Genomic DNA, 71,574 nt, shown 5'->3' on the forward strand with positions numbered 1-71,574 from the left:
TTGATCTTCAATGGCGTAAATCTGATGATACTTTGTACTCAGATCTATGTTGGGTTTGGTGACATCGTCGTTGAGATTGATGAAGACCTTGCCCACTGTCAAAGATTTGTCGATGAAGTCGTAACTGTCGACATTGCTTGAACCATCGCTTATATATGAATCCGCAGATGACTCAAACGACATGTCGTTGAAGATCTTGGAGAGTTTCTCTCTTTCTCTGATGCAGACGTATCGTGTCGCCTAGTTTTCTTCTTCTCCCGATTCATTTGACGATGTATAGCTTGAAAAATCGGAATCGGCCACTGATGATTCCGACGAAATCGGAATCTCGACACGATACGATCCTTCCTTCTCGACGCGAAAGTGGAACCTTCCGAACGTCATCTCCATGGGCTCCGCCAGATACGCATATGCATCCAAACGGGAGGGTGGGTGAGGAACAAAATCGACAAGACCAGTAGCGATCTGTTTACCTCGATCCATTGTGTTGCTTGCGGTTGACGATGTCGAAGATCTTGAGCGTGCCATCGAGATCAGCTCCTTACGCCTCTAATCCCCACAGACGGCGCCAATTGACAAGGTATTGACTTGTCAATGCCTATGGATTGTAGGCTAGGGTTTAGTTAGAAGTAGAGGGCAAGTAGATCTCGAAGGTTTCAGCCGAAAAGTACTCGACGACTATGAAAACTAGGGTTTGCAGACAATGATTCGATTGATTCTTTGTCCCTCGACTCCCCCTTATATATGAGGTGGAGCCGAGGGATCCGTGCTATACAAGTTTACATAGTCCGGGACGGTTTCTAACTCATCCCGCCAGATCACAAACAACACTTCCTATTACAACTCTATCTTTCCTTAGTAAATCTTGGGCTCCCGAATCTTCTTATTCTTCGGGTATTGGGCTTCCAGTAAACCCCGGGTACCATCTTCGGCAGGCCCATTTGGGATGCCTATGTCAGTTAGGGTTAGCATTGTTTTACCGCGCTACATACTTCTGTCCATGCAACCCTTAGACGTCTAGCCGTCCTTACACCTTTCTTAGGTGTAAGGGCGGCACCTTGCTTGATCATTATTTAGTAGATCCGATCCGTTATGATCGCTCCTTGATTCATCAAGGATTAGTTTAATATCTGCATAGTTAGGCCTTACAAACGGGTTGAATGATCCAGTGGTGTGTAGGGTGTAGTTTGCTAACCCTAGACAGGATGTTCCGGGGATCAACTTAATGTTGGTTTTTACGCCTTGTCTAGGGTCGGTTTATGATCACCGTGCGTGGCTGCCAGGCTCAATCACGAGTAGGATGTTCCGATTATGCGGTGAAAACCCTAGATCGTCGTAGGTCGTTTTAGATTTGTTTTGATCAAGCAGGACCACCATGCAACCGTAAACCCCATACGAGTCATGGGTGGATCGGCTCCCTGAGCCGATTCACAGGACAACCTGAGAGCCGATCGAGGCTCGTATTTAATGTTTACGTGTATGCCATGCAGGAAACTAAGCGAAGCAAATCCATCACCTTCCTGATCAGGTATAGATCAGGTGGCACGCCCTTGCACCAGCATCGGGACGTGCGTACCAGGAGCTTTGCGGGCCGTCGCTCGGAGGGACCAGGGCCAGCCGCAGCCCTAAGGTTGTTCCCGGCTCTTCGTGTTGCCAGCCGTAGCTCGCCGGTGGGTTTCGGACGCCAACAGCTACGACATCATCCCCTCCACTAAATGCCCCTACCGTAGACAAATACTTATTACGCCACACCTAAAGACCGACGATCGACTCCAAACTCCAACCCGTCGATGCTCCTTCGCAGAAAAACACCGATCTAGGACGGGCCAAAGGACCTTTATTCTCATCACGGACGATGCCCCTACACCTAGAACGAAGTACTCGAAGACTCTACAGAGACCGGGCATCCGATCCAAGGTTCCGCCATATTGCAGTTGTCGTAGCTACCAACGAAGGGCAAGGGAAGCAGCAGCGACAACCGAGGGCACAAACTAGATCGCTTTAGGTCGGCTCTCGTAACGGAGCCCTAGAAAAACATACTAAACATGTTGTTAAGATGCTTTGTTTTGGCTTTTACTTTGTTGTCCCCCCTCTCCAAACTTTGGCTCCCTATGGACAGTTCGGATCTCGTGACACCCCATTGTAAGCTAACTTATCCCTTCAACTTTAGTGATGAGGACGGAGGAGGGGAGACACCAAGGAACACCTGTTTGTTTTCTGATCTGCAAAAGGATCACAAAAATCGAATGGAGAGAGTGGTCCAAATTTTGGATGCATTTGCAAGCTTGGCCACTGCTCAGATCTTGAGCTGGTAGTCAAGAGCAATAGTACGAAACGATAAGCTGTGGTCTTTCCTTCTACCGCCTAGAATAGTACTTACAAATCAGGACAGTATTTTCATGTGATTGTGGCTTCGTGGGACACGACAGGACTCGGGAGCAGCACTTAACAACGGAATGAGCGGCTGCACTAATTATCGTGCAGTGCTGTCCAAAGAACTGGACAACGGAGCAGAGCATGAACCTGGGCTAGATAACTGGTGGCAGTAATGACAGAAGGGCCAAGCTCACATTCCGGTGATTATGCAACATAGGTTATAACTTACACAATTATCTTATCCATAGGTGGCTTTCTGTACGATGTCGACATGTGCTTAGCTGATGCGGTTGTATCCCATGAGCTCGCCGATATCTGCTCCACGTAATTCATACCCGCGTCCAGGACATTGGACATTTGAATATCCGGACTCGTGGATAAAATTCACATCCTCGTGGCCGTGGGCATCCGTTGATAAAATTCACATTCATGTAGCTGCGGAAGCAAGCATGCATATATATAGTCATTCGCATCCTCATGGCTGTGGGCATCCGTTGATAAAAATTCACATCCTTGTAGCTGCGGAAGCAAGCATGCATATATACATAGTCAGAGGCAACACGGGTATATATCTTACACTTCTCAGAATCTGTCATTGACGAGTTGGCAGTGCAAATGCTTGTATATATACTTTTTGTTTGTACAGCTCAAACTTCACTTAAAGTAACATCACGCTTAATCCAAGTAAGAAATCACTAGCAAAAGAAGAAGAAAATATGAAAGTGAAAGTGAAAAGGAGGAAAGAATGGATTCTCCTTTTCCTCGCCGTTTCCTTGCTCTGCTCACACACGTTCGGCAGTACAATATTTATCTACGTACTTGACTTCTTCTATACCCAACTCGTCACGCACGACCACGCAGTTGGTACCCGGTTACGGTACATCACACACACACACACACACGCTAGGTCGCTAGTAAAGATCATCCGAATTCGGGTCGACGCGATCGGACGGCCACGGTGAGCGCTCGCCACGTCCGTTCACGTGCACTTGCCGAGCGGGGACCCGCAGAGGCAGCTGTTGCTGGCGAAGGACTCGGCGTCGAGGTGGTCGAACGGCGGGCCCGCCGGGATGGTGCCGCACAGCCGATTGTGGCTGAGGTCGAGGTGCCCCACGTACGCCGCCGACGCCAGCGACTTGGGCACGCCGCCGGTAAGCCGGTTCCGCGACAGGTCCAGCAACATGAAGTAGGACTGGGCCGTGAACACGTCCGGGATGGGGCCCTCCACGGCGTTGCGGCTGAGGTTCACGATCCCGAGCCCCTTGGTCGCCAGCAGCTTCGTCGGGATCCGCCCGGAGATGCGGTTGCCGCCGAGGTGCAGCGTCGTGAGCACGCCGCTGCCCGAGGAACCCAGGCTGTCCGGGATCGCGCCGGTGAGACGGTTCTCGGAGAGGTCGAGGTCGGCGAGCCGGCTCAGGGACCCGACGGACGGAGGGATGGGGCCGGAGAGCCGGTTCCGACTAAGCAGCGCGCGGCTGAGCGTGGCGGCGAGGTTGCCGATGCTGGCTGGGATCCGGCCGGTGAGCTGGTTGTTGGCGAGGTCGAGGTGCTTGATGGAAGCGAGGGAGGTGACGGAGTCGGGGATGGCGCCGGAGATGAGGTTGTCGGCGAGGTTGAGCACGGTAAGGCGGGAGAGGCTGCCGATGGAGCGCGGGATCTCACCGGTGAGCCGGTTGGCCGGGAGCTCGAGGATGCGGAGGGAAGGGGGGAGGTGGCGATGCAGGGCGGGATGGGCCCGGATATCTGCTTCCAGTCGGCGAGGATGAGGGAGGAGAGCGCGTCGAGGCGGCAGACGCCGTCGGAGATGTAGCCGGACATGACCCCGGAGGCAGGGCGGCCGGCGGGGGCCATCACGGCGTCCTCCGCCTCGCCGCGGAGGGTCAGGTCGGCGACGCGGCCGTTGGTGGGGTCGCAGCTCACGCCGTACCAGTTGGCGCAGCAGTCGTCGCCCTTCCACGTGGAGAACACGCCCAGGCGCGCCTCCGACAGCGCCGCCCGGATGGAGAGCAGCGCGTCCCGGTCGGACTCTGAGCACGCCGCGGCGGCTGCGGCGGCTGAGACGAGCACCGCGAGGGTGGCGAGCGCGAGGAGCGTCGTGGCCGGGCTCGGAGCGGGAGATGCCATTGCTTTGTCTCGAGTGGAGTGGAGTGGACAGTGCCGAGTGGAGTGAGCTTGCAGAGCAAAGCTTTTAGTAGAGGCTTGGAGATTGATCAAATGGCCATTCTGCCCTTGAGTAAGCGCGTTCGTGTGCATTTCCTTCCGTTACAAGTTACTCCAGCTTAGTCGGAGGAGGCGTTTTGGCTCGTAGGAGCATTTGCTCCCATTATACAAAATAATTAAAAATAATTATTAAAATGTAAACAAATTCTGATATAATTTTTTTGTTGTACATCATGACATTCTATGTTCGTACACAAGTTTTTGCGGAAAAACAACATTTTATGTGGCACGTACAAAAAAGACAAAAAAATGTACTATACGTAGTCGTGTTGGAGCATAAAAATTTGTCTATTTTACAGGAGACACATAAAATATTATTTTTTTCTAAAAACTTATGTACGAACATAAAATGTCTAGATGTACATGCAAAAATTTATTTTAGAATTTTTTGACACTTCAAAATGTACATTCACACAACGGGTTCATATGCTCCTATGAGCCAAAGTGGATACTAAGTGGTCAGACTAGCATCACGTAGGTTGCTCGACGGATAAGGCTGGTGCCAACGCAGGCGTGAGCGGAGGTGGTACCGCCCGGCGCGGGGCGGGAGAGAGGCGAGAGAGGGGCGACAGGGCAGCGCGGGGCGGTGGCGCTGGCGCCGGGCGCTATCGCCCGCTACCACCCGGCTACCGCCCGGGCGCTGGGGGCGAGAGCGAGGCGATAGGCGGGCGATAGGCGGGGTGGCGCGCTGGCAGCACGGGGCGAGAGGGAGGGGCTGATGTGGCGCGATCTGATTGGTCCACCTCAGCTAGCCGTTGGGGTAGCCGTTGCTGGTTCAAAAACCCCCTATAAATACCCCCATATGGTTTCACTCATTCCACACCTCACTTCATCTCCTCCACTCTCCATTTCCACTCCTCTCAACGCCATGTCTTCGTCTAGCAGTAGTTCGAGCGACGGAATGGAGGGTGATATGATCGCTGCATTCCAGGCGGAGTATGAGGAGGAGATGCTCAACGAGGAGCCGGAGCCAAGACGGTCGTGACGCCGCCGAGAGTTCATCAGACGTGATCGTCTGGGTGCCCACGATCGGCTGTTCGAGGACTACTTCGCCGACGACTGCAATTACCCTCCGAGCTACTTTCGGCGAAGGTACCGGATGAGACGATCCCTCTTTCTGCGCATTGTGGATAGATTGGGTGAATACTCTCCGTATTTCACCCAAAGAAATGATGCTCTCAACCGTGCTGGTTTTTCTCCCCTGCAAAAGTGTACTGCGGCTTTGCGTCTGTTAGCTTATGGAGCCGCTGCAGATACAATAGATGAGTGGCTTAAGTTAGCTAGACAAACTTCATCAGATTGTCTAGATATATTATGTGAAGGCATCATTGACTGTTACGGGGAGATGTTTTGCCATCGACTAACTGTCGAGGATACTCAGCGTCTGTTAGCGAAAGCCGAGGAGCGTGGCTTTCCGGGCATGTTAGGGAGCATCGATTGCATGCATTGGCAGTGGAGGAACTGCCCAGTGGCTCATGCTGGTCAATTCACAAGGGGAGACATCAAGCACCCTACCATAATCTTAGAAGCCGTTGCGTCGTATGACCGTTGGATCTGGCATGCCTTTTTTGGAGTGGCCGGGTCCAACAACGACATCAATGTACTCAACCAGTCGCCGTTGTTCACTGATGTGCTTAGGGGAGTGATGTCTACGCATGCTTCTATTCCTGTAGACAGTGTTGGGCCTCCAAGAGCAGAGGTTTGTAGAACAGCAGCAAGTTTCCCTTAAGTAGATCACCCAAGGTTTATCGAACTCAGGGAGGAAGAGGTCAAAGATATCCCTCTCAAGCAACCCTGCAATCACGATACAAGAAGTCTCTTGTGTCCCCAACACACCTAATACACTTGTCAGATGTATAGGTGCACTAGTTCGGCGAAGAGATAGTGAAATACAAGTAGTATGGATGTATATGAGTGGTAGTAACGGCGCCAGAAAAGTGCTTGCTGGCGTGTAGTTGATGGTAGTAATATTGCAGGAAGTAAAGATGCAGTAAAACAGTCAACAAGCGATGATTGCAGTATTTGGAAACAAGGCCTAGGGATCATACTTTCACTAGTGGATACTCTCAACATTGCAATCATAATGGAATATAAATAAACACTTCACTATGCTATTCTGAATTATTCTCTGCCAAGATAACGAACTCTAATTCATCATGTAGGCAAACCTTAAAGATGTATTCCCAAGTACTAATGAACACCCCATGCTGTCACTTTGAGCATTCATAGGAGGTACTAACACACCACAATTTCATAGAGACATCCAACTCAAATCATAACTCAGTGAATAAGTATTCTGTGAAATATAGCCTAAGAGACCCACACGGTGCACACACTGTCACCTTTACACACGGGGGACAAGGAGTCTCCGGAGATCACATAAGTAAAATCCACTTAAATAGCATAACGACATCTAAATTACAAAGCTCATCATATGAATCTCAATCATGTAAGGCAGCTCATGAGATCATTGTATTGAAGTACATGGGAGAGAGATTAACCACATAGCTACCGGTACAGCCCTTAGCCTCGATGGAGAACTACTCCCTCCTCATGGGAGACAGCAGCGTTGATGAAGATGGCGGTCGTGTTGATGGAGATGCCTTCCGGGGGCACTTCCCCGTCCCGGCGGCGTGCCGGAACAGAGACTCCTGTCCCCCAGATCTTAGCTTCGCGATGGCGGCGGCTCTGGAAGGTCTCTCGTACCGTGGCTTTTTTGTATCGAAGATTTAGGTCAGGGAGCTTTAAATAGGCGAAGAGGCGGAGTCGGAGGGGGTCTGGGGCCACCACACAACAGGGTGGCACGGGCCCAGCCCTGGCCGCGCCAGCCCCATGTGCGGGCCCCCAGGGCTCCCCTCTGGTGGCTCTCGGGTGTTCTGGAAGCTTCGTGGAATTCTAAGATGCTGGGCGTTGATTTCGTCCAATTCCGAGAATATTTCCTTACTAGGATTTCTGAAACCAAAAACAGCAGAAAACAGGAACTGGCACTTCGGCATCTCGTTAATAGGTTAGTTCCGGAAAACGCATCAAAACGATATAAAGTGTGAACAAAACATGTAGGTATTGTCATAAAACAGGCATGGAACATAATAAATTATAGATACGTTTGAGACGTATCAAGCATCCCCAAGCTTAGTTCCTACTCGCCCTCGAGTAGGTAAACGATAACAATGATAATTTCTTAAGTGACATGCTACCAACATAATCTTGATCAACATTATTGTAAAGCATATGAGATGAATGCAGCGATTCAAAGCAATGGTAAAGATAATGAGTAAACAAATGAATCATATAGCAAAGACTTTTCATGAATAGTACTTTCAAGACAAGCATCAATAAGACTTGCATAAGAGTTAACTCATAAAGCAATAGATTCAAAGTAGAAGGCATTTAAGCAACACAAAGGATGATTAAGTTTCAGCAATTGCTTTCAACTTGTAACAGGTATATCTCATGGATAGTTGTCAACATAAAGTAATATAACAAGTGCAATAAGTAAACATGTAAGAATCAATGCACACAGTTTACACAAGTGTTTGCTTCTAAGATGGAAGGAAGTAGGTAAACTGACTCAACATAAAGTAAAAGAATGGCCCTTCGCAGAGGGAAGCATGGATTACTATTTTTGTGCTAGAGCTTTTCATTTTGAAAACAAGAAACAATTTTGTCAACGGTAGTAATAAAGCATATGTGTTATGTATAAGATATCCTATGAGTTGCAAGCCTCATGCATAGTATACTAATAGTGCCCGCACCTTGTCCTAATTAGGTTGGATTAACACGGATTATCATTGCATAACATATGTTTCAACCAAGTGTCACAAAGGGGTACCTCTATGCCACCTGTACAAAGGTCTAAGGAGAAAGTTCGCATTGGATTTCTCGCTTTTGATTATTCTCAACTTAGACATCCATACCGGGACAACATAGACAACAGATAATGGACTCCTCTTTAATGCATAAGAATTCAACAACAGATAATATTCTCATAAGAGATTGAGGTTTTGTGTCCAAACTGAAACTTCCACCATGATTCATGGCTTTAGTTAGCGGCCCAATGTTCTTCTCTAACAATATGCATACTCAAACCATTTGATCATGAAAATCACCCTTACTTCAGACAAGACGAACATGCATAGCAACTTACATGATATTCAACAAAGGTAAAAGTTGATGGCGTCCCCAGAAACATGGTTACCGCTCAACAAGCAACTTATTAAGAAATAAGATACATAAGTACATATTCTTCACCACAATAGTTTTAAAGGCTATTTTCCCATGAGCTATATATTGCGGAGACAAAGAATAGAATTTTAAAGGTAGCACTCAAGTAATGTACTTTGGAATGGCAGAGAAATACCATGTGGTAGGTAGGTATGGTGGACACAAATGGCATAGTTTTTGGCTCAAGGATTTGGATGCACGAGAAGAATTCCTCTCAATACAAGGCTAGGCTAGCAAGGTTGTTTGAAGCAAACTCAAGTATAAAAAGGTGCAGCAAGACTCACATATGAACATATTGTGAGCATTATAAGACTTTACATCGTCTTCCTTGTTGTTCAAACACCTTAACCAGAAAATATCTAGACTCTAGAGACCAATCATGCAAACCAAATTTTAACAAGCTCTATGTAGTTCTTCATTAATGGGTGCAAAGTTCATGATGCAAGAGCTTAAACATGATCTATATGAGCACAACAATTGCCAAGTATCAAATTATTCAAGACATTATACCAATTACCACATGAAGCATTTTCTGTTTCCAACCATATAACAATGAACGAAGTAGTTCAACCTTCGCCATGAACATTAAGAATAAAGCTAAGAACACATGTGTTCATATGAACAAGCGGAGCGTGTCTCTCTCCCACACAAGCATGAATTTATTCAAACAAAACAAAAACAAACAGACGCTCTAAGTAAAGTACATAAGATGTGACCGAATAAAAATATAGTTTCAAGAGAAGAAACCTGATAAATTGTTGATGAAGAGGGGGATGCCTTGGGCATCCCCAAGCTTAGACGCTTGAGTCTTCTTGAAATATGCAGGGATGAACCACGGGGGCATCCCCAAGCTTAGACTCTTCACTCTTCTTGATCATAGTATATCATCCTCCTCTCTTGACCCTTGAAAACTTCCTCCACACCAAACTCGAAACAAACTCATTAGAGGGTTAGTGCATAATCAAAATTTTACATGTTCAGAGGTGACACAATCATTCTTAACACTTCTGGACATTGCCCAAAGCTACTGGAAGTCAATGGAACAAAGAAATCCATCCAACACAGCAAAAGAGGCAATACGAAATAAAAGGCAGAATCTGTCAAAACAGAACAGTCCGTAAAGACGAATTTTTTAGAGGCACTGGACTTGCTCAGATGAAAATTCTCAAATTGAATGAAAGTTGCGTACATATCTGAGGATCACGCACGTAAATTGGCAGATTTTTCTGAGTTACCTACAGAGAACCCTGCCCAAATTCGTGACAGCAAGAAATCTGTTTCTGCGCAGTAATCCAAATCTAGTATCAACCCTACTATCAAAGACTTTACTTGGCACAACAATGCAATAAAATAAAGATAAGGAGAGGTTGCTACAGTAGTAACAACTTCCAAGACTCAAATATAAAACAAAAGTACTGTAGCAAAATAAAAACATGGGTTATCTCCCAAGAAGTGCTTTCTTTATAGCCATTAAGATGGGCTCAGCAGTTTTAATGATGCACTCGTAAGGATGAGAGTTGAAGTAAAAGAGAGCATCAAGAAGCAAATAAGAAACAATTTTAAGTCTAACCCACTTCCTATGCATAGGAATCTTGTAAATAAACAAGTTCATGAAGAGCAAAGTAACAAGCATAGGAAGATAAAACCAGTGTAACTTCAAAAATTTCAGCATATAGAGAGGTGTTTTAGTAACATGAAAAATTCTACAACCATATTTTCCTCTCTCATAATAACTTTCAGAGGCATCATGAACAAACTCAACAATATAAGTATCACATAAAGCATTCTTATTCACATGCATATAAGTATCATTACTCTCCACATAAGCATAATCAATTTTATTGGTTGTAGTGGGAGCAAATTCAACAAAGTAGCTATCATTATTATTCAAGTGTAGGAGGCATAGTATAATCATCATAAAATTTACTCTCCATAGTAGGCGGCACCAAAAGACCACTATCATTATAATCATCATATATGGGAGGCATATCATAATCAACATAAACTTTCTCCTCAATACCCGGAGGGCTAAAGAGATCATTTTCATCAAAACCGACCTCCCCAAGCTTAGAATTTTCTATATTATTATCAACAATGGTGTTCAAAGCGTTCATACTAATATTACTACTAGCATGCAAATAAGATTCCATAGGTTTTTTAATTTTCGCATTAAACCATTCATGTCTTGACTCAGGAAATAGTTTAAAAAGCTCACAGATGTTTTCCATTATGCCTTACTAGTGTTTAACAAGAAACAAAAAGATGCAATTGCAGGATCTAAAGGAAATAGCTTCGAGCACACACACAACGGCAACAGAAAAGTACTTAGTTACCTGGGACCGGAGTATGAGTGTCTTTTACCTTTCCTCCCCGGCAACGGCGCCAGAAAAGTGCTTGATGTCTACGCACGCTTCTATTCCTGTAGACAGTGTTGGGCCTCCAAGAGCAGAGGTTTGTAGAACAGCAGCAAGTTTCCCTTAAGTGGATCACCCAAGGTTTATCGAACTCAGGGAGGAAGAGGTCAAAGATATCCCTCTCAAGCAACCCTGCAATCACGATACAAGAAGTCTCTTGTGTCCCCAACACACCTAATACACTTGTCAGATGTATAGGTGCACTAGTTCGGCGAAGAGATAGTGAAATACAAGTAGTATGGATGTATATGAGTGGTAGTAACGGCGCCAGAAAAGTGCTTGCTGGCGTGCAGTTGATGGTAGTAATATTGCAGGAAGTAAAGATGCAGTAAAACAGTAAACAAGCGATGATTGCAGTATTTGGAAACAAGACCTAGGGATCATACTTTCACTAGTGGACACTCTCAACATTGCAATCATAATGGAATATAAATAAGCACTTCACTATGCTATTCCGAATTATTCTCTGGCAAGATAACGAACTCTAATTCATCATGTAGGCAAACCTTAAAGATGTATTCCCAAGTACTAATGAACACCCCACGCTGTCACTTTGAGCATTCATAGGAGGTACTAACACACCACAATTTCATAGAGACATCCAACTCAAATCATAACTCAGTGAATAAGTATTCTGTGAAATATAGCCTAAGAGACCCACACGGTGCACACACTGTCACCTTTACACACGGGGGACAAGGAGTCTCCGGAGATCACATAAGTAAAATCCACTTAAATAGCATAACGACATCTAGATTACAAAGCTCATCATATGAATCTCAATCATGTAAGGCAGCTCATGAGATCATTGTATTGAAGTACATGGGAGAGAGATTAACCACATAGCTACCGGTACAGCCCTTAGCCTCGATGGAGAACTACTCCCTCCTCATGGGAGACAGCAGCGTTGATGAAGATGGCGGTGGTGTTGATGGAGATGCCTTCCGGGGGCACTTCCCCATCCCGGCGGCGTGCCGGAACAAAGACTCCTGTCCCCCAGATCTTGGCTTCGCGATGGCGGCGGCTCTGGAAGGTTTCTCGTACCGTGGCTTTTTCGTATCGAAGATTTAGGTCAGGAGCTTTAAATAGGCGAAGAGGCGGAGTCGGAGGGGGTCTGGGGCCACCACACAATAGGGTGGCGCGGGCCCAGCCCTGGCCGCGCCAGCCCCATGTGTGGGCCCCCCAGGGCTCCCCTCTGGTGGCTCTCGGGTGTTCTGGAAGCTTCGTGGAATTCTAAGATGCTGGGCGTTGATTTCGTCCAATTCCGAGAATATTTCCTTACTAGGATTTCTGAAACCAAAAACAGCAGAAAATAGGAACTGGCACTTCGGCATCTCGTTAATAGGTTAGTTCCGGAAAACGCATCAAAACGATATAAAGTGTGAACAAAACATGTAGGTATTGTCATAAAACAAGCATGGAACATAAGAAATTATAGATACGTTTGAGACGTATCAGGGAGAAGAACCCGTAGTGAACTTCACGGTGAATGGACACGAGTACAACTATGGTTACTACCTTGCTGACGGCATCTACCCCTCCTGGCCGGTGTTCATGAAAGGTGTTACTCTTCCACAAAGTGAAAAGCAGCGAGTGTTCACTGCTGCTCAATCAGCTTGGCGCAAAGATGTCGAGTGTGCCTTTGGAGTATTGAAGGCTAGGTTCAACATTCTAGCAGTTCCGGGACGCTCCTACTCGAAGCGTACTCTTGGGTTGATCATGCGTGCATGTGTCATTCTGCACAACATGATCATCGACGATGAGCGTGGTACAAATTTGGAGAACATCTATGAGACAGTTGAGTCCAATGTCGGCCCTGCAATACACAACCATGCACCACCAAGCCTAGCAGCCAGGATTCAGATGGACAACAAAATGAGGGACTCACCGATGTATATACAGCTCCAGCATGATTTGATTGAGCATGTGTGGGCTAATGCCTAGATTATGTAATTTTTTCAAATTTTTATGTAATCTTTTCAAATTTTTATGTAATTTTTTTATGATGTAATCGGTAACAATTTTAGTTCAATAAAATAATTTCCTTGCATTATTTTTAATGTTGTAATCTGAAAAAGAAATGCTGATGTCGAGGAGAGAGAAAAGCTGATGTGGAGGAGAGAGAAGTGAGAGCTGACACTATAGCCCGTGCACTGGCACCGTGGGGTGAGAGTGGGGTGAGAGTGGGGTGAGAGTGAGGAAAAAAGCTGACGTGGCGGGTGAGAGTGAGGCTATGTGATGGCGTGTAACTCACACGTTCGTTGGGAACCCCAAGAGGAAGGTATGATGCGCACAGCAGCAAGTTTTCCCTCAGAAAGAAACCAAGGTTTATCGAACCGGGAGGAGCCAAGAAGCACGTTGAAGGTTGATGGCGGCGGGATGTAGTGCGACGCAACACCAGGGATTCCGGCGCCAACGTGGAACCTGCACAACACAACCAAAGTACTTCGCCCCAACGAAACAGTGAGGTTGTCAATCTCACCGGCTTGCTGTAACAAAGGATTAACCGTATTGTGTGGAAGATGATTGTTTGCAGAAAACAGTAGAACAAGTATTGCAGTAGATTGTATGCGATGTAAAGAATAGGACCGGGATCCACAGTTCACTAGAGGTGTCTCTCCCATAAGATAAATAGCATGTTGGGTGAACAAATTACAGTCAGGCAATTGACAAATAGAGAGGGCATAACAATGCACATACATGATATGATGAGTATTGTGAGATTGTTATCACCAGAATTTGACCGGATCAGAGGTGGGCCGCGATTGGAGATGGGCTTGAAGAATATACATGGAAGGAATACATGAATCGGCCTTATATGCAAAGTTTGGGCTAGTTTGCCCGTGGATCTGTAATATAGTAGGATACGTGTCGATTAGATTGAGTTTGGCTCGTGCCCGGTTGGGATTATTCCCACGTTAGAAAGTCTACGGACTATAAATATGTATCTAGGGTTTATGAAATAAACAACAATCACGTTCACCACAAACCAATCTAGGCGCATCGCCAACTCCCTTGTCTCGAGGGTTTCTTCCGGGTAAGCATCATGCTGCCTAGATCGCATCTTGCGATCTAGGCAGTACGTGTTTATTCGCTGTTCATGCGTTGCTCGTGCTGAAGCCTTGTTGATGGCGAGCAACGTAGTTATCTTAGATGTGTTAGGGTTAGCATTGTTCATCGTATCATATGCTGTCGTCGTGCAACCCTTAGACGTCTAGCCGCCCTTACACCTATCTTAGGTGTAAGGGCGGCACCCCGCTTGATCATTATTTAGTAGATCCGATCCGTTATGGTTGCTCCTTGTTCTTAAAGGATTAGTTTAATATCTGCATAGTTAGGCCTTACAAACGGGTTGAAGGATCCAGTGGCGCGTAGGGTGTAGTTTGCTAGCCCTAGACAGGATGTTCCGGGGATCAACTTCATGTTGGTTTTTAGGCCTTGTCTAGGGTCGGTTTACAATCACCGTGCGTGGCCGCCAGGCTCAATCACGAGTAGGATGTTCCGATTATGTGGTGAAAACCCTAAATCGTAGTAGGTCGTTTTAGCTTTATATTGATCAAGCAGGACCACCATATATTCGTACACCTCGTACGGATCATGGGTGGATCGGCTCTTTGAGCTGATTCACAGGACAACCTGAGAGCCGATCGAGGCTCGTATTTAATGTTTACGTGTATGCCATGCAGGAAACTAAGCGAGGCACATCCATCACCTTCCTGACCAGGTATAGGTCAGGTGGCACGCCCTTGCACCAGCATCGGACGTGCTTGCCGAGTCTTTGCGGGCCGTCGCTCGGAGGGACCAGGGCCAGCCGCAGTCCTGGGAGCCTCCCGGCTCTACTGTGTTGCCCGTCGCTGCTCGCCGGTGGGTTTCTGACCGCAACACATTCTGGCACGCCCGGTGGGACCGTCTTCGACATCAACTGCATCGCCATCTACATCTGAGATGGCGGAAGGCACCCCAGTCACGTACGAGGATCTGACCGAGGAGCTCAAGAAGAAGTATGACGAGGTCAAAGCAATCCTCGAAGCCGACCTCATCGGCTCTTTTCACAGAACCCGCTCACATGGCATCAGGTGGAAAGGGTTCTCACCTGAAGGCGCGCTCGATGGAGTGGACCTGTCCGCCCCGTCAGAATAACGCACCAGGTCCCTGCGTCATGAGATTAACTTCATGGTAGCTCACTCGCTGCACCGCCATTCTGAGAGCCTGGTGAACACTTTGGAGCGTGTCGCTCTTTGGGTGATCCAGGAAATCATGAGGCATCAGTACTCTCCGTCAGGACCAGCTCGAGGGACTTACCAAGGAGAGATGCCACTCCAGTCCCGTCCACCACTGCCATTCGCGTTGGCAGCACCAGAAGTGCCGAATTCACCGGCATACGTCGTCTACAAGATCGGTGGTGACCCTAGTGACTACCAGTTCTTGCATGAGGCGCCTAAGGAGATCCCTCACGGATACACGTGCACATACGTACCAGATTGCGAATCGGGCACTCACAAACCAGCATCGCAACACAGGGACTTGGAACAGCGGGAGGAACTTCGGGAACAGATCTTGAGAAGCGTACGTGGCTAGCTAAGTATGCCACTCCGACAAACCTCCGAGCTCAGCTCCTGCAGTTGGCTCGTAGCTGGAAAAGCAAGCATGGCTGGCTAAGTATGCCACTCCGACGAATCTTCGAGTTCGACTCTGCAGCCAAAGACCGCGGATCAGATCAGTACAATCCTGAGAGACCAGTTCCGCATGGTGCCGAAAAGGAGGACAATCGGCTATTCCAAGCCGTACCCCAACGAGTACGAGTTGATCCCGCTACCACCCAAATATCGGCTCCCTGATTTCTCCAAGTTTAATGGATCAGATGGTTCCAGCTCCATCGAGCATGTGAGCTGATATTTGGCACAGTTGGGCACGATCTCAGCATCAGATGAGCTGCGTGTGAGGTTCTTCGCACAGTCCCTCACAGGATCGGCTTTCGGGTGGTACACATCGCTGCCACTAGACTCAGTCCGGACTTGGAAGCAGTTGGAAGAGCAGTTCCACATGCAGTATCACTCAGAGGCTTCCGAGGCTGGCATTGCCGATTTAGCACAAGTACGACAGAAGCGCGGAGAAACAGTGTCAGAATACGTCCAGCGCTTCAGGACCGTTAGGAACCGATGCTATTCGGCTCGTGTCACTGAAAAAGAAGCAGTCGAGTTGGCGGTGGTGGGTCTCGCATCACCGATCAAGGACGTGGCCTCCCAAGCAGACTACCCTTCACTGGCGCACATGGTGCAGAAGCTGTCAGTATATGAACAGCGCCACCCAGATGTATACCAGGATAAATTCAAGCGTGCGGTGGTCCTGGTTGAGGCAGGTGAAGACGAAGGCTCTGCGGGAGATCAAGAGGTAGCAGTGGCTGAATGGACTCGGGGGGCAAGCCCCGTGTCCTGCAAGTGGGTTAAGCCACAAGGTCCTCCAAGAGGGTTTGACTTCGACGTTACCAAAGCTGAGCAGATTTTCGAAATCTTACTTAAGGAGAAGCAGCTAAAGGTACCCGAAGGCCACAAGATCCCCACGGCGCAAGAGCTGAACGGAAAGCCATACTGCAAGTGGCATAACACGTTCACCCATGCCACCAACGACTACAGGGTGTGGCGGCAGCAGGTCCAAATGGCGATAGAACAAGGGCGTCTAATTTTCAGCCAGTACGCCATGAAAGTCGACACACACCCCTTCCCCGCCGTTAACATGGTGGAGTGTACTTACCCTGGAGGGTGCCAGCCAGGATTCTCGTTCAACATCAACATGGTAGGACCTGGACACCACTCTGGTAAGGACGGAGACGAGGGCAGCTGCTCTTGTAGCAAGGACACAGAGGAAGCCGTTCCACACGATCGGCTCCGTCACGATGGCAAGCGCTACATCACAGAGGGAGAAGTGAGGAATGTGAGATATCAGCGACCTATCTCTGATCACCTCCTCAACAAGTATGTGAGTCAATATGACCAACGCCGACGACCCAACGACGATGATGAAAGAGATCGTCTGGCTAGGGACGCCAGGAGACATCGTCGGCATGATCGCGACGAGGAGAGATATGAGCGCCACGCCAAGGAAAAGTCAAGAGAGCAAGACGACGAGGATAGGCACTGGGACTGTCCCTTCTTCAGACACTGCTGGGATTCAGGAATGAGCCGATTGCCTACAATCGGCAACTGCCCAAAATGTAGACAGAAGAGGAAGGATGCAGCTAGCGTGTCCGTGTTCAAACGTCTAGGGCCTCTCCCGCCTCGGAACAAGCACGCTGAGTCCTCTCGGGTGGAAGATCTCGAGGATTTGGAAGACGATGATGATGAAGAAGAAGATAAGTACCACCGGCCAAGGTGGTGCCCTGATGGACTCAGCCGTTCCCAAAAGCGTAGGGTTCAGCGACTACGTGGTTTGGAGGAAGCCGAAAGGTTATACCTGCACACGTTGAGAAAGGCGCGGCCTGATCTGGCCGCTAAAATTCAGCGAACCCTGGACGAAGAAGGTCGGCCACAAAGGAAAGAGTGGCGCCCCAGACAAAAGAAAGCCGATGATGAAACATCGGCTGGCACAAACATGGTGTTCATCCTTCCGACGGAGTTTAGTGCTCCAGGATTAGACGAAGCACCTGTGGCACAACTTGACTGCGGCCCACGGCCAGTTATCTTTGAGAAGCCACGAGAAAGAAGCTACAGACATCTGAAGGCCCTGTACTTGCGAGGTTATATCAATGGGCAGCCTGTCAACAAGATGCTGGTGGACACCGGAGCGGCAGTCAACATTATGCCATACTCCATGCTACGTCGGTTGGGACGCTCTAGCTCGGATCTGATCAAAACCAACGTGACACTGAGCGATTTCAACGGCCAAGCGTCTGACGCACAAGGTGTTCTGAACGTGGATCTGACCGTAGGAAGGAAAACCATCCCTACGACGTTCTTTATTGTCGATAGCAAGAGCACCTATGCTGTCCTGCTAGGAAGAGATTGGATCCACGCCAACTGTTGCATTCCATCCATGATGCACCAATGCTTAATACAGTGGGATGGAGATGAAGTAGAGGTCGTCCATGCAGATGACTCAGCCGAGATTTCAACGGCTGGCATGAACGTTTGGGAGACAACAGGCCAAGAGCCACTCCCAGGCATCAATTTGGACGACTGCGAGCGCATCGACATGACGAAGGACGGGGTTAGGCTGGTCTTATCCACCGGCCTGACTGTATAGTAAGAACAAACCTGTGGACAAACGTGGCGAGGCCGATCCTTGGGATCGGCCCCAAAGATCTATGGAGGAACATTGCAAAACCTTCATTGAGCGATTCAATCAACATGGAGGCCGATTCCAGCAATCGGCCAAAATTATCCTCACCATACGTTCTGCCTGTGTTCAACGTCGATCTAATGGGCAGCGGTTTTACGTCGGCTGATGAGCTGGAAAAAGTCAACATTGGTCCTAACGGAGCCGACGTTCAAATACGGTGCCTTGGCTAACTACAGAGCCGATATCTGCAGTTACCTGGCAGATTCGGCTCGGGGGGCACCTAATCAGATGAACATGTGCGATACATGTGCAGTGAAATATTGGGGGCCGATAGAAAAATCGGCCAGTAAAAAAAAATTCTCACTCTAGTACAAATTACACAAGATCTACCATCTGCGTGTTCAAGACACGGATTTCGACCAAGTCGGTCTTCAGTTCAGCCTCAAGGCCAACCTCCAACCTTTTGCTCATTAGGCCGTTGGTGTTTCGTCTGCAATATCGGCTTTCAAGGGAAGAAAAGGTGATCGGCTCCGGTGTATCTACCGTCGGCTTGGCTAAGTTGGCCACCTTCTCAGCTACGCTCATAGGAATGGCTAGGACCTCTGCATGGTGGCTGTCTCAATTGCCTGAGTTCAAGGCCCTTGGACTGAACTGTGTGTCCTCGCCACTGTTCTCGCCTTAACTGAGGCTCGGGGGGCAGCTGATTTGGTAGACACTCTGTTTTTGGAAGCCGATTGGAGTGTCATCGGCTGACCCTGCATCATAACCTTCTTCGAAAGCGGTGAGTTGTTGCAGAAGAAGACTACTAGAGCTGCGGAAAGGAGCCTGAAAGGGAAGCCGTCATCATCTACAGGGTCAGGGCCGTTTCTGTTGCTGCGAAAAGATAGAGCAAGGCGCTATGTTCGGACAGCAAGGGGCAGTTAAGGATCACCTTCAGGCTGGAAACCATAGCGTGGGCATTGGATGGTGTTGCCCATGGATCCATTGCAGTTGCGAACCTGCGCGATTGACATCTGAGGTTCATATGGCCATGGGTTGGATCTGTTCAAGCGGCGTTTTGGGGATTTGGGTTTTGCTCTTGCGGACAAGTCACAGATTACCACTTGGATAGACAATAGAGTTGGCTTTGCTCGCGTTTCATGGCAAGGTCCGATGCGCTGCCATCGGCTCTTGATTTGTTGACTTATTTTAGCAATCGACAAATTTGGTAAAAGGACAGAATCAGCTGAGAAATTTCTTCTTCATTAATAAGAGGGGTTTTTTACAATGAAGAGCCGATTGCTCAAGAAAGGAAGAACAAAAGAAGAGCCGATTGCTCAGGGACTACTAGTCCTACATTACTAATCCTCGCTGGCCTCGTCGTCGGCATCGTGGCTGCCGTCGGCGCTACTTCCAGAGAGTTCCTCATCGCTGCTGCCCCAGCCCTCGGCCGGAGCCTCTTCTTCCTCGTCATCATTATCGTCCTCGCTGTCCGCCCAAGCGCGGAAGCGCTTCGCCGGCGGATACCCAGCGGAGGAGGAGGAATCATCCTCCTCCTCTTCCTCTTCTTCCTCTGCTTCTTCTTCTTCCTCCTCCTCGTCGGAGGAGGTGGAGTTCGCCCAGGAGTGGAGGTCGTCTTCGCTCTCGCTCTTCAGTTCCCCTTCGATGAGGAACTCGAGGTCGTCCTCCCCATCGGTCAGAGGTAAGTCACCATCTGACCCGACGAGTGCTTCGGGTGGGCCATCTGGCACGTGATCAAAGTTCCACTCCTGCTCGCTCGAGGAGGAAGATTGGAGAGAGAGGCCTGAGGAGATGGAGGAAGAGGAAGACATTGCTACACGGAAAGAGGGTTTTTTAGGTGCCGATGGCCGGAACAGAGCAAGGGGATGAAGTGGCGAACCGTTCGGCACAGTTAAATAAAGGGGGTATAGTGGAGATTTAATGCCATTACGGTTTCCGAGGGAGTGATGTTAAATCTATCAAATCTTGCAAAGAAGTTGAGGAGGTATGGCATCATGATGAAGGATACTGCGACGGTTCTGCTCTGCCACGACATGATCCGACGAAGGAAAAGCAGAATGATTTTGGTATTGTCATTTCCAAAACCAGGGGGGCATGTGTTATCACCAAAATTTGACCGGATCAGAGGTGGGCCGCGATTGGAGATGGGCTTGAAGAATATACATGGAAGGAATACATGAATCGGCCTTATATGCAAAGTTTGGGCTAGTTTGCCCGTGGATCTGTAATATAGTAGGATACGTGTCGATTAGATAGAGTTTGGCTCGTGCCCGGTTGGGATTATTCCCACGTTAGAAAGTCTACGGACTATAAATATGTATCTAGGGTTTATGAAATAAACAACAATCACGTTCACCACAAACCAATCTAGGCGCATCGCCAACTCCCTTGTCTCGAGGGTTTCTTCCGGGTAAGCATCATGCTGCCTAGATCGCATCTTGCGATCTAGGCAGTACATGTTTATTCGCTGTTCATGCGTTGCTCGTGCTGAAGCCTTGTTGATGGCGAGCAACGTAGTTATCTTAGATGTGTTAGGGTTAGCATTGTTCATCGTATCATATGCTGTCGTCGTGCAATCCTTAGAAGTCTAGCCGCCCTTACACCTATCTTAGGTGTAAGGGCGGCACCCCGCTTGATCATTATTTAGTAGATCCGATCCGTTATGGTTGCTCCTTGTTCTTCAAGGATTAGTTTAATATCTGCATAGTTAGGCCTTACAAACGGGTTGAAGGATCCAGTGGCGCGTAGGGTGTAGTTTGCTAGCCCTAGACAGGATGTTCCGGGGATCAACTTCGTGTTGGTTTTTAGGCCTTGTCTAGGATCGGTTTACGATCACCGTGCGTGGCCGCCAGGCTCAATCACGAGTAGGATGTTCCGATTATGTGGTGAAAACCCTAAATCGTAGTAGGTCGTTTTAGCTTTATATTGATCAAGCAGGACCACCATATATTCGTACACCTCGTACGGATCATGGGTGGATCGGCTCTTTGAGCCGATTCACAGGACAACCTGAGAGCCGATCGAGGCTCGTATTTAATGTTTACGTGTATGCCATGCAGGAAACTAAGCGAGGCACATCCATCACCTTCCTGACCAGGTATAGGTCAGGTGGCACGCCCTTGCACCAGCATCGGACGTGCGTGCCGAGTCTTTGCGGGCCGTCGCTCGGAGGGACCAGGGCCAGCCGCAGTCCTGGGAGCTTCCCGGCTCTACTGTGTTGCTCGTCGCTGCTCGCCGGTGGGTTTCTGACCGCAACAGAGATTTAATTGGGCATTACGACAAAGTACATAGACCGCTATCCAGCATGCATCTATGCCTAAAAAGTCCACCTTCAGGTTATCATCCGAACCCCTTCCAGTATTAAGTTGCAAAACAACAGACAATTGCATTAAGTATGGTGCGTAATGTAATCAATAACTACATCCTCGGACATAGCATCAATGTTTTATCCCTAGTGGCAACAGCACATCCACAACCTTAGAACTTTCTGTCACTGTCCCAGATTTAATGGAGGCATGAACCCACTATCGAGCATAAATACTCCCTCTTGGAGTTAAGAGTAAAAACTTGGCCAGAGCCTCTACTAATAACGGAGAGCATGCAAGATCATAAACAACACATAGGTAATAGATTGATAATCACCATAACATAGTATTCTCTATCCATCGGATCCCGACAAACACAACATATAGCATTACAGATAGATGATCTTGATCATGTTAGGCAGCTCACAAGATCCAACAATGAAGCACATAAGGAGAAGACGACCATCTAGCTACTGCTATGGACCCATAGTCCAGGGGTGAACTACTCACTCATCACTCTGGAGGCGACCATGGCGGTGAAGAGTCCTCCGGGAGATGATTCCCCTCTCCGGCAGGGTGCCGGAGGCGATCTCCAGAATCCCCCGAGATGGGATTGGCGGCGGCGGCGTCTCAGTAAGGTTTTTCGTATCGTGGCTCTCGGTACTGGGGGTTTCGCGACGAAGGCTTTAAGTAGGCGGAAGGGCAACGCGGGGGGCCACACGAGGGCCCCACACGTCAGGGCCACGCGGCCAAGACCTGGGCCGCGCCGCCCTAGTGTGGCGGCGCCTCGTGGCCCCACTTCCTTTCCCCTTCGGTCTTCTGGAAGCTTCGTGCAAAAATAGGACCCTGGGCGTTGATTTCGTCCAATTCCGAGAATATTTCTTTACTAGGATTTCTGAAACCAAAAACAGCAGAAAACAGCAACTGGCTCTTCAGCATCTCGTTAATAGGTTAGTGCCGGAAAATGCATAAATACGACATATAATGTGTATAAAACATGTAGATATCATCAATAATGTGGCATGGAACATAAGAAATTATCGATACGTCGGAGACGTATCACTATGCATTGGCACCAGCCTAACAGTGTCAAGTCAAGTTGGCAACATGTTTCCTAGACAACGTAAGCTAAAATTCTACGGCCAGCTTTCTTTAGGAAAAAGTCCAAAACAAACCTTGAAGTTGTAGGGAGAAGCTAAATCGAACCCTGAACTCCTAATCCCCGTAATCAGCACTCTGAACTATTCAATCCCAGTCAAATTAGAACCTTAACACGGTTTAGCCTCAGAAACGATGACGGGGCCAGGATTTCTGTCAGAGGTGGGGTACCGTCGGGAGGCTCTTAAGCGGCGAGCCGCGGGGGTGAAGCGGTAGGCTCTGTTAGAGAGAGAGATTGGGGAACAAAATTAGGGTTCGTGTGCGTGCGGGTGGCTAGGCAGTGCGGCGCAGCCATGAGTTGGTCCTCCAGTGGTTCGTCTGCTCCAGGCTTCCGCTTGGCCGCGGGAAGAAGGAGAGCGGAGGCAGAACAGAGGTCGCCGGTGGTGTATCGGGAGAACCCGATGGCGTACGAGCCGTTGAAGCTGTGCTACTGCAATCCGCGGAAGAAGGCGCCCAGGTGGATCTCCTGGAGTGGGCAGAACCCAGGCAGGAGGTACTACGCGTGCGTTGATGCAATGGTGAGTAGTAATTTTGCTGCATTTTAGTTTCTCCTCTCGGATTCTTTGTCCTCTCTGATCTATTATTTCTGGCATTTTGGACAGAACTGAGGTGGATGTGGTTATGTCGAATGGCATGACCCTCCATTGCCAGAGTTTTTGAGTGTTACCCACAAGATCAATTGGAATAGCAGCATTTGCATCTCTTCCAATGCAGCTCTTGGTCTGTCTCATCCTCTTCTTGAACTTTCTTGCATGCCTTCTTAATTCAACAACCTCTGAATTCTCTCCACTGTCTTCACTATGAGGCATGTATTCAGGATCTGAATCTGAATCATCACTGCCAGACATATCATCCACCAGTAGCTGTTGCATTGTAGGTTCTTCAGTTGCTGGAAGTTGCTCCTCTGTTGGTTGTTGTTCCTATGTTGGTTGAGTTGGATTATAGATTTGTGAAGCTACTACATCACTTTCAATGTTGATTGACTGTCTCCTAGCAGTACCAAACCTCACTGGACTTTTTAGCACTTGAGTTATGACACCTGTATCATCTGGCACTAGGATGTTCTCCTCAAAATCTTCTTCTGAACTTTCTGCAGGCTCTGCACTTATGACAGCATCAGGTTGATCACCATCAGATAGAGCAATCATCTCATCCTCATAGTCACTTCCACTGCTGCTGTGCTGACTGTCTTCCACTCCATGATACTCAACAAACACATCAGCAACACCTCCAACGCACACATCGTCTGACATTTTCATGCATGCACTGTCTTCACAAAGGAATACCAACCCATTCACTAAATCCTTCCCAGGAATCAGAAAGTACAGCTTCATTGAATCCTTCATAGCTATATGATCCTTCAGAAATCCTTTCACTTCCTGCAGCGAAAGTTTGTCCCTTTCTATCTCTGACAACACTTCATCTCCACCAACATAATCCTGATTAGGACCAATACGAATGAAATCCCCTCCAATGTGGAAACAGACATTCAAAATCTCTGTCAGATCCATGATTTCACTATAATAAACTGAACATTGTCACTAAATCTTCCTAAACCGAGCAATATCGAAAGGAAAATCATCATAAACTTCGGAAAAAATCAATCTTTCCCACCACAGAAAACCCCCAATTAAGGCTCATCTAAATCCCTAAACCTAACTATCTACCGAGATGAAAAACAACGGTTAACGAAGGAGAAACGGCATCAGAGTGCTTACCTCGCACGTTGGAAGACCGCGCGCAGTCCAGATCGCCGCAGCTGCCGCCGATCACCCGCCAGTCACCATTGGAGTCGCACGAACAGAGAAGGGGAAGAGGCACCTCGAGCGCTACGGTGAGTGGACTACGTGGGCCGGTGGGCTGGCCCAACAGGATATCTAGACCAACTGTCCTCGCTTCCCCTCCGCACGGTCAACAATCCCTGTTGACGCTGCCACGTCCGCAATCCATGTTTGCTTATCTCACCAAGGTTTCAATTTGACTGGGATTGAATAGTTCAGAGTGCTGATTACGGGGATTAGGAGTTCAGGGTTCGATTTAGCTTTTCCCTACGACTTTAAGGTTTGTTTTGGACTTTTTGCCTTTCTTTATATCGGTTGGGCCAGAGTGGCCTGATGTTCCTTAAGCTATCTCTAGGGGTTAGATTCATTTTAAACACAAAATATGTACGTTTTGGTTCGTTTAAGTCAGGTCAAGAGAAGTTATATCCTCCTATTGCTTGTCTGGCCTAGAGGCAAAACCAGCGCATGATGTATTTCATCATTTCATCTTTCTTTTAGGATAGAAAACGCTATTCGTTGATGGAAACCATCACTCGTATGGAGAAATAAGAGGAAGAGATTCTTTTTTTTTTAAACGGAAGAGGAAGAGATTCTGAAAACCAAGATACCAAACCAAACTACATATGACAAGATTGCCTGGCACTATGAGAAAGATGGAAATTTTTAGTGTGAGAAGTGCTTACAAATTAGCCTATACTATAAGAGAGGGAATTGGAAATAGCACAAGCAACAACCCGAACGGTGAAAGGAAAATCTGGACTAACATTTGGAAAGCCTCGGTTCCAAATAAAGTCCGGGTTTTCAGTTGGAGACTGGCCTCGGACAACCTGCCAACACAAAGAAACAAATGGAGGAGAACACTTGAGATTCATAACATGTGTCCTATATGTGGAAATGGAGTTGAAGATAGCTTCGATGCGACTGTAGAATGTACAAAAGCTAAAGCCCTACGCCACAGCATGAGACAACTTTGGGAGCTACCTAATGAGAAGAAGTTCACTAGAACAGGTAAAGATTGGCTTCTTGTGTTACTAGACATCACTCACAGGAGAATGCATCAAGCCATTCTGCTATTATTATGGAGAGCCTGGGAACTAAGAAACGACATCTACCACGGAAAAGGAAAGTCCACCATACAACACTCTATTGACTTTCTTATTACGTATGCCAACACCTGGAATTCTAATCCTACAGATGATACAGACCAGACTAACGCAGATTTAAAGGGCAAGAAAGCGATCCTCGACATGAAGAATGAAGAAGAGAAATCCAAAGCAAAAGGCTACTGGGAACCCCCGCCACGAGGTTGGCTCAAGGTAAATATAGATGGCTCTTTTGTGCAGGAAACAGAAAATGGAGCTACCGGAGTGGTTATTAGAGATCATACGGGACACACAATTTTGGCGGGAGGCTCAATCATTAAAAATGCCCCAGTGCAGAGGAAGCTGAAGCCACCGTCCTATTGGATGGATGTCGTCTGGCGATGAACTGGACAAAACAACCGATCATTTTTGAATCGGATTGCCTGACACTAGTGAATTCTATCCATCGGAAGAATGATTGCCAGTCCAAGCTGAGGAGTTTTGTCTCTGATTTTCTTCATAATAGTTCCAACTTCCCAGGATGGAAATGTATGTTTGTTAAAAGAGAGCGAAATGCTACAACACATGTTTGTGCTGATTATGTTAGGAGATTAGGATCTGGAACCCTTTGGAACAATATGTTTCCAGAACAGATCAATATAGCCCTAAACAATGATTGTAATCCGGATCTTGTTTTTTATGAATGAATGAGATACTTTAACCTCAAAAAAAATAAAAAGAGGAAGAGTACATCATTAGTAAACCAAATGTAGAACTAGTACGTAGCGAAGGCTTTCTCATCGGAGGGTTTGTCGCTGGACCGGGAGCTCGTGCCGCAATAGGCCACTAGCAGCCCCTATTCTTTCTCGTTAGAGTTGATGGAGTTGATGTCAGCCTTCGTGGCGTTCTGAATGAAGGCAACGGGCATTCTCGATGACGTCCTTGACGACGGTGCGGCCGGGTCTTGGCCAAAACTTGATCTTCTTGGCCATGTTCTTCTTCGGTGGTGGGTGCTCATCGTCGAAGCGGACCAGCTTCTCCTCTAGCTCCTCGTGAAATAGCGTCGGCCAATAGAAGCTATTGGCGTCGTACTTTGGGTCGAGCCACATCAGCTTCTTCTGCATGCGGCGGAAGATCTCGTGGCCGAAGTTCTTGCCGCCGGGTAGTGGCGGCACGGGCACCCAGCCGAGGCTGATGGCAAAGCCCCTCGACACCGTCGCTTTTGGCAGCACGAGTATGACGTACTTGGTGCCCCTGAATCCCTGATGGACTTGTGCCAGCACAGCAAAGACCGGTCCATGTCGACGGTGGGAGAAGAAGGCTTCAACCCCGGCCGGTGGTCTTTGGAGCAGGCATGACTGGAAATGGCAATGGCGATGGATGCGGGAACTAGCGCGTGCGGGCGCTTGACTTCAAATGGACGGACGGCTAAGATCAATGCCAGTGCATGAGTTGAGGGGATGGCATTGATGGCGGCGCAGACTTGACTTGCCATTGCTGATGAGGTAGAAGGGTAAGTGGCCGTTGGGTCGCTTTCCAGGGGTCCAAGAACCACCCGAAGGACACGCGAGCGGTTCGGGACGCATATGTCCCTTCGCAGCCCAAATTTAAACTAGGAATAAGTATACATGGGCCTGAATCCGTTTAAATTCAGGCATTGGGTTGAGTTTTCCTTACCCGAACAAAAGACTCAATGTTTCATTTTATTTGGATCGGACCGTTGAAAATGGCTTACCTTCCTGTACAAGTGGTTGATATGTATGACAAATTCCAAATACTCCCTCTGTCCCATTAAGATTATCTAAGATTTTTTAAAATTTGAATATATATTGATGCTATTTAATATCCAGATGCGTTCAAATTATAATAAATCCTGGAAAACCTTTATAGGACGGCCGGAGCAGTGACACAGTGTTGTACTGTTACAAGGGCATAGAGGTAATAGCAAGTGGCTGGGATAGGATCGAGTCTCTGCGGGTCACGTGCAGTACCGGTGAGGTGCATTCAGAGCGCCTTTAATCTGCTCGCGCCACGCAGGTTTGTCTGCGCCACACAGTACCTGTGCGCTGCGTTCTGCGTTCTGGTAAACAGGGCAAGCTCTGTACCAAGCCTATTCAATGCCAGCACACCGTTGGATCCCGATGAGTCGATGACAGAGCGAGGCCCTTTACCGTACGTCGCTGATCTCTCCGGCCGGGGTCGGGACCAGAGAAGCTTCCGTCCCGTTCGCCGATCTCCCAGCCGGCCAAGCGATATCCGAAGCAATCGAGTGGCGGCACCGGCCTGGTAGCGAGCGGAGAGGAGAATGATGACATGCAATTAACGAGATGAGCGGCGGTACTCACATGGGCATGTGCGTTCCTCGTCGCTGTGCACGGGTCGATGATGGATGTATGTTGCATTCGACCGGAGATTTGATATGATATGATATACCAGCGGGGAGCTAGGGGACCGCGCGCTCACGTGAATGGGCTGGGTTCACGTCCCCGTTCATGCATGCATGCATGGCATGGGCAGGGCTTGCGACGGGAAGGGCGGGCACGCGTCACGCGGTTCGCTTTCGGACACATGGGTAGGTCTGTCATCTGTGCGGCTAACATGGAGAGGCCGCGCGAAGCGACACGATGTGACTCGGATTGGGTTATGGGTATATGGATGAAACTCACATTATTGCGACAACATGCCAAGTACCACTCGCACTAGGTCTACGTGATATGCTGCGTCTACCTACGTACAGGAGTTGCTAGCGTACTGAAATGCCCCTAGCTAGCTGGTTACAAGTAATTGACCAGTATTGACTATTTGACCACGAGACAGGGAAGTCATTGTCGCGGTGGAGCGGCCTCACGGGGCGACTCCCACACGGCAGGACAGCCGAGGGTCCCGATCGACGCTCATGTGACGCGTGGGCCCGGATTTAAGAGGACCAGTGCCTAAACTAGGAATCTAGATCCAACAAGGTGATGAGTAACCGATCAGGCAAAGCTAAACTAAACTACTAAATCCAATGCTGCAAACACGAACCGGCTGATCCGGAGACGTCCCTCCGTCCTGAACGGTACATGTATCCGTCTCTCACCAGTATAGGGCCGTGTCGGTATTGTCCGTGTGCCCGTGTACCACATGAGATGCATCTGCTTCGTGCACCACCGTAGCTAGCCTGCTGGTCCGGACATGAACGAATTTCTTTTGCAGTGCCATCTCTATCGAACAGCCCGCCTACCTGTCAAAGATCATGAGCAGAGCAACCTTTGCTAAAGCTCATGGCAAATGCAAAGAGGCGCGGCTAGCTTTGAAATAATGCATTTCTTTATAATGATGATGTAGCCACGTGAAAGTGAAAATGCATGCGCAAGATCGTGTTATGAAATATATACGCAGTTATACACACTATATATGCACTATGCTGCATTTACAGAGCTAGTATGCCATATTTTTTAGAGAACTAGTATGGCAATCCAACATCACGTATGTGTTTGGGCAAGTAGCATCCCAAGTTTGAATGGAACGGAGATGACCTATCATCTATCTAGACCGCGGTAAAGAACGTCCTGCAAGAATCTGGGTCCGGGCCCCATGCAGTCTCGTCGCTGCACATGCTGATTGCCGAGGCATGTTTTGGTCGAATCATCTTGAATAGCTTGAATAGCAAGGTAACTTCGTTCACGCGAGTGTTTTTTTAGTAGTAACATCGTTCCTAAATATGTCATATGTTAAATTGTTGATAAGGAAAAAAAATTACACAAAAAACGTCCATATAGTCCCCAAATAACAAAAACGCCCATGCAAATCATAAACTAAAAATTCGAGCAAGCCATTGTGACATATACTTAGGGCATCTCAACAGGGCAACGCAAAGCGTCCATTTGCGTCCGCGGAGCCGGAAAAATGCATCGGGTCTCTGCTCCAATGGGGTGATGTAAAGTAACTGTGCCGTCCACGCGACCCAAACCTGGTTCAAATATGCGTCTCGGATGCGTCTCTGCGGATGTTGTGCGGACGCACAAAGTGTCCGCTCGCGTCTGGCGAACGTTTCGTCGGGCCCGCCTGGCAACGTCCATGGCTCGATGCGTCTTCTCAGACGCGCCAGCGACTGGCGCCGCTGCGTCGCTTGGTAGTATGCGCCACGTAAATGGCGATGCCTCGCCTGCCAAGCGGTCGCCGCCCACCTCCGCCAACGCAGTAATGGCGGTGCCACGCGTCCCGTGGCCGTCGCCTACCTCCGGCCTATATAAAGAGGGTGTGCGCTCTTCTTCCTCATCCACTCCTCCACACAAACCCTAGCCACCACAAGCTCCACTGTAGCGCCGCCTAGCTCTTCTTGCGACGTAGCCAACCCCGCGAGGAAGTCCATGGCGGGTACTGGTGGCCGTCGAGGCCACGGGCCTGGGCGCCCCCGGGGACGGGGCCGGGGCTGCCGAGGTGGAGCAGCTACGGCCCCACGGTCGTCGTCGCTTGCGTTGTCCTCATCTTCGCAGGAGGAGTGCTGCTTCGAGTTACTCCTCTGCATCGACGGCGACCCACTCGGCATCAAGCGGCTCCCGGACAAGTTCGCTGAGTTCATCGATGGCGTCGAGCCGGCCCAGTTGCAGCTATGGGAGGCCATCTGCAACTTCTGCCAGTGGCCTATCGAGGTCTTATTCGACGGGCAGGGCAAGATGTACCTGCACACGGGATGGGACAAGTTCGCCCGTGACCTCACGCTCGAGCCCGGCTACTAGCTCACCTTCATCAACGAGGGGGACGGCGAGATGATCGTCAAGGTGTTCGACGACACATCCTGCCGCAGGCACTACCACACCGACGAGTCTGGCTCGGACACCGACAGTTAAAACTGTTAGAGTGTTCTTTCTTTGCAACGAATATGGCCACGAGCCAATTGAAGCCACCAATGACGGTTTTTGGATGTTATTCCATTAAAGAACCAACATGGCTATAATTACCAGTTTGGGTGATTGAGTGTGCCCGAGAGTGTTCTTTCTTGACAGCGAACATACAGAACCAACACTAGTTAGATTTTCCAGTTTGGGTGATTGAGTGTGCCCGAGAGTGTTCTTTCTTGACAGCGAACATACAACCAACACTAGTTAGGTTTCCTCATTTTACAATGTTCGTGTTTGTGTCAACCATGGTTTAAACTATGTATTAGTTTGTGTGAACCATGTTCCCAATTATTTATTAATTTATGTAAAACCATGTTCCCAATATGTATTAGTTTGTGTAATGTTTGGAACTATATATGTTTATAAATGGAGGAGGAAATAAACAATTAAAAAAAATACGTCGGGTCGCTGGAGCCACCCCAGACACAAACGGACATGTGAACAAAAACGGTCATTTTCATATCCGCTAAGTGACACAAACGGACATACGCGAATAATTTAGACGTCTGAAATACATCGCCCCGTTAAAGATGTCCTTACAACTGAATCTCTCGCCACCATCGAGCTCGAAGGGAAGTTAAAAAAGACTCTGTTAGAAATAATCTTGTCCTAGTCTAGTTAGAATCTTGTCTTAGTATTTCGTGGGTAGTAGATGTTTAGTCAGTTCGGTTTGTACACGTCGTGTACATGCCGTGGAGTCATAGCTGGGACGTAGGTGTCTTAGGGTCTGTTTGTTTGGGCTGCAGCTTTTGAGAAGCAGCTGTAGCTGGTGAGCTGTGAAAAAGCAGCTGTGAGAAGCAGCTGTTGGAAACGAGATTTGATGTTTGGTAGGAGTGCTTTTTATGGCTGCTGTTGTTGGTTTTAGGAGTGAAATGTCTGAAATGCCCTGAGTGCTGAAGATGTTGAATATATGCAGATTTGAAACAAATTTTCTATTTATAACACTTTTATTACATAATTATCATGTTTAGAATTTAATATAGCTTTTGGCTTCTAAGTCAAAGTTTTACGGCTTCCGTAAAAAGTGTAAACAATATTAGAATCAAAACGTAACCAAGGTAACATATGCATTGCAGATTATGATTTTGGTGATAATTCTGGACTGGATGCGGGAAGAGCGAAATTTATAGATTAGGAATAGCATCCCGAGTTCACCTCCATATTACATAACCAGATCCACGAAATAAATCATAGTTCTCTCACAACCAAAATAAAATATTACATAACCAGATCCACAAATAGGATTGTCAAATCCTTCTCATCAGGTTGTTCAAGTATTTATCGATGCAAACTAACATCTCACTCTCCATGTATTTATCTATGCAAAGTAACATCTCAAAAACAGATCAATACATCATCTCACAGCAATCCTAAAATCACATCATTTCACAGCAATTTGAAAAATATATTGCAAAGACTTCTCCATTGAACCAAAAAGAACAAATTCATCAAACAATCTGATACACAGATCTGTTCACAAATTTGAGCATAGAAAAACTGGAGGAGGGTGCTGCAGCAGGAAGAGCTTGACGGGGCGAGCTGTTCCCAGCGGTGCCGTGTCCGGCGACCGACCGGCGGAGAGGAAGGCGGTCGACGGGGACAAGCTCCACCCATCGTCGAGCGGGAGGGAACGGAGATGGGGGAGGAGGACGGCGGCGGGTCGGGGGAGGAGGGCGGCGTCGGGTCGGGCGAGATCAACGCGTCCTACCAGCGGAGAGGATGGCGGCCGACGGGGACAAGCTCCGCCCGACGTCGACGCGGGCGGGAACGGAGATGGGCGGCGGGTCAGGGGAGGAGGACGGCGGCGGGTAGCGGGAGGAGGACGGCGACAGTTCAGGGGAGGAGGACGGCCGACGGGCGCGGGCTGAGAACGGCGGCCGGAACGGCTACGGCGGCCGGAACGGCGACGGCGGCCGGAAGGGGAAACCCTAGGCGCGAGGAGACGGGAGAGGGGAAAATGGGGAGAGGGGTGTTGGGCCGGGTCTCATTTGGAAGGGCATGGAGCACATATATGCGGTGGCAGTTTTGGGGTAAATACTATGAAGGGAAGAGGACAGCTTGGTCATTTGCCACGCGGGAAGCGGGGCGCAGCTCGGGAAGCAGGTCTCGACCTGCTTCGCGGCTCGCAGTGCATTTCGTGGCAGCGCTTCTCACAAGTGCTTTGCAATTTTTTGCTGTTTGTTTGGGCTGCTGCTTTTTGGACCTCAAAAGCAGCAAAAGTAGAAGCAGAAGCCCAAACAAACAGGGCCTTAGACTCTTAGTAGTGTTCGTGTCAAGTTAGCCTCAAGTACTAGTCTGCCTAGAACTCTGTTCATGTCGGTTTAGGTTTCTAGCACGAGTAGGTTTATGTCTTAGGTCGGTTATACTGCATATTTATATGCCTGTATACCAGGTCGTGAAACCAGATTGTAATTAAGAGAAAAGTAGAAAAGAAATAAAGAGAGGAAAATTAGAGGGTGCGACACGCACCCTTAGCGATAAATTGTGTGTTCGCGTGTGTTCGTCTAGTTTGATGTAATCGATCCGTGGGAGAATCTCAACAGACTCAAGCAGCCGTTGAGTCGTTGATGTAGCCCCGAATAGAAAACTTGATTGGAGTCGCTGCAGTATCCACCGCCGTGTACAAAACGATCTAGGGAGTAAGCCATATTGACCACAGCATCATACTTCTAGTAGAAGGCTTATAGCACCCGAGTTACCACTGGCGCGCTAAAAAAGAGGTCCACCGGTGCTATTTACCGCTAACACACCTAAATATTGGAGCGCGGTGATACGGGTATACAACCGATAGGCACAAAATTTGGTGCGCCGGGGATAATCGTCGCGCATGTCTAGGCTGGGCCAAAATTTTGCCGACCTTTACCGCTGGAGCACCACTATAGTGGGCTGCCGGTGGTACCCCCCCCCCCCCCCCCAGCGCTACCTCGGAACTTCCTTTTTAGTTTTCAAAAAATATAAAAAAATGCTAGAAATTTCAAAAAAATCCTTTAAGAAGACCAAGTATTATGTGTTCTAGTTGTTAGAAAAATTCACAAACACGAATTTCCATATATTAGGCAAAATGGTGCCATGTTTCGATAAAACAATTTTTTTTTTTGCATATGATCTCCGATGAAAACATTTTTATATGAAAATGTATCTACGCAAAATTTTACATCCGATTTCAGGTTTTAGAAAAGTTGCAAAAAAATTTCGAGAAAAAACATACCGCTGGCGCACTGGCATATTGGTGCGCCAACGGTAATCTATCCTATATATTGAAATGAGCCGGCTCCTCCTCCTTCTCCTCCTCCACTTCCCACTTCTCATCTTTCACTTCTCCTCCTCCTCCTCTTCCCTCCGGCCACCTTCTCTTCTCCTTCTCCTACTACTACTACTACTACTCCTCCTCCTCCTCCTCCTCCTAGAAGTGTCCTCCACTTCTCACCGCCGACCACATCTAAGGACACCTACTGATCGGCGACCACCTCCCCGACCTCCCTCCAACGACCACCTCCTCGACCTTTCTCCGACGACCACCTTCGGCTGACCATCCTCCTCTCACTCACCTCTTTCTTCTTCATGCACGAAGACACCGGGCACGTCGCGATGAACGTGATAAACACGACGAACGACCTAGATCTGGCCTTTTTTGAATTTTGGAAAATGTCACCGCCGGCGCACCCGGTGCGTCGGCAGTAACGCGGTATCATCGGCGTGATACCACCGGCGCATCACTTTTTTCGCGTGTGCGTCGGCGGTAGCCCCTCAATGCTGCTAAGCACACCATCAACAAGGGGGAGGAGTTAGCTAGGCCTAATTTGATACTCTTATTAGGAATATATCATTGCCATATGATTATGCCGAAATTATAAAGCAAAATTAGTTATAGATGGCAAGATGTTAAACCAAGCAATTATGATTTGATTGAGTCTTGTTATGTCTAATGCTGAGGAAATCGTTTATCGGTGTCAACTCAATCGGCTAGCGATTAGTGATTAATGGGCAAATCGATCAATTAAGCAGCCGATAAATTAGTTAATCGGTAGATAAGTTAATCGGCTAATCGATGACCCACCAAGCACCGATTAATCAGCTAACTTTTTTTAACAGTGGTCATGTCTTTTTTTTTCTTGATCTCTTTATGTAATTGTTGCCTTTGGCTATATATAAACATATTACTGGTGCGAGACAAAGCATCACTTACCACACCGAAAACAAACATGGTATCAAAACAGATATTCTCACGATGCCGATTCTAGGTTCCTAAACATTTTCACATCACGTGCCACGCCCGGAGAGAATCTGCACGAGGCGCGGCACCCGGTATCAGTCAAAGATTATATTGGTTCATTAGATCATCCCAGTCGTATGCTCCAAACGACATACGATGCAATCATCAGACAAACAGTTGGGGGACGCCAGTGCGGGTTGCCGGCGTCCCCTAAATCGGAAATTTCAAAATGTTAAACTTCACTAGAATTTAACGGAACGAGCCGATTTCATTGAAAGTTCGTTAAATTTACAAGTTTGAATGAAAATACGATGAAATATAAACCATAAACTAATCGCGGTGTGGGCTAGCGCGCTAGAACGACTCCACGCCAATGGGATCCTCCTCCGTTGCCTCCTCCTCCCTTGATGGCGTGCTACCGCTCGCGCATGCGCTGTTACCGTGCCTCCTTCTCCCGCTGGATGCGGTAGTCCCTTTGTCAACCATGAGGTCGATGAGCTTGCTGGACTCCCTGGCCGACCATGCGATGCCGACGGAGAGCCACGCCTCGTGGCGATTGTTCATCGAGTTGGCTAGGGATTGAAGAAGCCCCGACTCGCTCTCAGGGTCGCCGACGTTGCCCATCGCCGCCACCTCCCGCACGTACTCCTCCTCCCACCTTTGCCCGGCAGCGGTGGCCGTGACTTCTAGAGCAAGGCGATGCCGGCTCGTGGAGACGGCGATGGCTTGCACTTCACGCGATGGAAGCGAAGAGGAGGCGACGGCTGGCATGCCTCGCCGATCACGATGCCGCCAGTGTGGTGGGGTTTCCTTGGAGGAGACACTAGCAAACTTCAGTATCTTCTTAAACAAGTTGATCAAACAACATGATCAAACACGAAGATCAGGCTGAACACTGTAAGAAAGGGCAGCAGCACCTGCAGTTATGCTGAAAAAACGTAGTGCATTTGTTTTTTGAGGATGCCCATATTCTTCTTTAGGACATAACTGCACATTTGAAGGGCCATGGGCCAGATATGCCGAATCCTTGAAGCTCAACAGGCCCAGACCTACCGATAAGCCCATCCATGCCTTCCTTCGCCGTCCTGGTTGGTTCTCGAATCATCTCGACCCGAGCTGTCCGCTTCCTCCCTGCAGCTCCCTCCCCCTCTTCCTCCTCCTGCCGCCATTGTTCCGGCTCGAAGTAACCCAGCTTTCGTCCTTTCCCCGCCAAGGCGCTTCTCCTTTCACCTCTCTCTCACTTCTCCCCAAACCCAAGGAAGAGGAAGGCAAATCCTATAGACCTGACCGCCCCCCCGCTCCTTCCCGTTCGCCTCCGTCATCGGGAATTCTCTCTTCCTGGAATTCACTCATTTTGGCGTAATGTACACTTCTATCTCGTCTACTTGTTTTTAATATTCCGTACTATCTCATAAGGGATTTGACTCGATTCATGGCGCGATGTTACTTAAAACCGATTTTACCTGTGTTTTCGCACATTTGTTTTCTTCATTTCATTTGCGAGCAGAGCGGCGGGGCTGTCTTTCCTCAGCTGATATGATTAGAAGCATGCCATGCCGTTCTGGATGCGGTGCTTGTTGTGTGCATATCTTGTGCCGAGAAAAAATCTGAGATGTGGAAACTCTGAATATTGAGCAACAACACTCTTACCGGCATTCCTTTGCTTTCCATGTTAAAAAATGTTTGGGAATTATAATTTAGTTTTTCGTGTTTCTTCATGATGACATGATTTTGAATTATATAGACCAAGCAAATAATAGCAAATCTTGTGTTCTGTAGTCGGCAGTCAAGACATGTCTAGTCCACAAACTTTGCGTAGGCAAATATTTGGAGTGCGTATGTGCAGTTATCTCAAATACTTACTGTGGATAGTCTATCGTCTGACTACATTTTTGGTCCTGATGTTCACCATTGTGTATTAACATGTAAAACTGGACTAGAATTGATCTATTTAGTCTGTATGATGGTCTTATTTTAACTTAAAGGCTAAAACACTAATAGTATCCTGTTCCACTAGTTCTTACATGTCATTTGTCCGCATATGCGCAGCTGATACAATCTGAACTGGATGCGGATCTATTCACCTGCAATCTGTTTGCGGCGATCTGCCTCAAGTAACATGTATGCCCATCCCAATCAGTTTCAAGGAGGAGTCACACAGAGTATGGCCATATGGAAGTGCTCCGGGCTGCAGTCAAGCCGTTCTCATATGACATCGGGATCAGCCAATTTTTCTTTTAATAAAAATTTAAGACCTGCTGAACCGCAGAGTCTGAAGTACTTTGCTAGCTTAGTGGGTCGACGATTGCTTTGCGGATTATCAACTAGAGAGGGCAGTCTAAGTGTAAAGCTCGACATGCTTTCACGTGAAAGAATTTCGGGTATGAATTGGAATTGGAGAGGCATGCATCAAAAATTAGGAGCTACAGCTGGTGGGCTTTGTTTTGGATTTTCAGTTACTGGGGTTGCAAAAGCTGAGATGCCAGTTGACAGGAATATTAACTGTTCAGAAACATCAACATCATCTACTCATGGGAAGAAAGTCTACACAGATTATTCTGTTACTGGTGAGAAATGCATTTTTGTTAGGCTTAATACTTGTTTTAGTTAAGAAAACACACTCCTTTATCATATTTATATTTGCGTATATTTCAGCATGGCATTAAGCTGACTACTCATAACTGTTTTACCTGGATTTACCAGGCATTCCAGGAGATGGAAGATGCTTATTCCGTTCCGTGGTTCACGGTGCATGTGTCCGGTCAGGAAAAGCTATACCTAATGAAGATCTTCAAAGAAAGCTAGCTGATGAATTGAGGTCAATGGTATGTCTGGAATGTTTCTAGGTGTTCTTGTTTTTCGTGCTATTGCCTTTCATTCTTTAAATCCGCTATATAAATATATTATTGTACAGGTTGCCGATGAATTTGTCAGTAGACGGGAAGAGACTGAATGGTTAGTTGATGCACATTTTTACTGTTATTTTTGTTCTTCTGGTTTTAAGATAAAGTTGCTACATGAATGGAATTATTGATGCATTTTAAACTGTTGCATTTTCTTGCAACAACTATTGACAGGTTTGTTGAGGGCGATTTCGATACATATGTTTCTCAGATTAGGCAGCCACATGTGTGGGGTGGTGAGCCAGAACTGTTCATGGCTTCACATGTTCTTCAGTAAGTAATTGGACCTGTTATGCATTCTTTTCCTCATGGGTACCAAAAGTGGCTACCAGCAATAAAACATCGAGGTTCACTTATGTTTTGTTAGCCCCCATAAGCTATATAGCTTTACGAAAAAAACACGGGTAATGAAAAAAATGGACTTCTTTCTTTATTCTGTCTGACTTTTTTCCTACTATGCTTATGTCAAATCATTACAAGACACAGATGCCAGTAGGGATAATGTCTAATTTTTATTTCTAGAACTGTGCAAAATACATTAAGTGGACAATATAAAATAAAGTTGACTAAATTCTGGTCATAGTTATAATTAGAGAGCTAAGAAGCTGTCATGTTAATGCAAACCAAAAAAATCCTTCTTGATTTGATGTATGTTCTGCTAACAACTTAGCTTGCACTTAAGCAGTACTTTCCATGAAGTAAGAAGTAAGAACTCCATTACTTTGTTTACACAGGATGCCAATAACTGTGTACATGCGTGATGAAGATGGGGGTGGTTTAATTAGTATCGCTGAATATGGCCAAGAGTATGGTAAAGAAGATCCAGTACAACTTCTGTATCATGGTTTTGGCCATTATGATTCCCTACAGATTCCAGCCAATAGGGGTCCAGAGACAAGAATGTAGAATTTTGGAGTTCTGGACAAGGTATGGTCAACAATTCTGATTTCCGTCTTTTCACGACGATATATTGTTGAGATACTGATGACTTATACAGTGAGAGTGAGTGTTTAATTGTTTATATAGCTTCAATGTGCATTACAAGCTTTGGAGAAATAACTATGTCGCAAAAAAACCCGCAATACATTAGGTTTCCTGAACTAATGTAGTGACAAGTAAGAAATCACGAGTCAGAGTAGGGAGCAGTTATTCTTCCCTCTCAAATGAGGGGGGTAGGCATTATTATTTTTGTTCCCTCCTGTATAAGCCGTTATTCCTTAATCATTCGGGAACCTGGAGATTTACCACGTGACCGTTACGTCCATATCCAACCCCCTTTTCAGACAATCTAGTGCATGAATAAAGAATACTTAACAAGTTATGAATCCTGAACTTCTTATGCAGTTACCATTTCCTTAAAAAGTATTCCTGACAAAAAAAAATTGCTGGCAGGCACGTTGCAAAAGCATTGATCTGTGGATAGCAGATGTCTTTGTCTAGGGACATGCTCATAGAAAATGGTAAGAGATGGAAGACATTCCATTCTCTGTTTGAAGCTGCCCAACGAGCAAAATTTGGAGCGATCCATTGCCTCTGATTCTGCTGAAGAAATAGGCAGGAACTCAACAAGGTAACATCATTAGGGGAGACGACTGAATCCTGCTGTTGGTTCATGTACTCACCGTGGACTGTTTCTCAGAAAACCTCACCATGGAGTGGTGTAGATAAACCTGTACTTATAAGGCCGTAACTTGATGTAATCTCTCTTGCTCAGGCAATATAAGTTTACCGTTAGTCTCGTCTATTTCATTTGACGATCTGGAGGTTCGAGTGCTAGCTTTTATTTGAACAGTGAGTGCTTGCTCTGTACATAATGACTAAACTATGGATGACAAGTGAGAACAGATCAAGTAAAATGTTGGTTGACAGGCGGCAGAAAATATGGTGCCTACTGTCTGGTGTGATTTCGTGGAGTATATTGTTATGTTGTAGGGATTCAGTCACACTTGGAGGAAATCCTAATTTGAGACCTAATTTAAGAACCAAAAATGACAAATCAAATGAGTACAGCCGTTTGATTTTCTTCCGATGAACAACAAACAGTAGATAGGTGCAGGTTCTGCATATTCTCCCTAATCTACTTTCCGCTGCCGTGTCTGTCAGCAAGCAATACAGTTACAATATGCAGAGGAGTGCTCAGCCATGAATATGGAGAAGTACAATAAGTTCAGAATTTAATGGTAACATATGGTTCGATCATCCGGGTCTGTAAATGGGATAAAGAAACAGAATATTTGTGAAAAGTTGTTGACAGATCGATCAATACAACGACATCCATTACAGGATTGAACATTATGGAAACATTCGAACTATTAAGAAGCATGTAAATGCAACAGGTCCAGAATCAACGACCTAGCTTTTAAAAAAAAGATCAGCGATAACTGTTCGCCACGTTGCGGATCAGATAATCTTCCAGCTCCCAGTGGCAAGCACAAAGATCAAGCTCGCGATTTCGACCTTTGCGGGCTCTAGGCTGCGTAGTCGTCCGATCCTGGAAGCTGTAGGCACGGAAATGACCAAGTTGTTGCAGATAATAGTTGAGGTATACCGAATTGGCGGCGATCTTAGGGAACTTCTTTGTGGACACCATGACAGAGCCAGCCCCCGCGAGGAAGGCTGCATGGTCGTTGCCGACCCCGCTCTGGGGGACTAGCCGTCTCCTCGCCATGTCCACCTCAAACACCTCCACGCGGCATCGGCGTCCGCGCCACATGAATATCTCCGTCTCGTTGTAGCCACCTCCCCGCATCAGGTTGGCACCGAACATGTAGCGCACCATCAGCATCTTGTCCTGGGACCGGACGAGGAAGGAGGTGGTTTGTGCGGTCACCGGCGGGTCCTCGTCGAGGAGGAACTTCATGAGAGGCCATGGAGACCCCGAGCTCAGATCCAGCGACATTATCCTGCCGGACACCGTCGTGAAGTAGCAACGCCCTCCCAAGGTCACCGGCGACTGGACTAGTGATACCATGTGGGCGATGCCCTGCTTGGCGACGCGCCCGTACACCCAGTTTTCGTCGCCGGGCTTGGCGCAGACGATCGGATACGCCCCCGGTCGGAGGCAGAGTATGAGCGTGCACGGCGACGTTGAGTCGTCGATGCCCGCGCCGGTGATCCCTCTTGGGTCCACCCGGGGCCAGAGCGTCAGGAGGCATAAGGGGTGGTCGGCCGGGTCGACGGTGAGGGGCGGGAACCGGATGAGCGCGCCGGTGAGCGGGTTGAGGACACTGACGTCGTTGCCGCCCTCGTGGAGGAGGACGAGGAGACCGTCGGCAGTGCCTAGTTGGTGGCTGGTGGCGAGCTCGGGGAAGTCGACGTTGGCGCGGGCACCGGTGGCCACGTTCACGAGGGTGCGGCCCGACGGGTGGCCGCAGCGGTAGAGCACGATCCAGTCGCGCGGGCGGAAGCGGGCGTCCATTCCGTCGCCAGCGCGGGGGTTGTCGGTGCAGTCACGCCAGGGCTTGCACGCAGCCCGGAAGCGGAGGTACTCGGCAACGTCAAAGGTGAGCAGTCGGTCGGCGATGTCCATGACGAGATCGGTCGGCAGGTTCTTCCAGTCTCGCCATTTCATAGCGGCGCGGGTCCGTTTCGCCACGGGCTGATAAAGGCTCCCAGACTGTTGCGACGTCATCTTAGTGATCCAACACTGTCCATATTTGGAAACACGTTCATAAGAAAAATTGGAATGCAACGGCGCTCAAGTTGGGAAATTTACTATACTACTCCAGACCAGAGACGATTGCTTTTTTCAGTACTGTTTGTAACTATAATAACAACGGACACCACGTGTTCTACACCCAGGACAAATAGACTCTAAGAAAGACCGGCCAATGCAACGAAATTCCCCAAATATATATATAAAGAAAACTTGTTTTTAATATAAACATGTTTCTTTTGCTATGGTATCAAACCTTGTTATAGAAACTTTTGCTTCAAAGAAAAAGAGATTGACAGAATCTTACCAATACAGGAAATATACCCTAGTATACTCTCAAACATGTAGATCTGAGAAAATTACCAACCACAATTTTACTTACCTTTTTTATGGCTATGAACTATGCCTCGACGAAACCCTTACTCTCCTCTCTGAGAGCAACAATTGTGATATTACCAAAGAACACAATGATGCAGTAGCTCGACTCTTGGGGAACCTGAAAAGACGTCGGGTGGATTTAGAGATTGGTTTTAGAGATTGTGACTTATATAAACAACCGAAAACACGCAATATAATTTGATAGATCTAGATCCGGGGAAAAGTACTAAATATGAAGCACTAAAGAAATTCCAGGTATATCCGACAACTTTTTACCTTTGATTTAATGCTTTGTGTTCTCCATCTTCTTTTCCCCTAAAGCAACAGAAGGAATAGCGATGGAGAATGGGTAGGAATATTGGGGCTTGTTTAGGGTGATGGCGGCGGGAGGAGGGAGGGGACGAGGAGGACGAGGGGGGTAGGGTTGGTCAGGGTTTGCCGTGTGAAATGGGGAAAAGTAGGTGAGCGTAGTGGTGGAGAGTGCCCCAAAATAATGGGTGGGCTAGTGGAGAGTGGCTTGTAAGTAGAGGTTTTGCTCCTAATGGGCCAAAACTATGCCAAATTCTAAGGAAAAAACCTATAGAGATGGGTGGACCACGACCAGTATGGCCCACCCATAGACCGCCACCGGTGAGGGGTTCGGCTTGCTCACACTTTAAGGATATCAAAGGAGACACAAACATCAAGAAGAGGTAATTAAGTTCAGATTGGGATAAACACTCATTAAGATATGGACTTAGGGTTTCGGGAAAAGAGCGCGTTGGTGATTTCGTCGGCTTATCAGACAAACTAGGTGGTCCAATGATGTATTGATTATGATACAAAGTTGTCATATTGCTAGAACAAAACTAGGGTTACAGCAGTTGTATCGTGGATCCTCTACCCGATGGATCTTCTCAGCCTTTATATGAGAGGCTGGGTCTTAGGCCCTAGTTCGGTCGGTTTACAAGTGTCCTAATAAGGTTATGCTTATGTCTGCTCATATGGGCCTTTCCTTATTCTCCATGTCTAACCCGTGGGCTTCGGATGCTTCCAAACCTTTGGGCTTCATGGGCTTCTTCCCGAATATGTACCAGGGGTACCAATGCAGTAGGCTCAATAAGGTTTACCCATGTCAATAGTCCCCGAGATTCTACATGAGTCGTAGACAAGGGTTAAATATCCAAATTTTAACTTATTCATTTGTACAACGAACCCGGAGTTTAGAGTAAATAACTTACTGTTATATATATATATATATATATATATATATATATATATATATATATATATATATATATATATATATATATATATATATATATATATATATATATATATATATATATATATAGGACATATTCATACTACACCCGGGTGTAGTTACACCCACGTGTGTTTCTCATAATCTAGTAAGTATCTATCATACCGAAGAGTATGTACATGTAGTATGAAGTATATAAGACTATTTTGGTAGTATATATACTACTTTGTAGGAAGTATGCAGATTTTTTTACGTAGACTCATTTTTTACGTATACATATGCATGTATTTTGGATATATAGTGCAAACTATGGGGTCACTTGTATTTTTTTCACCAAACTTGGTTTGGAGTATCTTAGATATAGTATATGAACATACTCAAACCGATAAAGTATCATATATACTTCCGTATGGTAGTATATTAGATACGGGTGTAACTACACCTAGGGGTAGGAAGTATTTATCCTATATATATATATATATATATATATATATATATATATATATATATATAACTTTTTTCATGGGCATATTGGTAAATGAGCCAGGTGCTTCTGACGGATCAAGAACCAGTTAATTGCTCTTGGGAAAAAAACATCATGGACCTACGTCAAACTCAAGTCAAACTCAAGTCCCTGGACTCAAATCTGGTATATGCTGGTGTAATTCAGTTTGGACCGTGAAAGTCTTATCAAGTTCTGAATTCCAATTTTATGTTTTGGGTATCCAACGCTTCCGTCGGGATTTTTCATCATATCATTTATATGGAAATTATCTAGCAGAGCGCAGCTTGTGCGAGTGCCAGGCCTCACAGAACGGATCCTAGGGTCTTACCTTCATGCTTATGAATACGACATTCAGACACATTATTGCGGCGGATGCAGTTTGAGAAATAATTTTATATCGACTGCTTGTTTGGTTGTTGCACTAGTTGAAGTTGTCGGGTTCTGGTTTACCCAAATTTTGATGCTTTTGTCGGGTGCGCAATAGGTGCTCCGATGAGAGTAATGACTAGTCTATGTTTCTAGTGTTTAGCACCGATAATGGACTTAAAGATTTATCCTCTTCTCTTTTTGTCGAGCGCCTCCCTGGACTTCTTTTCCGTTCGTTGCACGAACATTGCTCCCAATGGAAGTAGCCTATGAGGCTATGTTCGGGTACTTGCAGCCGAGCATAAGCTCAAATGCGTTATGCATCCGAGTTTTATTCAACTCAGGTATCATTGCATTTAACTGATTACTCATTACTTACCTTATTATGTAGTTTTTCTTTCAATCGGGTGCGCGGTAGCGCTCCCGATGAGAGTAGCCCCTGCAGCAGATCATACGCTCAAATATCTTTATCCCTCCTGAGGATTTATTCGACTCAGGATCTTCTTGATGGAATACATTGACTTGACCTTCGATTAACCCAAATCTTTTTTTCTTGAGCTCATGACATCATTGCTGATGATGATGGTGTGCTCGAGGTTTGAAAAGACTCTAATTTGACGCATCACAGGTGGGCGCATGATGCTGACCAACGCATGGATGGCTTCCACAATAGTTGATTTGACCGCACGACCAAACGAAAACCTAGGCGCCTCGCGGTGCGGCGTGCAGTTATCTTCCTATATTCCCGTGGTGGTGGCGTTTATGGGCCTGATGTTTCAGCATCTCTCTGCCACGTGTCTGCACCGATGCGAGCCACGCAAACCTTCGCTAACATCGAACGACCCCTATTCCCCTGCCCCTAGCTTATAACGGGGAGAGAATTTTACTTTTCTCTCATTATCTGTTTGCGTCGCTTCTGCATCATCTTCCTTCTCTCGCTCGCTGCCACCATTGTGTCCCCAGGCCAAGATTGTTCTTCCTTTCCTCTCCTTGAAAGATCAAAACACTTCCATCAGCTACAGTGGGGAAATCCAAAACTACTCGCCCTATTGTCGATGTGACCACAGGAAAGGCGCGGGCGACGGGATGGATCAAATCAAAGTGCATGGGAACGACCTCCGCAAGCTCCGCAAATCGAGGCTCCTCTAGGCGACACCGGAGGCCAAGCTCGCCCGTGGCGAAGCCGTGCCGCGACCCGACAAAGGTTGGAGGGTAATGTTCATTGCTTTTGTCCTCCGTGGTCTCTCTCTCCCCGCCCATGAATTTCTCTGTGGGCTTCTCTTTGTCTATGGCGTGCAGCTTCATTAGCTCACGCCTAACTCTGTTTTGCATATTGCATGTTTATCACTCCTTGCGAGTGCTTCCTCGTCATGCATCCTCGTTGGGGCCTCTGGAGGCGCTTGTTCTTTCTCCGGAGGAATGCCACGCAAACCACCCTTCATAACATTGGTGGCGCCATTATATCTATCCGTCCTAAAGCCGAATATTTCGACTTTAAGATGGTTGAACCTGTTCAAAACTGGCAAAATAAGTGGTTCTACATCAAGGACCAGAAGATTGGGGAGCAGAAGTTTGGTCTCAACCCTTCGACCCGACGAAAGAGGTGAGCAAGCTAAAGTCATGGGATAAACAACTGACTGAGGCAAAACTTGAAGAAACATAGCCATTAATGGCTCAGATCCTCGCTCTCTAGAACGACAAGGATAAATAGGTATAGGGTCTTCAAATCATGACCCACTTTCTTTGACTTTGAGTCCAGTCCATGCAAGCCAGAGCTTGCACCATGTGGACCTTCTCCCGGGCGAATGACCCGTCAAGGGTTTCTAAGGAGGATCTGTCTACCAACGAACTCGAAAAGCTTGACCGACATTTCACCAGGTTTATTCAAAAAGACGACATCCCCTCTTCCTATCGGTTTGATCCCTAGCATCCGCTGCCAGCAGTAAGTTTTCATATTCTTTTACTTTCTCCATTGACTTATTTTCCTTTTCTTTTCGTGCTCCTTACTCAATAATCGCCAACTTTGTAGGATCACATGTTTGTCTCCTGCATGTCTTTCCCCATTGCCTGAGGGTGGCGAAGTATCCAAAGTTGTCGTGGACCCTGAGGGAGACGCTAAAGCTTTGGAAGGCGAAGAGGATTGTTCATCTGAATCTTCTCGTAATGAGACGTCGCCTCTCCCCCCCCCCCCCCCCAAAAAAAAACTCGTAGGACGAAACTGCGCCCACAGGGGAAAGGACTCCGAGAGTTCGAGTTCCTCCCAGCCAAGACTTATGTCGCCGATAAGCTCGGATCCTCGTGCTCCTCATGGCCTATTTGACTTGGCTCAGGACATGAGCTCGTAAGTTTTTGTTTCTTGAAAACTCATCCTTTGGCTGATGTTTATATATGCTTCATCTTGATTTGAGATTTTTTTCTATAGGGAAGAGGAGGAAACTCCAAAGTCCCATGTTGACGAAGGAATCAAAACACGGTAGGATGTTATCCTGACGACGACAAAAATGAAGAGTCTGTAGGAACAAACCGTGGAATCACCGAAGTCGAAAGAACATCTAGTTGGCCCCCAAGCTCCACCCAAGAAGAAGAGCAAGAAGAACAATGCCAACAAAGGAATTAAAATAGCCAAGAAACAGATTACCACTGCCAAGGACGACGTAAGTTCCCTCTTGAAATTGTCGTTTTTTGCCTTCTTTCGTCTTTTCCTATTTTCTTGATATATACTTCTTTCTCCTTCTTTGATAGCCAATTGTCCTTGAGATGATGGAAATGGCTACACGCTCCATCGGGTACCGGGAGAAGGAAATTCAAATCGAAGGTGAGTGCCTTTTGACTTAAGTTTTTTGTCCTCAACCTGATGATATAATTTCATTTAACTTGAAACTTGTTTTCTTTCTAAAGTTAGCTTGAAGAGCTCCGAGGTCATTCGAGATGAAGCTATGAAGCATGTTGATGCTAGAAAAAAGAGTGTGATGCCACCAAAAAAGCTCTCGAAGGGGCTAAAAAGGCACTTGAAGAGGCTCAAGGCAAAGCCAAGTCCGAGGAGGAGCGACGAGAAGAAGAAGCTAAAGTGGCAACCTGCAAAGCGGCTATTCGCCAGAGGCTGGATGCCCTAAGCTCCTCTCTTACAAGTAAGTGTTGCTGCCCCATAAGTAGTATTGCTTCGAGTTCTCTGTATCCACTTGTTATTCAAATTTGCTTCTTTTTCGGCGGTGCAGATATCACTCATTTCTCTTTGGAACTGAAGAGGGCCAGCAGCTTGACCCACTTCTGGATTCTTTGACTATTTTAGAGGGGAACATTGTTCGGGCTCAGAACCTGCTGACCCACTCTCGTGGGGCTTTCATGCGCATCCACGGGAATCTTTTTCCCAAGGAAAAGGCACCCGAGGACTTCGTCGACCTTGTCGTTGATAGCTCCAAATATTGACACTTTTTACCGAAGGTTTTCCATTGGTTTCGTTGATTTTGATCTTTCAACTAATGCCAATACCGGAAGTTAGCGAAACCTTGTTCTTTTATTCTGAGTTTCATGTAATGGACACTTTTGGAAGATCTGAGAGCATTTATGGGTTAATCACACCTAAATGAGCAAATCTCTGATTGGAGGCATTTCCATCCGAGGTCTCCAAGGCGTTTAACGACCCCTGGTACGACCGAAGCCCGTCTGTACGGTCCGCCCGTACCATGGGCCAGCGCCTCCGTTATATCAATACAAGCAACTTTCGTGAAGAAGGGGGACGAAAAAAAGATGCAGCTGCCACAAAACCATCACGGGAGGAGGAGATCAGATCTGAAGATGGAGAAGAACTTCATCTCTTCCTTCGACAATCTAAGACCCCCCCCCCCCCCCCCCCCCGATCATTCACACCTCCATAATTCCCCACTTGTACCGAGAGAGAGATTCATACTTGCAAGATTAGGGATTTGAACCTCTATTTCTATTTTGTTTTGCATTTGATTTGATCTTCAACATTATTGTGATTTGCTATGGTAAAGTTGAGATGATTTATATTTGCAACATGATTATTCCTTTGATCTATTCTCCTCTCATGTGCGAGTAAATCCCCATAGGCGTGGGACAAGTAGGGAACTAGTGAGATGAGATCACATAGATATGCACTTCTTTTCTAGTGAATTGGTGACCCCCCGTGTGACACGGCCGATATCAAAGAGGATATAGCACAACTCGAGGATAACAAGGAACCATCAAGTGTAAAGCCTTGATTCAGTTGAGAGACCTTTATTGATGCTCTGACCATGGCTTTGGTAATAGACCGAAGGATCATTGAGTCAAGCGAATCTACCAAGAGGATTCTTGGTTGATATATGGGTTGCTTGCCTCCTCGCAGCTAAATAAGAAGTATTAAAATTACTTATCCAGTACAATAATAAATCCTAAGTATTTTTTTGGTCAGGTGAAACCCAGATTTGAACTGAGGATAAAGGATTTGCAGTCCCCTGCCTTACCGCTTGGCCATGCCGCCAAATCCGATCCAAAATAGAAATTTATACCATTTGGTATATTCACTATCATCATGAACCGTATCTCTCCGCACCTAATCTTTCATCTGCAGAAAACCCAGACAACCTTCTTGGTATTTACTTTTATGTTATTTACATTAAGTACCGTCCACTACTAAAAAATACTTTCTTTCATTCACCCATTTCCACCTCAATTCTTTCGGTCAATTCACTCAAGACAAGTGATACCTTGAGTGCGACAGAAACACTATAGATAAACACTTTCCTAAGCTCCTTGTTGGGATCGATATAATAACTGGAACTAATACTTCCACAAAAACGTGCTCTAATGAACCTATGCTCTTGCAGGCATCAGTCGCCCTCTTCAACGCATAACAGGACCCGGTACCAGAGTACAATCGAGCTACTACAAGGAACAACGTGGAAGGCGAAGAGAAATGTGCTGGGTGAAAATTTCATGCTTGATGAGATCTCGAGGGCGAGCGAAGCAATGCTATGTAAGTTCCACACGCCCCTGAGTATCTATTTTGAGTACAAAAATGATTTCTTTTTATCTTGTAGGAATGATGATTGGGTTTCCTGCGATCAACAACAGGGTTGTTGCAGTACTTGTAGCAAAAATATTATTTATAAGTCCGTCCCTAAGAAGCTTTGCTATAAACACAACCTCGCAACAGCGTTGTCAGGAGCAGGCACGTTCACACCCAAATCGTGGTTTGGAAATAGCCTATACTATAAGTTGCTAAGATGGTGAATAATTAAGAGTTTGAAGTAACTAAGAGAAAGGTAAATAGTAAAAGTAAACTAAGTAAAAGAGCATGTTTGCGAAGTGGTTGAGGAGTTCTCAAGGAGTGTAGATTCCACCACTAGTATTTCTATTACTTATGATTAGAATGAACTATATCTTTGCTATGATATGTGTGGGGAGAGCTCCATACTAAGATGTGTCCAGAAAGCTATCGGTCACCGCATCTCTAAATAACCACAGCAGCTAGTCTTCTGCAAGCCACATATTGACTATTGCTATTAAGGGTTTTACCCCATGGTTATCAATATGAGCTTAGAGCATGTCTAACAGATCCCTTAAAAGGGTCAAACCCGTATAATAACCGCCGGAATACGGGTTTCGGCTCTACCCGGCCGTCTAGCAGACCCCGTAAAAACGGGCCCCGCTCCGATTTTTCCTGTTTTCGATTACGGGGCGGGTCTTCGCCCCCTACTTGTGCGGGGTGGGAGCGGGGATAGAGGGCCAAACCAGTATCCCATTTCCGAAACCGCGCGCGGATATTTCAGTTCCCCCCACCAGTTTTCCCCCGCGCGCCGCCGTAGGAATCCGTCAGATCCGTGCCCCTCCGCCGCCCGCCGAGCCGCGCCGAGCTGCGTCGACGCTCGCCGCACCTCCGTCGCACCCCCGCCGCACCCCCGCCGAAGATCTGCGTCCCTCCGCGCGTGCCGCCGCCCTCCCTCCGCGGTCTTCTACGCCGTTTTTGCCAGTGAGTATTCCGCCGCGTTCTTCTTCGTTCTCGCCGGTAAAATGGTCGTGTTTGGGGCTGATGTATGCTACACCGTGGTAGATGGCTTCGGAGGATGTGCACATGGCGGATTTGGACGCGACGTCGACCGATTGGTCCTCATCGGATTCCGACGATTCGGACATCGACGAGTTGCTCAACGACGACGAGACGGAGATGATGCTGCTCCTGTTCGGCATGAAGCACATGGAGGACCGCGCCAAGCTGCTGGATCAGCGGAAAGGATCCGTGATGCGGCGTATGTGCATTCCGCGGAACCGCGCACTCGGCCACGAACAGCTGATGCAAGATTATTTTGCCGAGGTACCGACCTATCCTCCCCGCCTCTTCCGTAGACGGTACCGAATGCGTAGGACTTTGTTCGAGAGAATCATCAAAGATTGCGAGGCAAATTGCGATTATTTCAAGCAAAGAAGAAACGCTGCCCAAGTCATGGGATTTAGCCCATATCAAAAAAAAATCTGCTGCCATGAGGGTTATTGCATACGGTATACCAGCAGATTATACCGATGAGTACCTTCGCATTGGTGTGCAAACAACCACGGATTGCGTGCGTATGTTTGCCAAGATGGTGATCAAGTTGTATGGAGAGACGTATCTCCGAGCTCCAAATGAGGAAGATACAAAAAGGCTCATGGAGATCAATGAAAAGAGGGGGTGGCCGGGGATGCTTGGTAGTTTGGATTGCATGCATTGGACATGGAAAAATTGTCCAAAAGCATGGCATGGAATGTATTGTGGCAAAAGCCGTGATGCTACCATTGTTCTTGAAGCTGTGGCCTCTCAAGACTTATAGATTTGGCATGCTTTTTTTTGGACTGCCGGGGACACTCAACGATATCAACATCTTTAATAGATCCCCTTTGTTTGCAAGACTAGTTAAGGGTGAAGCTTCAACTTGTAACTACAAAGTTATGAATAATGAGTACACTATGGGGTACTATCTCACAGATGGTATTTACCCTAACTATGCAACACTTGTCAAGTCCATAAAAGAGAAAAAGGACAAGGCTTTGACAAGAAAGGAAGCTTGCTTCACCAAAAATCAAGAGGCATGCCGCAAGGATATTGAGAGAGCTTTTGGTGTCTTGCAAGCAAAGTTTGCAATTGTCCGGGGTCCTGCAAGGTTTTGGGACAAGGAAACTCTTGTTGATATCATGACATGTTGTGTGATTCTTCACAACATGATCATTGAAGATGAAAGAGGTTTGAACTTGCCATGTTTCTATAACAATGTTGGCACCCGAGTGCAGCCCGAGAGGAACCCTGATCGGATTGAAGCTTTTCTTGCAGCTCATCGAGGTATTGAAAATGCCGAGACTCATCACCAGCTCACCCAAGATCTGATTGATCACCATTGGCAGTTGCATGGCCAATGAGTTATTACATTCATTTCCCATTGTTGTATGTGTGAAACATTCATTTCCTATTCTTGTATGTGTGAAACATTTATTATTTGTTTAATTCTTCCATTAGAATATTTGTTGACATTTCCGAAAAACATTATTGTAATAATTATGACGATTATTGTGTGATGTAAAACATTTATTTTATGTGAATGTTGTGTTGGTTCTAATATCCAATTTGTCAAAAAACCCTGTTTTGAGGGGTTGAAAACTCGTCCGAGATAGCAGACCCCGTATCCTCACCCCGTAAAACAGAATATTTTGTTTTACGGGGTGGGGATACAGGGTCTGCTAGCTCGGACGAGTTTTCGGCCGGCGATGTAAAACATTTACAGGGCTCTCTACTCGCGTTTTAAGTTGCGAAAAAATACGGGGCCTGTTAGACATACTCTTAGTGAATCCCTCCTTATCACCCCTCATCCATGTGGTAAAGCACCAATACGGCAATGTACACTTCTATCTCGTCTACTTGTTTTTAATACTCCGTACTATCTCATAAGGAATTTGACTCGATTCATGGCGCGATGTTACTTAAACCCGATTTTACCTGTGTTTTCGTACATTTGTTTTTTTTCATTTCATTTGCGAGCAGAGCGGCGGGGCTGTCTTTCCTCAGCTGATATGATTGGAAGCATGCCATGCCGTTCTGGATGCGGTGCTTGTTGTGTGCATATCTTCTGCCGAGAAAAATCTGAGATGTGGAAACTCTGAATATTGAGCAACAACACTCTTACCGGCATTCCTTTGCTTTCCATGTTAAAAAATGTTTGGGAATTATAATTTAGTTTTTCGTGTTTCTTCATGATGACATGATTTTGAATTATCTAGACCAAGCAAATAATAGCAAAAATCTTGTGTTCTGTAGTCGGCAGTCAAGACATGTCTAATCCACAACCTTGAGTAGGCAAATATTTGGAGTGCTATGTGCAGTTGTCTCAAATACTTATTGTGGATAGTGTATCGTCTGACTACATTTTTGTTCCGGATGTTCACCATTGTGTAGTAACATGTAAAACTGGACTAGAATTGATCTATTTAGTCTGTATGATGGTCTTATTTTAACTTAAAGGCCAAAACACTGATAGTATCATGTCATTTGTCCGCATATGCGCAGCTGATACTATCTGAACTGGATGCGGCTCTATTCACCTGCAATTTGCTTGCGGCGATCTGCCTCAACTAACATGTATGCCCATTCCAATCAGTTTCAAGGAGGAGTCGCACAGAGTATGACCATACGGAAGTGCTCCGGGCCGCAGTCAAGCCGTTCACATATGACATCGGGATCAGCCAATTTTTCTTTTAATAAAAATTTAAGACCTGCTGAACCGCAGAGTCTGATGTACTTTGCTAGCTTAGTGGGCCGACGATTGCGTTGCGGATTATCAACTAGAGAGGGCAGTCTAAGTGTAAAGCTCGACATGCTTTCACGTGAAAGAATTTCGGGTATGAATTGGAATTGGAGAGGCATGCATCAAAAATTAGGAGCTACAGCTGGTGGGCTTTGTTCTGGATTTTCAGTTACTGGGATTGCAAAAGCTGAGATGCCAGTTGACAGGAATATTAACTGTTCAGAAACATCAACATCATCTACTCATGGGAAGAAAGTCTACACAGATTATTCTGTTACTGGTCAGAAATGCATTTTTGTTAGGCTTAATAATTGTTTTAGTTAAGAAAACACACTCCTTTATCATATTTATATTTGTGGATATTTCAGCATGGCATTAAGCTGACTACTGGTGACTGTTTTACCTGGATTTACCAGGCATTCCAGGAGATGGAAGATGCTTATTCCGTTCCGTGGTTCACGGTGCATGTGTCCGGTCAGGGAAAGCTATACCTAATGAAGATCTTCAGAGAAAGCTAGCTGATGAATTGAGGTCAATGGTATGTCTGGAATGTTTCTAGGTGTTCTTGTTTTTCGTGCTATTGCCTTTCATTCTCTAAATCCGCTATATAAATATATTATTGTACAGGTTGCCGATGAATTTGTCAGTAGACGGGAAGAGACTGAATGGTTAGTTGATGCACATTTTTACTGTTATTTTTGTTCTTCTAGTTTTAAGATAAAGTTGCTACATGAATGTATTGATGCATTTTAAACTGTTGCATTTTCTTGCAACAACTATTGACAGGTTTGTTGAGGGCGATTTCGATACATATGTTTCTCAGATTAGGCAGCCACATGTGTGGGGTGGTGAGCCAGAACTGTTCATGGCTTCACATGTTCTTCAGTAAGTAATTGGACCTGTTATGCATTCTTTTCCTCATGGGTACCAAAAGTGGCTACCAGCAATAAAACATCGAGGTTCACTTATGTTTTGTTAGCCCCCATAAGCTATATAGCTTTACGAAAAAAACACGGGTAATGAAAAAAATGGACTTCTTTCTTTATTCTGTCTGACTTTTTTCCTACTATGCTTACAAGCTTTGGAGCAATAACTATGTCGCAAAACAACCGCAATACATTAGGTTTCCTGAAATAATGTAGTGACAAGTAAGAAATCACGAGTCAGAGTAGGGAGCAGTTATTCTTCCCTCTCACATGAGGGGGGTAGGCATTATTATTTTTGATCCCTCCTGTATAAGCCGTTATTCCTTAATCATTCTGGAACCTGGAGATTTACCACATGACCGTTACGTCCATATCCACCCCCTTTTAAGACAATCTAGTGCATGAATAAAGAATACTTAACAAGTTATGAATCCTGAACTTCTTATGCAGTTACCATTTCCTTAAAAAGTATTCCTGACTCAAAAAAAAATGCTGGCAGGCACGTTGCAAAAGCATTGATCTGTGGATAGCAGATGTCTTTGTCTAGGGACATGCTCATAGAAAATGGTAAGAGATGGAAGACATTCCATTCTCTGTTTGAAGCTGCTCAACGAGCAAAATTTGGAGCGATCCATTGCCTCTGATTCTGCTGAAGAAATAGGCAGGAACTTAACAAGGTAACATCATTAGGGGAGACGACTGAATCCTGCTGTTGGTTCATGTACTCACCGTGGACTGTTTCTCAAAAACCTCACCATAGAGTGGTGTAGATAAACCTGTACTTATAAGGCCGTAACTTGATGTAATCTCTCTTGCTCAGGCAATAGAAGTTTACCGTTAGTCTCGTCTATTTCATTTGAAGATCTGGAGGTTCGAGTGCTTGCTTTTATTTGAACAGTGAGTGCTTGCTCTGTACATAATGACTAAACTATGGATGGCAAGTGAGAACAGATCAAGTAAAATGTTGGTTGACAGGCGGCAGAAAATATGGTGCCTACTGTCTGGTGTGATTTCGTGGAGTATATTGTTATGTTGTAGGGATTCAGTCACACTTGGAGGAAATCCTAATTTGAGACCTAATTTAAGAACCAAAAATGACAAATCAAATGAGTACAGCCGTTTGATTTTCTTCCGATGAACAACAAACAGTAGATAGGTGCAGGTTCTGCATATTCTCCCTAATCTACTTTCCGCTGCCGTGTCTGTCAGCAAGCAATACAGTTACAATATGCAGAGGAGTGCTCAGCCATGAATATGGAGAAGTACAATAAGTTCAGAATTTAATGGTAACATATGGTTCGATCATCCGGGTCTGTAAATGGGATAAAGAAACACAATGCTAGTATTTGTGAAAAGTTGTTGACAGATCGATCGATACAACGCCATCCATTACAGGATTGAACATTATGGAAACATTCGAACTATTAAGAAGCATGTAAATGCAACAGGTCCAGAATCAACGACCTAGCTTTAAAAAAAAAGATCAGCGATAACTGTTCGCCACGTTGCGGATCAGATAATCTTCCAGCTCCCAGTGGCAAGCACAAAGATCAAGCTCGCGATTTCGACCTTTGCGGGCTCTAGGCTGCGTAGTCGTCCGATCCTGGAAGCTGTAGGCACGGAAATGACCAAGTTGTTGCAGATAATAGTTGAGGTATACCGAATTGGCGGCGATCTTACGGAACTTCTTTGTGGACACCATGACAGAGCCAGCCCCCGCGAGGAAGGCTGCATGGTCGTTGCCGACCCCGCTCTGGGGGACTAGCCGTCTCCTCGCCATGTCCACCTCAAACACCTCCACGCGGCATCGGCGTCCGCGCCACATGAATATCTCCGTCTCGTTGTAGCCACCTCCCCGCATCAGGTTGGCACCGAACATGTAGCGCACCATCAGCATCCTGTCCTGGGACCGAACGAGGAAGGAGGTGGTTTGTGCGGTCACCGGCGGGTCCTCGTCGAGGAGGAAGTTCATGAGAGGCCATGGAGACCCCGAGCTCAGATCCAGCGACATTATCCTGCCGGACACCGTCGTGAAGTAGCAACGCCCTCCCAAGGTCACCGGCGACTGGACTAGTGATACCATGTGGGCGATGCCCTGCTTGGCGACGCGCCCGTACACCCAGTTTTCGTCGCCGGGCTTGGCGCAGACGATCGGATACGCCCCCGGTCGGAGGCAGAGTATGAGCGTGCACGGGGACGTTGAGTCGTCGATGCCCGCGCCGGTGATCCCTCTTGGGTCCACCCGGGGCCAGAGCGTTAGGAGGCATAAGGGGTGGTCGGCCGGGTCGACGGTGAGGGGCGGGAACCGGATGAGCGCGCCGGTGAGCGGGTTGAGGACACTGACGTCGTTCCCGCCCTCGTGGAGGAGGACGAGGAGACCGTCGGCAGTGCCTAGTTGGTGGTTGGTGGCGAGCTCGGGGAAGTCGACGTTGACACGGGCACCGGTGGCCACGTTCACGAGGGTGCGGCCAGACGGGTGGCCGCAGCGGTAGAGCACGATCCAGTCGCGCGGGCGGAAGCGGGCGTCCATTCCGTCGCCCGCGCGGGGGTTGTCGGTGCAGTCACGCCAGGGCTTGCACGCAGCCCGAAAGCGGAGGTACTCGGCGACGTCCAAGGTGAGCAGTCGGTCGGCGATGTCCATGACCAGATCGGTCGGCAGGTTCTTCCAGTCTCGCCATTTCATAGCGGCGCGGGTCCGTTTCGCCACGGGCTCATAAAGGCTCACAGCCTGTTGCGACGTCATCTTTACTGTTCATATTTGGAAACACGTTCTCAGCAAAATTGGAATGCAACAACACTCAAGTTGAGAAATTTACTATAGTACTCCACAGGCGATTGCTTTTTTCAGTACTGTTTGTAACTATAATAACAACGAACATCACGTGTTCTACACCCAGGACAAATAGACTCTAAGAAAGACCGGCCAATGCAACGAAATTCCCCAAATATATACATAAAGAAAACTTTTTTAAAACATTAAAAAATATAAACATGTTTCTTTTTCTATGGTATCAAACCTTGTTATAGAAACTTTTGCTTCAAAGGAAAAGAGATTGACAGAATCTTACCAATACAGGAAATATACCCTAGTATACTCTCAAACATGTAGATCTGAGAAAATTACCAACCACAATTTTACTTACCTTTTTTATGGCTATGAACTATGCCTCGACGAAACCCTTACTCTCCTCTCTGAGAGCAACAATTGTGATATTACCAAAGAACACAACGACGCAGTAGCTCGACTCTTGGGGAACCTGAAAAGACGCCGAGTGGATTTAGAGATTGGTTTTAGAGATTGTGACTTATATAAACAACGGAAAACACGCAATATAATTTGATAGATCTAGATCTGGGGAAAAGTACTAAATATGAAGCACTAAAAAATTCCACGTATATCCGACAACTTTTTACCTTTGATTTAATGCTTTGTGTTCTCCATCTTCTTTTCCCCGAAATCAACAGAAGGAAGAGCGATGGGGAATGGGTAGGAATATTGGGGCTTGTTTAGGATGGTGGCGGCGGGAGGAGGGAGAGGACGAGGAGGAAGAGGGGGGTAGGGTTGGTCAGGGTTTGCCGTGTGAAATGGGGAAAAGTAGGTGAGTGTAGTGGTGGAGAGTGCCCCAAAATAATGGGTGGGCTAGTCAGTAGAGAGTGGCTTGTAAGTACAGTTTTGCTCCTAATGGGCCAAACCTATGCTAAATTCTAAGGGAAAACCTACATATATGGGTGGGCCACGACCAGCCCACACATAGACCGCTAGTGGGTGAGGGGTTCGGCTTGTTCACACTTTAATGAGATCAAAGGAGACACAAACATCAAGAAGAGGTAATTAAGTTCTGATTGGGATAAAAACTCATTAAGATATCTGATACGTCTCCGACGTATCGATAATTTCTTATGTTCCATGCCACATTATTGATGTTATCTACATGTTTTATGCACACTTTATGTCATATTCGTGCATTTTCTGGAACTAACCTATTAACAAGATGCCGAAGTGCCGATTCTTTTTCTGCTGTTTTTGGTTTCAGAAATCCTAGTAAGGAAATATTCTCGGAATTGGACGAAATCAAAGCCCAGGGGCCTATTTTCTCACGAAGCTTCCAGAAGTCCGAAGGAGAGACGAAGAGGGGCCACGGAGGGGCCACACCCTAGGGCGGCGCGGCCCCCCCCTTGGCCGCGCGGCCCTGTGGTGTGGGGCCCCCGTGCCGCCTCTTGACCTGCCCTTTCGCCTATAAAAAGTCTCCGTGACGCAAACCCCGCATCGAGAACCACGATACGGAAAACCTTCCAGAGACGCCGCCGCCGCCGATCCCATCTCGGGGGATCCAGGAGATCGCCTCCGGCACCCTGCCGGAGAGGGGAATCATCTCCCGGAGGACTCTACGCCGCCATGGTCGCCTCCGGTGTGATGTGTGAGTAGTCTACCCCTGGACTATGGGTCCATAGCAGTAGCTAGATGGTTGTCTTCTCCCCATTGTGCTATCATTGTCGGATCTTGTGAGCTGCCTAACATGATCAAGATCATCTATCTGTAATTCTATATGTTGCGTTTGTTGGGATCCGATGAATAGAGAATACTTGTTATGTTGATTATCAAAGCTATGCTTATGTGTTGTTTATGATCTTGCATGCTCTCCGTTATTAGTAGATGCTCTGGCCAAGTTGATGCTAGTAACTCCAAGAGGGAGTATTTATGCTCGATAGTGGGTTCATGCCTCTGTGAATCTGGAGGAGTGACAAGAACCACTAAGGTTATGGATGTGATGTTGCCACTAGGGATAAAACATTAGTGCTATGTTCAAGGATGTAGTCACTAGTTACATTACGCGCAATACTTAATGCAATTGTCTGTTGTTAGCAACTTAATACTGGAAGGGGTTCGGATGATAACCTGAAGGTGGACTTTTTAGGCATAGATGCAGTTGGATGACGGTCTATGTACTTTGTCGTAATGCCCAATTAAATCTCACTATACTCATCATGATATGTATGTGCATGGTCATGCTCTCTTTATTTGTCAATTGCCCAACTGTAATTTGTTCACCCAACATGCTGTTCGTCTTATGGGAGAGACACCTCTAGTGAACTGTGGACCCCGGTCCGATTCTCTTTACTGAAATACAATCTACTGCAATACTATTCTACTGTTTTCTGCAAACAATCATCTTCCACACAATACGGTTAATCCTTTGTTACAGCAAGCCGGTGAGATTGACAACCTCACTGTTTCGTTGGGGCAAAGTACTTTGGTTGTGTTGTGCAGGTTCCACGTTGGCGCCGGAATCTCTGGTGTTGCGCCGCACTACATCCCGCCGCCATCAACCTTCAACGTGCTTCTTGGCTCCTCCTGGTTCGATAAACCTTGGTTTCTTTCTGAGGGAAAACTTGCTGTTGTGCGCATCATACCTTCCTCTTGGGGTTGCCCAACGAACGTGTGAAATACACGCCATCAAGCATATTTTCTGGCGCCGTTGCCGGGGAGATCAAGACACGCTGCAAGGGGAGTCTCCACTTCTCAATCTCTTTACTTTGTTTTTGTCTTGCTTAGTTTTATTTACTACTTTGTTTGCTGCACTAAATCAAAATACAAAAAAATTAGTTGCTAGTTTTACTTTATTTGCTATCTTGTTTGCTATATCAAAAACACAAAAAAAATTAGTTACTTGTTTTACTTTATAATATCACGCATGTTTTTATTTCACTAGTTAAGCATAATGGAAAACAACAAAAATATGAGAGATCTTTATGAACTTTATCTTGAATTAGGACATGATGTGTTTGAAGAGAGAATTAAAAAACCCATGGAACTTTATATGCATGCTAATGAGAATGTTATTACTATGGATGCTTTGAACACCATTGTTGCTAATGCTATGGAAAATTCTAAGCTTGGGGAAGTTGGCTCCGATGAGCATGATCTTTTTAGTCCCCCAAGCATTGAGGAGAAAATTTTCTTTTATGCTTACAATATGCCTCCTATATATGATGATAGCCACTTTGTTGAATTTGCTCCCACTACAACTAATAAAATTGATTATGCTTACGTGGAGAGTAATAATTTTATGCATGAGACTCATGATAAGAATGCTTTATGTGATAGTTACATTGTTGAGTTTGCTCATGATGCTACTGAAAGTTATTATGAGAGAGGAAAATATGGTTGTAGAAATTTTCATGTTACTAAAACACCTCTCTATGTGCTGAAATTTTTAAAGCAACACTTGTTTTATCTTCCTATGCTTGTTACTTTGCTCTTCATGAACTTGTTTATTTACAAGATTCCTTTGCATAGGAAGCATGTTAGACTTAAATGTGTTTTGTATTTGCCTCTTGAAGCTCTCCTTTGCTTCAAATACTATTTCTTGCGAGTGCATCATCAAAACTGTTGAGCCCATCTTAATGGCTATAAAGAAAGAACTTCTTGGGAGATAACCCATGTGTCATTTTGCTACAGTACCTCTATTTTATTTTGTGTCTTGGAAGTTGTTTACTACTGTAGCAACCTCTCCTTATCTTAGTTTAGTGTTTTATTGTGCCAAGTAAAGTCGTTGATAGTAAAGTTCATACTAGATTTGGATTACTGCACAGTTCCAGATTTCTTTGCTGTCACGAATCTGGGTCCACCTCCCTGTAGGTAACTCAGAAAATTAAGCCAATTTACGTGCATGATCCTCAGATATGTACGCAACTTTCATTCAATTTGAGAATTTTCATTTGAGCAAGTCTGGTGCCATTTTAAAATTCGTCAATACGAACTGTTCTGTTTTGACAGATTCTGCCTTTTATTTCGCATTGCCTCTTTCGCTATGTTGGATGAATTTCTTTGATCCACTAATGTCCAGTAGCATTATGCAATGTCCAGAAGTGTTAAGAATGATTGTGTCACCTCTGAATATGTCAATTTATAATGTGCACTAACCCTCTAATGAGTTGTTTCGAGTTTGGTGTGGAGGAAGTTTTCAAGGATCAAGAGAGGAGTATGATGCAACATGATCAAGGAGAGTGAAAGCTCTAAGCTTGGGGATGCACCCGGTGGTTCACCCCTGCATATATCAAGAAGACTCAAGCGTCTAAGCTTGGGGATGCCCAAGGCATCCCCTTCTTCATCGACAACATTATCAGGTTCCTCCCCTGAAACTATATTTTTATTCCATCACATCTTATGTGCTTTTTCTTGGAGCGTCGGTTTGTTTTTGTTTTTGTTTTGTTTGAATAAAATGGATCCTAGCATTCACTTTATGGGAGAGAGACACGCTCCGCTGTAGCATATGGACAAGTATGTCCTTGGTTTCTACTCATAGTATTCATGGCGAAGTTTCTCCTTCGTTAAATTGTTATATGGTTGGAATTGGAAAATGATACATGTAGTAATTGCTATAAATGTCTTGGGTAATGTGATACTTGGCAATTGTTGTGCTCATGATTAAGCTCTTGCATCATATGCTTTGCACCCATTAATGAAGAAATACATAGAGCATGCTAAAATTTGGTTTGCATATTTGGTTTCTCTAAGGTCTAGATAATTTCTAGTATTGAGTTTGAACAACAAGGAAGACGGTGTAAAGTCTTATAATGTTTTCAATATGTCTTTTATGTGAGTTTTGCTGCACCGGTTCATCCTTGTGTTTGTTTCAAATAAGCCTTGCTAGCCTAAACCTTGTATCGAGAGGGAATACTTCTCATGCATCCAAAATACTTGAGCCAACCACTATGCCATTTGTGTCCACCATACCTACCTATACTACATGGTATTTTTCCGCCATTCCAAAGTAAATTGCTTGAGTGCTACCTTTAAAATTACATCATTCACCTTTGCAATATATAGCTCATGGGACAAATAGCTTTAAACTATTGTGGTATTGAATATGTAATTATGCACTTTATCTCTTATTAAGTTGCTTGTTGTGCGATAACCATGTTTACTGGGGACGCCATCAACTACTCTTTGTTGAATTTCATGTGAGTTGCTATGCATGTTCGTCTTGTCTGAAGTAAGAGAGATCTACCACCATAGGGTTAAGCATGCATATGTTAGAGAAGAACATTGGGCCGCTAACTAAAGCCATGTTCCATGGTGGAAGTTTCAGTTTTGGACAACAATCCTCAAATCTCAAATGAGAAAATTATTAATTGTTGTTATATGCTTATGCATAAAAGAGGAGTCCATTATCTGTTGTCTATGTTGTCCCGGTATGGATGTCTAAGTTGAAGAATAATCAATAGCGAGAAATCCAATGCGAGCTTTCTCCTTAGACCTTTGTACAGGTGGCATAGAAGTACCCCTTTGTGACACTTGGTAAAAACAATGCATTGTGATGATCCGGTAGTCCAAGCTAATTAGGACAAGGTGCGGGCACTATTAGTATACTATGCATGAGGCTTGCAACTTGTAAGATATAATTTACATGATACATATGCTTTATTACTACCGTTGACAAAATTGTTTCATGTTTTCAAAATCAAAGCTCTAGCACAAATATAGCAATCGATGCTTTTCCTCTATGGAGGACCATTCTTTTACTTTCAATGTTGAGTCAGTTCACCTATTTCTCTCCACCTCAAGAAGCAAACACTTGTGTGAACTATGCATTGATTCCTACATACTTGCTTATTGCACTTATTATATTACTCTATGTTGACAATATCCATGAGATATACATGTTACAAGTTGAAAGCAACCGCTGAAACTTAATCTTCTTTTGTGTTGCTTCAATACCTTTACTTTGAATTATTGCTTTATGAGTTAACTCTTATGCAAGACTTATTGATGCTTGTCTTGAAGTGCTATTCATGAAAAGTCTTTGCTATATGATTCACTTGTTTACTCATGTCATATACATTGTTTTGATCGCTGCATTCACTACATATGCTTTACAAATAGTATGATCAAGATTATGATGGCATGTCACTCCGTAAATTATCCGTGTTATCGTTTTACCTGCTCGGGACGAGCAGAACTAAGCTTGGGGATGCTGATACGTCTCCGACGTATCGATAATTTCTTATGTTCCATGCCACATTATTGATGTTATCTACATGTTTTATGCACACTTTATGTCATATTCGTGCATTTTCGGAACTAACCTATTAACAAGATGCCGAAGTGCCGCTTGATGTTTTCTCGCTGTTTTTGGTTTCAGAAATCCTAGTAAGGAAATATTCTCGGAATTGGACGAAATCAAAGCCCGGGGCCTATTTTCTCACGAAGCTTCCAGAAGTCCGAAGGAGAGACGAAGAGGGGCCACGGAGGGGCCACACCCTAGGGCGGCGCGGCCCCCCTTGGCCGCGCGGCCCTGTGGTGTGGGGCCCCGTGCCGCCTCTTGACCTGCCCTTTCGCCTATAAAAAGTCTCCGTGACGAAACCCCGCATCGAGAACCACGATACGGAAAACCTTCCAGAGACGCCGCCGCCGCCGATCCCATCTCGGGGATCCAGGAGATCGCCTCCGGCACCCTGCCGGAGAGGGGAATCATCTCCCGGAGGACTCTACGCCGCCATGGTCGCCTCCGGTGTGATGTGTGAGTAGTCTACCCCTGGACTATGGGTCCATAGCAGTAGCTAGATGGTTGTCTTCTCCCCATTGTGCTATCATTGTCGGATCTTGTGAGCTGCCTAACATGATCAAGATCATCTATCTGTAATTCTATATGTTGCGTTTGTTGGGATCCGATGAATAGAGAATACTTGTTATGTTGATTATCAAAGCTATGCTTATGTGTTGTTTATGATCTTGCATGCTCTCCGTTATTAGTAGATGCTCTGGCCAAGTTGATGCTAGTAACTCCAAGAGGGAGTATTTATGCTCGATAGTGGGTTCATGCCTACTGTGAACTGCGGAGGAGTGACAAGAACCACTAAGGTTATGGATGTGCTGTTGCCACTAGGGATAAAACATTAGTGCTATGTTCAAGGATGTAGTCACTAGTTACATTACGCGCAATACTTAATGCAATTGTCTGTTGTTAGCAACTTAATACTGGAAGGGGTTCGGATGATAACCTGAAGGTGGACTTTTTAGGCATAGATGCAGTTGGATGACGGTCTATGTACTTTGTCGTAATGCCCAATTAAATCTCACTATACTCATCATGATATGTATGTGCATGGTCATGCTCTCTTTATTTGTCAATTGCCCAACTGTAATTTGTTCACCCAACATGCTGTTCGTCTTATGGGAGAGACACCTCTAGTGAACTGTGGACCCCGGTCCGATTCTCTTTACTGAAATACAATCTCTGCAACATCGTTTCTACTGTTTTCTGCAAACAATCATCTTCCACACAATACGGTTAATCCTTTGTTACAGCAAGCCGGTGAGATTGACAACCTCACTGTTTCGTTGGGGCAAAGTACTTTGGTTGTGTTGTGCAGGTTCCACGTTGGCGCCGGAATCTCTGGTGTTGCGCCGCACTACATCCCGCCGCCATCAACCTTCAACGTGCTTCTTGGCTCCTCCTGGTTCGATAAACCTTGGTTTCTTTCTGAGGGAAAACTTGCTGCTGTGCGCATCATACCTTCCTCTTGGGGTTGCCCAACGAACGTGTGAAATACACGCCATCAATATCCGGAAGACATTTTAATAGAACATTAGAATGATATTTCTTGAAGGTGTACTTGGTGATGATGGTTAACCTCGGCAATGTTCATGGATATGGAAATAGGGTTTCGGGGAAAGAGCTGCGCTGGTGATTTCGTCGGCTTATCAAACAAACTAGGTGGTCCTGTGATGTATTGATTATGAGGCAAAGTCATCATATTGCTAGAACAAAACTAGGGTTACAACAATTGTATCGTGGATCCTCTAACCACTGACTCTTCCTAGCCTTTATATGAGAGGTTGGGTCTCAGAGCCCAGTTCGGTCGGTTTACAAGTGTCCTAATAAGGCTATGCTTATGTCGTCTCATTTGGGCTTTTCCTTATTCTCCACCTCTAACATCTGGGCTAAGCCTTTGGGCTTCATGGGCTTATTCCCAAATATGTACCAGAGATACCAATGCAGTAGGCTCAATAAGGTATACCCATATCAGTAGCCCCCAAGATGTCGTCGTGATGAACAGACAGATGCCATAGGATGGCTTAAGTTGGGGCCGAATGGGCGCTAGAGGATTCGGGGGAGGGTTTTGGTTATTTGGGATGGATTTCCGGATGGTATCTGGAAGAACTTGGCCTTGGCCAGAGGTAGAAGAAGAAGAACACAAGGACTATTTCCCCCTCAGATATTTCTACTCATTGATCAAAGGAGATTACAGGTTTTTGGATACAAGATAGCACACAAGGTTGATCGTCCCCGCGATGGGGTGTGCCCCCGCTCCTTATATAGGGGAGAGGGTGGCTTACAGAGGAAGAAACCCTAGGAAACCCTAATGGCATCTTTGAACAGACAAACTACTTTATAAAGCTACTTTGGCTACCGGTGACGCCGGTATCTCTTTAATCAGGGAGCGGTGACGCCCTGCGGTACCTTTTGCGTCATCATCTGCTTTGGCGCCAGGGCTTCGTTTAAAGCTACTTTTCTTAGCTCATTGTCCTCTAGCTCTTGAGAGAATCTTTGACTAGTCTTGCCGACGCGCTACAGTGCACCTCTTACCGGTAATCCGGTATCTTCTTGTCTCATTCCGGTATACCCCTCCTGGGGATACCGGTAAAGATTTCCTTAGCCAAAAGCTTAACCTCACAGCCCGGAATAAACTTTAAACCGGTATCTTGATAGCTCAAACCTTCCGGTTTGCCAGGCCTTTGGCCTACCGGGGGTCATCCCCCAACATTAGTCCCCGAAGCTGGTATAGTCCGGTGGATCCTATCCAACGGACCATGCCAGGTTCACATCATTCAAGGTACCGGTTTAATCCTTTCGGCACCCGGTTCGAACTCTCCGGCGTCTCTGCTAGACTTTCTCTCTCTTTCCGGATCCTTCCGGTATCTTTGACATTTAAACCTTCCTCGGTGAAGTCGAGAATTTCTCGGGTACAGTGCATGTCAGAGACATCCGCACTGTTTCTGACGCGCCAGTGTCAGGGGTCACTTCCCTTCGGCTTCTGCGCCAGCATTTAATGTGCCGCAGCGGATCCCCACCGCCGTTCCGGATACGTGTGGCCTCCCTGTGGCTTTTTGGTTTATTGCGTGTATTTCCGTGCCACGTGGCGACCCACGAGGCGAACCGTCGCGGCCCAGCGGTTGCCGGCCCACTACTTCTTCTCCCTACTTAAGGGCGAATCGGTTCCTTCCCCACTTCTTCTCTGCATTCACAACTTCTCCACGCGCTCTGAGCTCTTTGCCCTCTGCGCTCCCGCCATCGCTGTTCATCGCCAGAGCGTCTCCTTGCGGCGAACTCCCGCAGCAACTCCGTCGAGCTCCGCCGCGCTGTGAGCCTCTGCAGCGTCTGCGCTGCTGCTGCGTCGGGCGCCCTTCGGCAACCTCCATTCTCCTTGGTTGTTCATCTTCCTCGTCTGCAAACTCGCCCCCTCTCCGGTGGCCGTTGTTCTCAACGTCCTTCGCCATCTCAGGTTAGCTTTGCTGCTCCTATACTCTCCTCTTTTTGCCTCTTAGTTCTTGGGGTGATAGGGGATTTACTTTTCCCTTTTCTCTTTGTTTTTCTCTTACTCGTAGATCTTCCCGCGAGGCTAGATCTTGTGAAAACGGTTTGCGGGTAGATTTGGGCGATCTTAGACTTGTATGTCCAGCGAAGAGTATCTGTCTGAACCAGCCGGCGGCAGCCCTCACAGCGAGACCCCCTCCCTATCTTTTGGGGAACAAATCTCTGCCGGCCAGATGGAATCTTCCTCAAACATCCCGGATGCTGCTAGCGGAAGGGGCAAGGAGGCCAGCAGCTCCAGCCAAGGTTCCGGAGTGGACTCAGCTCCAATCACCCGCGGAGCCTGGAAAGGCTCGGACGTGACGCAACCGGAGATCGACTGGTTGTACCGCTCCCGGAGGGTACCGTCACAGGTATCTTGCCGGCTTCCACGTGGCGAGGTGGAACCCGTGCCTGAGCCCGGTGAGTTTGTTGTTTTCCTCGCTCACTTCGAGTGCGGCTTCGGCCTTCCGGCCTCCAACTTCTTCCGCCAATTCCTCGATTTTTACCAACTTCAGCCTCATCACCTTCCTGGCAATGCCATTTTCTATCTTTCTTGTTATGTTTCTTTCATGGAGGCCTACATTGGTCTCCTTCCCACAAAAGAAGCCTTTGCTCGCTTCTTCTGCCTTCGGATCAATTCGGTCCAAGGCAAAAATATTCCTAAGCCCAAACCTCCCGTTCAATGCGGGTCTTGCATCATCGGCTCCCGCCAAGGGAGCCCTTTCTTTAAATTCTCCGGTCTCGAGTCATGCCGGGCATGGCAAGAGACCTTCTTTTATGTGAGAAACAAGGGGGACACGGATTTTATCAATCTGCCGGCATACAATCCGGGGACTCCCACGAAGACCAACTGGAGCTACCATCCGGGGACCAATCATATCGAAACCAACCGGATTGTTCGCTTCATGGAGCAGCTCATGAAGGACACGGACATATGCTCCGACGACATCATCCGCGCGTTCATCTCACGCCGGGTGCTTCCCCTCCAGCGTCGGGCTCACAAGATAAGCCAGATGTGTGGCCCCCGCGATCCCACCAAGATCACCGGCCTCCCATTGATCAAAGAGGACGTGGTCCTCAAGGCTAGGCAAATTTGCCAAACCGACATGCCGACGGATTGGGAGTGGGACTTCCTTCCCCTCAGCTCCACCAATCCTTCAACTGCTGAAGTAAGAACTTATGCAATCCGGACTGTTTTCCAGTAGCTTTTTGATATATGGCTAACTGTCTTTTTGTTCGTTTCCAGGCAAAAGAGCGCTTTCCTCGCATCACCGCGGAGGAACGAGGCCCTTGCCGCAAGCGGGACTTGGACGAGGTGGATCCGGACCCCTACGTGCCCTGGACCCAACTTAAGATGGGCGGGACCCACGCTTCGCGCCCCGGTAACTTTTCATCCAACGATTCCGGTTCTGACGATGAAGTCACAGTTCTTGAGGTATTTTATTCTTTCGCTTCCTCATACATTGCCTTTCTGTAGATGCTCCCTCAGCCAGCGCCAACCCACAGGTTGTGGAGCACGCTGCTCCGCTGCAGGCCGAAGTTGGCCGGGAGTTCCTGGAGAAACTCACTTCCCAGGGCAAGAAGAACAAGGCTCCGGCGCCTGAAGCCAGTTCAAGCCATGCTCCTCCCGCCAAGCGCGCCCGGCAAGAAATTGGCGGGAAGGTGGAGACCACGAAGCGCTACCGGAAGCGCGAGATGTCGGTTGCTTCCGGGTAAATTTCCGTTTTCTTCTTTGCTTTTGTCCAGCGAACTTCTGTTTCCAGTTGCTTTTTCCAACTCTTTCTTTCTCTCCGTTCAGGGCTGCGCTTAAGATTACCAAGAGCGCCTCCGGCATGAGGCCGGAAAGCTCCGAGGACGCTGCCCAGGCCTCGCCTCCTCCTCAGGCAAGCCGGGCACCATCTTGTGCCGGCAAAACTCCTGCCTCCTGATACGCGTAAAGCACACGTCCGTTGGGAACCCCAAGTGGAAGGTATGATGCGTATAGAAGCAAGTTTCCCTCAGTATGAAACCAAGGTTTATCGAACCAGTAGGAGCCAAGAAGCACGTTGAAGGTTGATGGCGGCGAAGTGTAGTGCGGCGCAACACCAGGGATTCCGGCGCCAACGTGGAACCTGCACAACACAATCAAAGTACTTTGCCCCAACGTAACAGTGAGGTTGTCAATCTCACCGGCTTGCTGAAAACAAAGGATTAAACGTATTGTGTGGAAGATGATGTTTGTTTGCGAAGAACAGTAAAGAACAATTGCAGTAGATTGTATTTCAGATGTAAAGAATGGACCGGGGTCCATAGTTCACTAGTGGTGTCTCTCCCATAAGATAAATAGCATGTTGGGTGAACAAATTACAGTTGGGCAATTGACAAATAAAGAAGGCATAACAATGCACATACATATATCATGATGAGTACTATGAGATTTAATCAGGGCATTACGACAAAGTACATAGACCGCTATCCAGCATGCATCTATGCCTAAATAGTCCACATTCAGGTTATCATCCGAACCCCTTCCGGTATTAAGTTGCAAGCAACAGACAATTGCATTAAGTATGGTGCGTAATGTAATCAACACAAATATCCTTAGACAAAGCAAAGATGTTTTATCCCTAGTGGCAACAACACATCCACAACCTTAGAACTTTCCTCACATGTCCTGCATTTAATGGAGGCATGAACCCACTATCGAGCATAAATACTCCCTATTGGAGTTACAAGTATCAACTTGGCCAGAGCCTCTACTAGCAACGGAGAGCATGCAAGAACATAAACAACACATATGATAGATTGATAATCAACTTGACATAGTATTCAATATTCATCGGATCCCAACAAACACAATATGTAGGATTACAAATAGATGATCTTGATCATGATAGGCAGCTCACAAGATCTAACATGATAGCACAACGAGGAGAAGACAACCATCTAGCTACTGCTATGGACCCATAGTCCAGGGGTGAACTACTCACACATCGATCCGGAGGCGATCATGGTGATGAAGAGCCCTCCGGGAGATGATTCCCCTCTCCGGCAGGGTGCCGGAGGCGATCTCCTGAATCCCCCGAGATGGGATTGGCGGCGGCTGCGTCTCTGGAAGGTTTTCCGTATCGTGGCTCTCGGTACAGAGGGTTTCGCGACGAAGGCTTTAAGTAGGCGGAAGGGCGGAGTCGGAGGAGTCACGGGGGCCCCACACGCTAGGGCCGCGCGGGCCCCCCTTAGGCTGCGCCGCCCTAGTGTGGCGGCGCCCCATGGCCCTACTTCGTTTCTCCTTCGGTCTTCTGGAAGCGTCGTGGAAAAATAAGCCCCTGGGCGTTGATTTCGTCCAATTCCGAGAATATTTCCTTTGTAGGATTTCTGAAACCAAAAACAGCAGAAAACAGCAACTGGCTCTTCGGCATCTCGTCAATAGGTTAGTGCCGGAAAATGCATAATAATGACATATAATGTGTATAAAACATGTGAGTATCATCATAAAAGTAGCATGGAACATAAGAAATTATAGATACGTTTGAGACGTATCAAGCATCCCCAAGCTTAGTTCCTACTCTCCCTCGAGTAGGTAAACGATAACAAGGATAATTTCTGAAGTGACATGCTATCATAATCTTGATCAATACTATTGTAAAGCACATGAGATGAATGCAGCGATTCGAAGCAATGATGAAGACAATGAGTAAACAATTGAATCATATAGCAAAGACTTTTCATGAATAGTACTTTCAAGACAAGCATCAATAAGACTTGCATAACAGTTAACTCATAAGCAATAAATTCTTAGTAGAAAGCTTTGAAACAACACAAAGGAAGATATAAGTTTCAACGGTTGCTTTCAACTTCAACATGTATATCTCATGGATAATTGTCAACACAAAGTAATATAACAAGTGCAATAGGTAAACATGTAAGAATCAATGCACACAGTTTACACAAGTGTTTGCTTCTAAGATAGAAAGAAGTAGGTAAACTGACTCAACAATAAAGTAGAAGAATGGCCCTTCGCAGAGGGAAGCATGGATTACTATTTTTGTGCTAGAGCTTTTCATTTTGAAAACATAGAAACAATTTTGTCAACGGTAGTAATAAATCATATGTGTTATGTATAAGATATCCTATAAGTTGCAAGCCTCATGCATAGAATACTAATAGTGCCCGCACCTTGTCCTAATTAGCTTGGATTAACACGGATTATCATTGCATAACATATGTTTCAACCAAGTGTCACAAAGGGGTACCTCTATGCCGCCTGTACAAGGGTCTAAGGAGAAAGTTCGCATTGGATTTCTCGCTTTTGATCATTCTCAACTTAGACACCCATACCGGGACAACATAGACAACAGATAATGGACTCCTCTTTTTAATGCTTAAGCATTTAACAACAGATAATATTCTCATAAGAGATTGAGGATTTGTGTCCAAACTGAAACTTCCACCATGATTCATGCCTTTAGTTAGCGGCCCAATGTTCTTCTCTAACAATATGCATACTCAAACCATTTGATCATGAAAATCTCCCTTACTTCAGACAAGACGAACATGCATAGCAACTCACATGATATTCAACAAAGGTAAAAGTTGATGGCGTCCCCAGAAACATGGTTACCGCTCAACAAGCAACTTATTAAGAAATAAGATACATAAGTACATATTCTTCACCACAATAGTTTTTAAGGCTATTTTCCCATGAGCTATGTATTGTAAAGGCAAAGAATAGAAGTTTAAAGGTAGCACTCAAGTAATGTACTTTGGAATGGCAGAGAGATACCATGTGGTAGGTAGGTATGGTGGACACAAATGGCATAGGTGTTGGCTCAAGGATTTGGATGCACGAGAAGAATTCCTCTCAATACAAGGCTAGGCTAGCAAGGTTGTTTGAAGCAAACTCAAGTATAAAACGGTGCAGCAAAACTCACATATAAACATATTGTAAGCATTATAAGACTTTACATCGTCTCCTTGTTGTTCAAACACCTTAGCCAGAAAATATCTAGACTTAGAGAGACCAATCATGCAAACCAAATTTTAACAAGCTCTATGTAGTTCTTCATTAATAGGTGCAAGGTACATGATGCAAGAGCTTAAACATGATCTATATGAGCACAACAATTGCCAAGTATCAAATTATTCAAGACATTATACCAATTACCACATGCGGCATTTTCCATTTCCAACCATATATCAATGAACGAAGTAGTTCAACCTTCGCAATGAACATTAAGAATAAAGCTAAGAACATATGTGTTCATACGAAACAGCGGAGCGTGTCTCTCTCCCACATAAAGAATGCTAGGATCCGATTTTATTCAAACAAAACAAAA

At 46.4% G+C, this 71,574-nt stretch overlaps 4 protein-coding genes and 1 pseudogene across 5 annotated transcripts; 3 read left to right on the forward strand and 2 right to left on the reverse strand.

Annotated features, from left to right (window-relative positions):
* Positions 1-3,093: 3,093 nt before the first annotated feature.
* On the reverse strand, positions 3,094-4,515 carry LOC127316860 (uncharacterized; annotated as a pseudogene).
* A 982-nt stretch (positions 4,516-5,497) lies between these two features.
* LOC139833629 (protein ALP1-like) lies at positions 5,498-51,401 on the forward strand. The gene is made up of 4 exons (XM_071823957.1): positions 5,498-5,532; positions 5,602-6,226; positions 12,684-12,829; positions 51,016-51,401. Exons 1-4 carry the CDS (start codon positions 5,498-5,500, stop codon positions 51,371-51,373), a joined length of 1,164 nt encoding a protein of 387 aa, XP_071680058.1. The 3' UTR covers positions 51,374-51,401.
* Positions 36,017-39,738, forward strand: LOC127316859 (OVARIAN TUMOR DOMAIN-containing deubiquitinating enzyme 4). 2 transcript variants are annotated; one of them, XM_051347329.2, is made up of 7 exons: positions 36,017-36,295; positions 36,981-37,498; positions 37,635-37,756; positions 37,846-37,886; positions 38,009-38,107; positions 38,569-38,761; positions 39,227-39,738. In XM_051347329.2, exons 2-6 carry the CDS (start codon positions 37,000-37,002, stop codon positions 38,738-38,740), a joined length of 933 nt encoding a protein of 310 aa, XP_051203289.1. In that variant the 5' UTR covers positions 36,017-36,295; positions 36,981-36,999; the 3' UTR covers positions 38,741-38,761; positions 39,227-39,738. The 2 variants fall into 2 exon arrangements, with proteins under 2 accessions (XP_051203289.1, XP_051203291.1); XM_051347331.2 differs by having other exon boundaries at positions 36,017-36,290.
* A 1,118-nt stretch (positions 51,402-52,519) lies between the features above and the next one.
* Positions 52,520-54,700, forward strand: LOC139829690 (uncharacterized). The gene is made up of 5 exons (XM_051347332.2): positions 52,520-53,032; positions 53,169-53,290; positions 53,380-53,420; positions 53,539-53,637; positions 54,178-54,700. The coding sequence occupies exons 1-5, from the start codon at positions 52,534-52,536 to the stop codon at positions 54,206-54,208; spliced, it is 792 nt and encodes a 263-aa protein (XP_051203292.1). The 5' UTR covers positions 52,520-52,533; the 3' UTR covers positions 54,209-54,700.
* Positions 54,701-55,161: 461 nt separating this feature from the next.
* LOC127316858 (uncharacterized) lies at positions 55,162-56,421 on the reverse strand. Its single transcript, XM_051347327.2, has one exon. The coding sequence runs from the start codon at positions 56,419-56,421 to the stop codon at positions 55,162-55,164; it is 1,260 nt and encodes a 419-aa protein (XP_051203287.2).
* Between the last annotated feature and the right edge of the window lie 15,153 nt (positions 56,422-71,574).

This window comes from Lolium perenne, chromosome 7, assembly GCF_019359855.2.
Source record: "Lolium perenne isolate Kyuss_39 chromosome 7, Kyuss_2.0, whole genome shotgun sequence".
NCBI lineage: Eukaryota > Viridiplantae > Streptophyta > Magnoliopsida > Poales > Poaceae > Lolium > Lolium perenne.

Coding starts and splice junctions, on each gene's coding strand:
- LOC139833629 (XM_071823957.1), top strand. CDS start 5,498: ATGGAGGGTGATATGATCGCTGCATTCCAGGCGGA. Junction 5,533..5,601: donor ATCGCTGCATTCCAGGCGGA/GTATGAGGAGGA, acceptor AGAGTTCATCAG/ACGTGATCGTCTGGGTGCCC. Junction 6,227..12,683: donor AGTCGCCGTTGTTCACTGAT/GTGCTTAGGGGA, acceptor GATACGTTTGAG/ACGTATCAGGGAGAAGAACC.
- LOC127316859 (XM_051347329.2), top strand. CDS start 37,000: ATGCGGATCTATTCACCTGCAATCTGTTTGCGGCGATCTGCCTCAAGT. Junction 37,499..37,634: donor CACAGATTATTCTGTTACTG/GTGAGAAATGCA, acceptor TGGATTTACCAG/GCATTCCAGGAGATGGAAGA. Junction 37,757..37,845: donor CTGATGAATTGAGGTCAATG/GTATGTCTGGAA, acceptor ATTATTGTACAG/GTTGCCGATGAATTTGTCAG.
- LOC139829690 (XM_051347332.2), top strand. CDS start 52,534: ATGCGGCTCTATTCACCTGCAATTTGCTTGCGGCGATCTGCCTCAACT. Junction 53,033..53,168: donor CACAGATTATTCTGTTACTG/GTCAGAAATGCA, acceptor TGGATTTACCAG/GCATTCCAGGAGATGGAAGA. Junction 53,421..53,538: donor AGACGGGAAGAGACTGAATG/GTTAGTTGATGC, acceptor AACTATTGACAG/GTTTGTTGAGGGCGATTTCG.
- LOC127316858 (XM_051347327.2), bottom strand. CDS start 56,421: ATGACGTCGCAACAGGCTGTGAGCCTTTATGAGCCCGTGGCGAAACGG.